At 41.3% G+C, this 54,067-nt stretch overlaps 2 protein-coding genes across 2 annotated transcripts; both read left to right on the top strand.

Annotated features, from left to right (window-relative positions):
- Window positions 1-8,632: 8,632 nt before the first annotated feature.
- On the top strand, window positions 8,633-33,830 carry LOC146145439 (uncharacterized). Its single transcript, XM_083389841.1, has 43 exons — window positions 8,633-8,748; window positions 10,419-10,483; window positions 10,797-10,817; window positions 12,084-12,199; window positions 12,621-12,821; window positions 13,260-13,368; window positions 13,671-13,822; window positions 14,305-14,446; window positions 14,547-14,666; window positions 15,175-15,297; window positions 15,770-15,966; window positions 16,161-16,286; window positions 17,208-17,375; window positions 17,619-17,748; window positions 18,251-18,480; window positions 18,872-18,961; window positions 19,209-19,419; window positions 20,043-20,194; window positions 20,430-20,568; window positions 20,934-21,028; window positions 21,199-21,340; window positions 21,588-21,719; window positions 22,059-22,237; window positions 22,562-22,675; window positions 22,934-23,054; window positions 23,348-23,452; window positions 23,851-23,964; window positions 24,305-24,440; window positions 24,526-24,644; window positions 24,852-24,977; window positions 25,486-25,848; window positions 26,325-26,503; window positions 26,878-27,015; window positions 27,627-27,760; window positions 28,310-28,523; window positions 29,195-29,387; window positions 29,858-29,983; window positions 30,330-30,473; window positions 30,861-30,989; window positions 31,431-31,613; window positions 31,987-32,157; window positions 32,611-32,735; window positions 32,975-33,830. Exons 2-43 carry the CDS (start codon window positions 10,420-10,422, stop codon window positions 33,143-33,145), a joined length of 6,144 nt encoding a protein of 2,047 aa, XP_083245967.1. The 5' UTR covers window positions 8,633-8,748; window position 10,419; the 3' UTR covers window positions 33,146-33,830.
- Window positions 33,831-40,425: 6,595 nt separating this feature from the next.
- On the top strand, window positions 40,426-50,629 carry LOC146145438 (uncharacterized). Its single transcript, XM_083390569.1, has 6 exons — window positions 40,426-42,695; window positions 43,110-43,235; window positions 43,715-43,897; window positions 44,532-44,702; window positions 45,267-45,391; window positions 49,808-50,629. The coding sequence occupies exons 1-6, from the start codon at window positions 42,626-42,628 to the stop codon at window positions 49,979-49,981; spliced, it is 849 nt and encodes a 282-aa protein (XP_083246695.1). The 5' UTR covers window positions 40,426-42,625; the 3' UTR covers window positions 49,982-50,629.
- The last annotated feature ends 3,438 nt before the right edge of the window (window positions 50,630-54,067 follow it).

Below are 54,067 nucleotides of genomic sequence, written 5' to 3'. Positions count from 1 at the left end.
CACTTTGTTCGCTGGTTTTTACGTGGTCAAAACAAAGCACTTTTTGATCTTGTTTGTGTCTTTTTGATCTTGTTTGGTCAGCCAGCCATAAAAGGCACCGAACGTTTTGGATAGTCAGCGTAAACCGTCCAATTACGAAAGGCCAACTTCAAATACTCCAATGCTGCTTCTCCTTGTACCGTGTGTTTTTTTTTGTTTTTTTTGTTATTTCTGTGCCAAGGTTGGAAGAAAATTCGTGTGTAGTTTTCGTCTCCGCCAAGTGCCGTGACACCATTTCAAAAAACCTGACCAGTCGGTTTTGCCTGATATTTGCGGTTCGAACCGAATTGACGTACGAAGGCGTACCATCTGATTTTCTCTCATTATATGCGGGATTCGAGGATGTCGGATGTAGCACCCAGGCTGCCGTTAATTAACTTCGAAATTGAAGGCCACTTTGCAATGCGACAGTGAACGATTTTACCTACAGTTTGACCTTTTTTTACTTACGCAGTAGGACTTTTTATCTGGCCTAATACGGGTTGTTATAATTGATCCTAATAGCCTACGCCCTTTTCATACTACTGTACGTTGACATTCTTGTCGATTAGTACGTGTTAAATTGATTCCAAGAATAGCACGACATCCCTGGGAAAGTTAATACTCGAAAAAGTTGGAAACCTAAAAATGTATTAAGATGATCTCATTTTATCGCAAAATATGACATTTTCAACCGCAACCTCATTTTAATTTTCTTGCAAATTGCCAAATCACGTACAACTGTCTATGATAACCTTTGGTGATCCAGAACTGTCCGTTTTCATCGCAGAAATGCCGTTGACAACATCATACCATGAACCTAATATAACTATATGAAGCATAAAGAGCCACCATGAATAGCATTAGCATTACTTTTGTCTAAATTTTTGTAATATTACTAGTCATTTCTTTATTGATATATGAACCTTCGCGTTTTATTGAATCGCGTTATGTTTTTAGCAGAATAGCAGTATGGTATTAACAACAACAGTCTTGGATAAACGACGAATTAACCGCAGAATTGACGTCGAAACCTAAAATAAATCAAATAAGTCACACAAATCGCGAATCCATTGAGTAATCTGAGGTTGCTTGAATACGCTTACACATCGTTGTGGTTGGTTACGTGATATCATAACTTAGTTGCCGAACAAACGGTTTTAAACGTGTGTTACCGGTTGAAATCATAATCCCTGTGTCATTTCTCGTTAATGAGTGTCTATGGCGGGGTTTCTTTAAATTAAAAATCGCTCGTTTGTCTCTTATGACACCGTTGCTTTTCGGAAATTACCGGCAACTTTTTTGCTTAGGAATTTAAATGAAAATACGTTTTTCTTTAACAACAGATAACTTATTTCTAACGCCTTTGTGTAAATAATTTAGCAAACATTTTGGGTAGGGTCATCTGCATTACGATATAGATGTGATCGGATTTCATATCCATTATCTGCCAAATACCTGCAGGGCACGAAATGTTGAAAAGGTTGATTTTCGGACATAGCGAACAAAGAGAATTTCGAGCTCTGTTGACGAATGAAACCAATGATTTGAAAAAACGAACATGGCTATAATAATGTATTGTTATCAGTGTGTGTGTTTTAAACGTTTTCTTTTGGAGCACTCTTTACTTTGTAAAACGACACGGCAAAGTTTGTGAATGCGAAAAGGATGAATCAAAATGAAGAAAACATACGCTATAGCGTCTTAGACCTTTGGAAATGAAAAAAAAGTTGCACTGAACACTTTCGATATTAGAAATTTTTAAACCTACACGTAAATTACCTGATATGAGAGTACTGTAAAAGCACTGTCAAAACAGCTTTTCAGTAAAAAAATACCAAAATGTAAAAAGCTAATTCTCTTCTGACAAATAAAAATAAAATTTCATTATTTTGCATCTTTGTAGCGGGTTTTTTGTCCATCTTTGTAGCGGTGGCATTTAAGAATAAGGTGGCAACATATTGCTGAATCAGGATTAAAAATTATATGTAGGCTTTCACTACACTATAAGCATTTAAACTTAAATCTTCGCGGCAGGCGCTATATCCGTTCCGTCCCTTGTACGCGGTTACAGGCCAATTTACCCGATCGGCGTACGCCTCGGACACCAGGGTAGCCCCGGGGCGCCAAAGTGTTTTCCGCCACCGGTCGCATCAAGCGAAGAAACACACCCTCGGTCGCTTTGTCGTTTTTGCTGTCGCCGAGTACATTTTCGGACGAGTACGACGACGTTGTACGTGAACATTTCTGTTATATGCGGAATACGTTAAATAACGGAACAAAAGAGTAAAATAGATTTTAATTCATAGCGTGTTCGTTTTTTGATTAAAATTTTTGATTTTTTGATTTTTTTGATTAAAAATGCATAGTTTTTGATCTAACTATGTTTGAGACAAAATTGGTTGATTCATACAATGTTTATTATATCATTTGCAAAAAGTTGTTTATTATATCAATTCTTGCGAAAAATGGAGTTTTTTCGTTCAGAAACAGGAACATTAGAGACTCAACTCTGTTCCAAACTAAATTTACATAATATTTTATACAAATAAACTAAAACAACAATGTTTTGTTAAATAGATACAGAGGGTTTCGTCTACTTAGTTTTACTGCAGTTATTGCAAAATGATTTTACTATAACGCGACCCCGCATGTGTTCAACTGTTAAAACGTCACGTCATTAGTACCACGACAGTTTTTCAGGAACGATAAAATTCTATTCAGTTGGCCTGTACCCATTATGTCATAATCGCACCGCAGACTTAACACAGTATCTTTAGTGCCCTGCGCGGTGCAGTTATGTAACGTGAGGTTAGACTAATAAAAGCTTTTTCCCATAAAGTCAAACTATATAGGAATCAAGAAGCATTGGCCTACAAAACCTAAATCGTCGCTTTGCGTACAAGTTAGATACGCTGTGCATCCGCCTTTCTAAAATTCCGAAACAGTGTATAGCAATCCTAACAACAAGCAACTATCAAGGCAAGTTTAAACAATGGTGTAAACAATTTATTTTAACCGGACTTCCCAGTCAATCCTTTCAAAAAAACGACAGGTCAAGTCATAGTCCAGTCATTATTAAAGCAAGTCTACTTCACATCAAATGATTGATATAAAAATAACGTTGAAAACCATTAAAAATGGTAAAATTGTCCGATTTGGTAAACACTCAAATAAAAAGTTAAAAAAACAACAAAACGGTCTAATTGTTTTACGCGCAAAAGTCGAGATAAATATCCCGATTTTATATAAAATTGTTAATTGAAAGCACTTAATTTCAACCCAAGTCATTTTACTCAATGGTTTGATCTAAGCGAAGTCATTTGTCAACAACACTTGAGTCAAGTCCAGTGCTTTTACCGAAACGATTTAAGTCAAGTCAAGTCAAGTCATTTAAAAAAACAGTGACTGAGGTCAATTTAATTAAATCAGTGCCTTAAGTCATTATAACAATGAGTTTTGAACAAGTTTAAGTTGTAGTCATCACGCTTGGATTGTCTTCAAGAAAATTTCAAAGGCAACAGAATAAAAACAGCCGTGTCGCTTTACAAACACCTATAGGACAATTCGGCTGATATTTCAAGACGCAATTTTAACTCTTGTCTTGAATTGGCGCGTTTAGAAATAAAGTCGACAAAAGGCGGTTGAACAGAAAGCGGATCTTCTACATTTTTACAAATAATCTGATGAAATCTTAAATGAGAACGCTAACACAACCTGCTGGGCGCTGGCGTACACCTGCTTGCGTGCATTGCGCAGCTGAAGCGAATTACATGCCCAATCGGAGCCACGCGTTTCGCCGCGCTCACAATATACATTAAACGCCCACGCCACACAAAAAGATACTATCGGTCTAAACAGTTCGCCGAAAGGAATTGTGCTGATCCTTTCATATTTGTTGGTTATTAAGACAAGTTGAGTCTGTTTCCTGGAGAACGAGTTTTAAATCTCCCCCGTATATTTTAGTCTTCATTTGTAAGACAGCGCTGTTTAACCCATTTGTGTCGCCGTTTGATGAGATCAATTTGCCGAATGCAGGAGTTCACATATATAATATGTATTGCGTTGCACTTTTTAGCGCTTCGTTTTTAGCGCTTAAGTCCCCAAACTTTTTAGCGCTTAAGTCTTTTTAGCGCTTCGTTAAAGTCCCCAAACCACTCAGATGTGGACAAAATGTTCGAAAGACATTGCTTTAATCTAAAAAGCGCAACTATCAGTGCCAACGCAAACTTAAAGAATCGAAAACAACATTAATCGTATAAAGAAAAGCTGTCACAAATAGACCTTCAACTTGTAAAACATATTTTTTAACTAAAAAAGTTTTTTAAATGCTGGAGTTTAATTTTTGGCGGTTAAAGTAAGACGTATAGGTAGCATTTTAAACGTTTACAAATAACTCTTTTTATGATAAAGTGTTATTTGAAACGTTTAAAATGCTCCCTACTTCTGTGAGAGTTTTCAAATTAAAGGGGGGAATGTATCCTAAACCCAATAACAATGTAATATTGTGTGACATTCTACCAGCATTGAGACTTCGAAGCAATTGCGAAGGCCACGGGTAACGAATACATCGTGACTATTCATCACAGACGTAACGGCGCGAGTGGTCGTCAAGATGAAATCAGCGGAGACAAATCAGATTGCTGAGAAGACAGAGCAGGTCGCGCAGCTCCTAAGGATCTGCGCATAGATAGTCACCCGCCGATTTGTTTGTATTGTAAGCATGGGCGGACGAGCGACTGGCGGGCCTATGGGCAAAGGGGACTCGCATTATGCGTAAACGACTAACGTGGACTTCGAAATGAATCATGCCAAACCGGATCGACATGTAACGTTCGCCGTCCTGATCAGATTTTTGGTATCTCGTCTGCACGGTGATATTCGATTAACAGATGCAATAGAACCTAACCGGAAGTCAAAACCTTACAGTTTATTATAATAAAGCTTGTAATACCCACTTTGCCACCATCCCTACAAACACTAGGGCTATTGACAACTATTGAAATAAATACGTGAAAAATGTGTCAATTTGCCTCACTGAAAGTACCTAGTTTTTTAATGTTTGAAAATGCTCATTTTCGTTATTTTTGCCAAATGATAGCTCAGTGAAAATTAAATTTCTCGCATTCTTCTGAATGTAATTAAAAAAATGTTTGAACAATATTCGACCTGTATAACTACAAGACTTGATTTGACTTGTTAGAGGGTTAACTTTTTAGAGTTTGCCGCAAACTTCAGAAGACCGCAATTTTTGTGAGAGAACTTATTAAAAAAGTTCTGCACTTTCATGGTTAGACATACTTCATTAAAGTAGCAGATTAGTGAAGGAAAACAGTTAAGCAAGTGGGAATGTTGCTATATACCGTGGCACATGTTTAAAACGTCCAACACTGCTGCTATATATTTACCCTAATGAATCCATTCTGTTTCGTTGCAAGTAGCTCTAAAGCTATATGTTTATCTCTAAAGGATTAGCCTTTTAAACGTTTCTTTTGGTAACTGGATTCAGATGGTAAAATAGTAGATCATTCTGCGTTTTGTTTCCATCAATCGTATTTTATTACTTTATACGGAATGAGAATTACACCTTTTCAAAAGTATACCGATACTAAAACGTTTAAGGAGCTCTGACCCGAAGCCTACAAAGGGCGGTCTGCGCGGCACGAATTTTAAAGGGCGACCTGCCGGTTATGCACTTCAAACCGTGCGAACCCCGTTTTCCGCATTGCAATTATCGACGCAAAACGACGACGGTGCGTGTAAAGAAAAAACTCAATTGAACGGCGTCTCGCTGCACGAATTAAAACAACCGTCTCCTGACACAAATACCTGACGACGTTTAACGACCGCTGTCATCTTTTTTACGAGCTGTAAGGCGAGCCGCCCGCAAGGACCGCAAGGACCGCAAGGAGTAACGCGAAACCCCCGATTTTTGAGTCGCCAAAGATTGCCGAGCGATTCTCGCGTCGTGGCTATAGTTTGGGTCTTTCCTGTGGTCGTCCCTGTTGTTTGTACCTGTACTTGGTTGACATACGCTCCCGTAGACATATACCACTCTTTTGCTGATGAAGCATATACTGCTACTTCCCTTTGCAGTCTCATCTGAAACATTCTCCTCAAATCAAAAATGTTCACATTTTTTCATGTAAAAGTGTAAAGTATTAAGAAGTTATGTTTTTGTGTTTTAAATGCATTGGAATACTATTGAATATGCTTGTGTTTGAAATGTGTTACTTGTCATATGCAGTTTTCAATAATACTATAATGCAAATCTTACAAAATTCAGGTTTCTTAAAAGGCAAATTCAGGTTGCTTAAAGGGCATATAGAACTCCCAATATTTTTCCTCAGTTGCAAACAAAACAGTAAAGTGGGGATGTAAATAAATTTTGGTTAATTTTTATATTTAACTAAAATGAGAAATTTTCACTGAGTGCAAGAATAGTTTCTTTTGAATGCCACGGGTATTTTACTTTCGTTAATATCAAGATAAAGTGCATTTTGTGTTGTGTCACTTTCAATGATGTAATGGTGGTTACGCGTTTAACTTCTTTTGGACAAATCGCCATTTAAACGCGCAGTGAACTTTTTCCTTTCGCGCTTGGCGCCTTGAAACTTAAAGGAGCCAGACATTTTATCGGGAGCGGTGCAGCCGACCCAACCCGAAATTAGAGACACGAAGGGAATTTTAATTGTCCGCGTAAACAACGTGAAACCTCGGCCAGTCAGAAAGCGTCCTTTGGTAGTCTAATTTGACATAATTGCCGCGACCTTCATTCCAGCTTTCGCCAACAACACCGGACGATTTGCCGAGAGAACAAAGTACAAGATCACAGCCCAAACTTTCTTACACCTATCCGTAACGCACGAACCACCTTGTTGTTTTGCCGCGAGGTTGAAATACTATGACATGGATATGTAGCTGCTGGGCTCTTGTTGTTCGACAAGAATCGTTTCAAAACATACCCGCGTTATTTATGTCGTTCCAAAACACCTGCGCCAAAGGCGAAGCGCGAATTTGCGGCGCCTCTAATCTTGAATCTCTTCTTGTACGATATGAATATCTTCTTGTACGATATGAATATCTTCTTGTACGATGGCGAAATCCCAACCAATGAATTTAATATAAGCATGAAAATATTTTTGTAAATTTACAATAATCTAAGTTTTACAAAATTGCATGTAGAAGTGTAACTCGGAGATTTGGCATTGCTCGAAAAAAAATGTTTCAAAACACCCATCCGTTATTTATGTCGTTTGTTTCTAACATTTCAAGGGACAGAGTGCGGGTACACAACGTATTTTATCTTGAAGCTTTTTTAGTTCGGTGGTTATCTCTTGACCCATAAATTTATTCAAGGCATTGAAACATGATTTGTTAGATTTAATATGCCGTATAATGCGAAAATTTGCCACTCGATGTGTAAAATCGGATAAGTTTTGCTTCAAGCCGGTTTTGAAACAACAAACTCCCGAATCAAGTGTTTTACCAGTCTTACTGTTGGAACACAATGAGCAGGAATTATGGACCAGTTTTTATCATCCCTTTAACAAAGCCTCACAAATAAATGAAGTAATATTACGTTCAAGGTTTTATATTTTTGACCTACATTTCAAGTAGCCAACGTTTCTTTCTAAGTGTTCAAACGATTTGATCCCAACACTTCCCGTTTGTAAAAAATTTCACCCATTGACTATAGCTCTGTTAAAAAGGCCTCAAATCTTTCGACCTGTGTGATACCAGGTAAATGCTCGCGCTAAAATCCCAAATTGCTTCGCCACAAAACCGGCGAAACCCGATGCAAACTCGGGACGTCGGACGCGAAAATCGGCGGCTGTTTCCTGCGGCGCCGCGGCTCGCCGAGTCCACGTTAGCACCACGTATATGCAGGCGCGGCGTGTTTGTTGCACGACGAGACGCAAGCCGCCGGCCTCTCTCGCCTTCCTCCAAAGCTAGGAGCAGTGAGAGAGCGGAGAGGAGGCGAGAAAGTGACTCGACGAGGCGCCTTGCCTTGCCCCGGGGCGACGGCGCCAGGGCTTCTTAAAGCGGCCCAGATACCAGATTGAAATCACTTCGATACCGAGTCCGCTCCGAGAGCAGCAGCAGCAGAACAGCAATAGCAGCAATGCGCCGAAGTCGTCTGACTATCTTACTCTATAGTTGAGAGAACCCGATCTTCAGTTCACGTCGTTATCTTAAACGAATCGAGTTATGCTAGACGCCTGGTAATCAAGCTACTCGTTTGTTTTGTTAAGTGTTGTACAATAGACTTTGGAAGGGCAAGCGATGCACCTTCGATTTTTAGTTCTAGTGGCTTCGAAATGTATCGCATCCTTAAGCTCCGGTAAAAAGCGCATGGTCTCTAAACGAATCCCAAACGTTTAACATTAGATGTCAAAGAAGAAAATGATTTCTTTGAAAGACCGCGATAGAGAAAACGCAGGAATTTACAGGATTAAAATATAACTCCATTAAAATATGGAAATATTTTAGCGCGGCAGGACCGTTTTTTGTGATTTCATTTAACGGAGCTGTGTTGTTATTTGTTATACCAATATTTCGTCCGGAAACTAACCGAGCTTTCTATTTTCATTCCTCCTTTGCCTTAAAGAACTGTATATTAACGCTGTTCAAGAAGGGGTCGAGCCCGATCTTCAGCAAATTCGTAGAGTTCTTCGTTCAACGTAATCTCCACACCTTATCCTCCACCGTACGACTGAAAGACGTCAGGTAAGCAGAATTTTGATTTCAATTATTTGGCAAACTCTTCTTGTAAGAAGCTGCCTTGGCCAAAGTTACAAAACCGATCAAGATCTTATCTGAATAAATTTATCAAATTTGCTTAAATTTATAATAATAGCCCCGAAATTAATTATGTTCTTTGGCACAAGCCGACCGATAGAGTTGATCGCCAAGATAAATAATTTTTCAAAGACTTAGTGGTTTTAGTAAAATCTAAAACTAATAAAGGTTTTTGTAAGGTTAAGCAATGTCTCTTTGAAATGGGTAAAAATATTATTTTTTATAATATTCATGAATACGTTACAAAAGTATGTAAATCTCCCGTCCATCAAAAGACTTCCATTAGCGTATCGGATTTTTTTTCTGAGTTCCGCTTTTTCGCTTCTGGGCAGAAACAAATTGTTCTAGGCCGTGTGGTCACGATTGCTATCGGCCGACAATTTCGCAAATCACGCTGCTGACATTTTGCGATCGCCCATCCATTTTACGAACGAGACGCGGTGATATATCGGAAAAAAACGCAATATTAAAAATTGGATTATTTACCGATCATTTTAAAATACGTAAATTTGGGATTTTTTTAAAGAGGGTCAATTGTTCAAGCTAAACTAAAGACAAAAAATATATAAGCAGGCGTATCTTTGTGGAATCCAAAACCATTGGCAGCAGGAATTGACGATGCCAGTATAATCGAAATATATATTCATTTAAAAAATGTATGATCCTGATTTTACTCGGGTTTTTACGCTTTGAGTTTTATTGTTAAAGCCAAAATAGATTCTTTTCAGGTAGTATGTGAGTCATGACGCGATTTGATCTTAATCACCTAAAAAAGTCTTTAAGCAATTTCATATCGGCTTAAATCATTTGTGACGAACAAAATTCGGGCGCGTGCGATTTTCCAGCGACTCAAAATCTCCGATGTAGATCATCCCGAAAATAAATCGACAACTTCCAGCCAGTGGCGAAAAAAACTGGCAAACAGTGACGATTCATAGTGTTCGGTTTCCTTCGGGCGCGTATTTCGAGTTTCACAGCTCTAAAGCTCTGCACATATTGCGATCTGATTCACACACACGAGCACCATTCGAGATGGCGAGATTCCGCATTTCCTCGACGCGACGGAGACGGTAAACCGCAGTTGTCGCCTTGGGCCATTTGCGCGGCGGTGTCGAACAAGAGTTGCCATTCCGCTTTTCGCCGGCTTTTAGTGCAAGGCAGGTGTGAGTTAAAATGCGCTTCGGGCGTCTTTCTTCGGCGGTATAATTCCGAACTCGGTGGCCTGTGTGAGCGCCGGCCTTGCTTGATTCCCATTGGCGCACGTAAGCGTTTGCTAAATACCAAAGCCTGCTGACGCCGTGACGCGTTTTACATATAGGGCTGACGGGCCTTAAGGGCTGACGGGCCCAAAAAATTGCTTGTACAGCAACACGCACACAGTTATTACAATACTGCGTAGTCATTACGCGGTTACAACCAGTTGTGGCGTTAGTCATCATAGGTATACCGGCCTGAGCTTGGTCCCAGCTAAAATTAGCCTCTACTGACGTTTTGGCGTTACTCATATCAGGGCAGAGTGGTTCTTTCCTACACCTTTTTTTTCTCTGTTATCCGAACAACACCGATGACATTTAATAGGTTTTATTTTACTTTTGTAGAATGGTGATGAAATTTATCTTCGCTCTGGTGCTCATTGCGGCAGCAAATGCCCAGGAAGAACTTCGTAAGTATTTGCCATTTTTCGTTGATACATTGAGTTAAAAATATCATCGCATTAAATTAAAGTTTCGTAATTTGGCCCAAATTGTCTTTGATGACCACCATAACTATGCTAATTGCCTTCCAAATATAAGTAGCTCTCCGGATATGGCCCTAAAAATTATCCGATAATGGTGGCAAGCAATCAGAGCCAGTGATGTTAAGAAGGAATTGGCAAGTAAAAAGCCGTCTAATTGCCACCACATTACTCAGCATTCTTTCATTTATGTTAAATATAGCAGTTTCATCATTTCTAAACTGTCTTTCTTTTTTTGCAGCTCCCGTCGATGTTACTGAAAGTGAGTATGGTTTGAAAGAGTTGAACTCAAAAATACATTCACTAAAAAATTAGTAACTCGTTTGATGAAAATCATTTCTCGGCGACGATTTAACCGTACGGCGATAAAAAAAACTTATCGTTGTTTTCACGACGTTTTCACATAACTCACCAAGTGTAGTTATATTTATTTTGAGGCGAAATCAGAATGCCAAACAACGTTTAATATCCCATCCGATTTTATAACCAAAGGATCGCGGTAATTAAAAAAGCGTTGTGTTACTTTCGCTTGTATTATCGCATTTATTCGCTTAAAAGCCACGAAACCGATTAAAACAGTAACCCATATATGCTTAATTGCTTAAAAGCGTTTAAACTTTAAAGGGTCGACTGAAAAACCTTCATTGTGGAAGCGGTGTAAGTTCGCCCAGCAATTGTAATCTGGCTTAACGTCGCCCTCTAGTGTCGATGGTTTAAATCAGACGAAATTAGCTGCGCACAGAAAACCTATGTGCCAATGTCGTACAGCATTCAATGTATAAAACGCTTCACAGGCAGCGAACAAAACCTGTTAAAATAGGCTGTTCTGATTCGCCTACACGCGGTTCGCGCGCTTAAAGGTCGCCGAGGACCCAAGGCACCGGAAAAACGGGTTGGACGGCATGCCGTGCGGTTAATACGAGCTGACACGGCCGCGCCGGTGCCGTCCTCTTCCCAGAAGGCGAACTTCGATGACGCGATGCGCCGGCGCCCGTGTGCGTGGGCAGATCACCTTGATGAACCGCGCTCCCTCTTACTGGCTTCGGCACGTTTTAAGGAGCGCCGGGTAGATTGCGCTGAAAAAATATACTAAAAAAAAAACCCGGACCAAGTGTCCGAACCAATCGAATCTTAAGCTTCCAAAATTCGCACGGGTACTTACTGATAACTAGCAAATAGGTAGTTTTTTAGGCAATTTCATAAAACCTATTTTTTATAATTAAGTTAAATTAGGTTTTGCAATCAGACAATACTCAGACTAAATAACTACAAAACCGGCGCTCAGTCGTTTTGTAAGTGTACACAGAACGAATGTCAAAGGCATGTTAGGACACCAACATGATCCCTTGGGAAATTGTATAATACTACAATTACTTCGGTAAACGATTTGCGGCTTTAAAAGTGTCCGGCTAGGTCGAATCTTAAGCTTCCGAAACTCGAACGGGTACTTGGTAATAACTAGCAAATAAGTCCGTTTTTAACTTCCACGTTTGGCGCCGTTTTAATTTCTCGCCCGCTCGTTCTCCAGCACCACCACCCCCACCAGTGACCTGCTCAGCCGCCATGGACATTCTTTTCGTCGTCGATTCTAGCAGCTCCGTCACAGCGCCCAGCTTCCAACTTATCCGCGACTTCTTGAGCGCCGTAAGTTGGTTTGTTTGTTTGAGCCCGACTAAACGGCAACAGAGAATCCTCGAAATAAGACTATTTGGTTCCAAGGATAAATTTACATTTACCTTCCTTGTATTTTAATTAGAACTATTATTCTCTGTGGTTTTAAGTTAGTGTTTTGTCGCTTGGGAATTAATTTGCAACGTTTCGGGCATACGTTTTATTGCATTTAAGCCTTAAAATTGATTTCTGGCACTACAGTGTTGTTTATGCGCTACAAAGTATCCACCAAAGTCCCGATTTTTTAATTTTTTTGCCGATTTTAGAATCACTTCTTCGCCAATTATGCAAAACACAAAAATCCCCACTTCCTATATTCGTCGTTTTGTCGTAAACTTAGAAAAACCACAGCAACATACGTTTAACGTGTTTTTCCCCGAAATTTGATCGCCAGACCGTGTCGGAGATCGAAATCGGTCGCAGTCTGGGACGTGTGTCGATCGCCCGCTACAACTCGTGGGTCGACGAGCGCATGTACTTCAACACCTTCTTCGACAAGCAGAGCGTGCTCGACTCGATCGCCAACATGCCCTACTACGGCCAGGGTACCAAAACCGCCACCGCCCTCGAAGTGGCCAATCACCATCTGTTGCAGGTTGGTATCGCCACTGTTTTTTTATCAAGTGCGAAACCCCACGTGATTAACGCCTGCTTTCCGTCACCTGTTCCGCCGTACTTTTTTACACATTTTTGTTGCACCAGTTAGCTTTTGATGAATAGTTTACATTCAAGAACAAGCACCCGAGCTTTTTTCAAAGGATACGTAAAGCTGTTAAAGTTTCTGTTCCAAATGTATTTAAACGACATTTTTACGAGGGAAAAAATATTTCAAATCGCCGACACCTTAAAACGTACAAATAAGCCTTTCCTCTTTATTTCTGAGACGCACAAAGAGGCCTAAGGGGTTAAACAACTCGAAAAAAACAGTTCAGAAACGCGCCAACAGTTTTTCCCTAACCTGATCGAGCCTGAGCTCGTTTCCTAACGCGCCCTTGCCGTTGCTTTAGCTTACCGCTCGCTTCTTTGCCTGCAGAAATACAACGGCTGGAGGGAGGGACAGGTGCCTACCGTTGTGATCGTGCTCACCGACGGAAGGTCGCAAGACATCGAAAACCTGCCCAAGTTCGCCAACTTGGTCAAGGGTAAGTGAAAAAAAGCAAATGAAAGGATTTGAAGCAATTTTTTGCTTTCACGAACGATTTCTCAACGTAAAAGGCTCCCTCCCATTTCTTGGCTTGTAATAGAAGTGGCCACTTTGCAACTTCAATTGCTACTGTTACCCAAACACACGGAAGGTTAATTTTTATCTGCCCTAAAATAATCAGTACCCGACCCAGAAACTTCGGATGCCCCACTAAAAAAATTAGTGGGGTTTCCCGAATCTATATCTAGTTGTAATGCTGCTTTTACGTGCCACTCTAACTTTTCTCATTTCCGTCGGCAGCCAAGGCAACCCGCGTCGTCGCCATCGGCATCGGTTCCAAAGTCAACGAGAGCGAACTTGCCCAGATCGCTTCCCTGCCGACTACCGACAACGTCGTGGTTGTGAGCGACTTCACCGAACTCCGTGCTGAAGTTGACTCCATTGTCTCCAAGGTGAGCCCCTTCGAACTTTCGAGAAGCACGCGCATTCTAAAGCGGTGTTACCTTCGCAGTGTTAACTTCGTATAGTATAGTTTCGTAAATCGTTTAATTCGCTCTGACTCTGAAGATTTATAGACTTGAATGCTTGCTACTCTAAGGGCACAGCTTATACTTGAAGTAGCCTTTAATCTGGAACGTGCACGGAATAATTTTAGTCTATTAAAAAATATTAAATTAGAAAAAAAGCTTGTTATTTTATTTTAATCACCCCCAACAAATCGATATATTTTTACTTGTTCAAGGGCTGGAGAGTGGTTAGACCACCTGAAAAGGAGTCAAAACTATCACCAGGTTAAAAATTATCTTTAAACAAGCTCACTGTTAATTTTCACTTGTTTCACCACGATTTTTTCTAAACTAGTAGTCTAAGGGGCGCAAAGCTACATTTCCGACGCCAAACGCCCTATAGTTAATGCTTCTTTAACTGTTCGCAGACCTGCGAAGCCTCTGGCGACGTTAACGAGTGCTTGGAAAACAACGGAGGCTGCGCCCAGTACTGCTTCAACCTGGTCGGATCCAACCACTGCGGATGCCGACGTGGCTACACCCTGGCTGTCGACACCGTTTCTTGTAACGGTAAGTTGCTTATCGACCCCCGACTTTGGCAGCGTTTTCAAAGCAACCATTACACATGAAAAAAAATCGCCAATCTGACCTGACAATTCTTTGCGCGCAGACATCAACGAGTGTTTGGACAACAACGGCGGCTGCTCGGACCTTTGCGAAAACACAGACGGAAGTTACAAGTGCAGCTGCCCAGCTGGCCGCATCACCGCCGGAGACGGCAAGACCTGCAGTAAGTTTCTCGACCTCTTTGAAACATTTCTCGACATACGGTATTTAACGTCCGATTTTCAGGATCGGAAACGTTATCATGCCGGTCGCTAAAAGTCAACTTTATTGTTGTGATAACATCCATAGTTTTGTAGTATAAAACAAAAGATTTACTTAAAACCATTTTTTTTACTGAAAACGGAACACAGAACGAATAAGTCATAACCCCAGGTTATTGTCCTCTGTGTTAAATCGCCAAAGTCCCCTTTCATGCTTGCGTATAAAGGGATAAGATTATGTGTTTTGTGGGGACTAAAACTTTTAAAAAGTATCTGAATAAAAAATAACGGGCTTTAAATAAACCATACACAATTCCCACTATTTTCGTAGTATGCTTTCAACTTATCATAGCACCGTGAGTTTTTACTGTTGGACGAAATTCCACTCAAATCCGAACTTCGCAGCAGCATTTTGAACAGAATTAAAGCCCGATCAACATTCACCATTCGTTTTTTTTCTTTTCTCTTCAGTCGACGACAGCTGCTACGGAAACACCGCTTGCCAACAGCAGTGCATCAACGTTGTCGACGGCGAATTCTTCTGCCGATGCAACAGCGGCTACCAACTCATGGAGGATGGCGTTTCATGCGCTGGTAAGCTTTATAGCTTTTTCTGATATTACATAAGGTAGCGGCCTTAACATCGATGATTGCAAACCTCGAACAAAGATACACGTATAATAACTAATATGCGATCAATCTAACAAACTTGGCCAAAACAGCACAAAACTTGGTAAAAAATGTAGTTCAATGCCAGACAAAGATTCAGACGCAATTTATTTTTTGTGCAACTTTGCAAACATTGAAAAGCAAAATCACATAAAGAATAACACAATGACAGCGAAAGGACCGTTCACTCATCGAGTCGAGCTGCCTATCAAAAATAAATAAGTTTACTGGCAATATTGAAAGTAAGGCACTATAAAATGACTAAAATCAGACCTGAAACCGTTTAACCGCCAAAAAACGCCCTTTATCGAAAACAAGTGGGTTCCCATAGCGCGGTCTCAACAACTACTCGCGGCGCGTCTAAAACAATATAAACTATTTTTTTTTGCTCTTTTAGACATCAACGAGTGCCTGGTGAACAACGGCGGCTGCGAGTCGACTTGCAACAACACCATGGGAAGCTACGTGTGCGTGTGCCCAGAAGGCTACGGACTCCGCGCCGACGGACACACCTGCGGCGTGATGTGCTACACCTGCTCGAACGCTCTCAGCAACGAGGACTGCCTGGACGCCGTCGTATGCGCGCCCAACCAGGTACGCATTTTTTTAATGATCTTTCGACCGAAATGAAAACATTGGCAAGTTCTTTTTTATGTTGGTTGTTTGGGATTTTAACTTGTTTTAGTCCACAAAATAACTCACATTTTTAATCATAGACGTGTTAGAACACGCTAAACCGAAAAAAATAGACGTGCTTTTAACGCTCTCTGATTGCTTTCCCGTCGCAGAAATCCTGCCAGACCACCACCCGTCGCGAAAACGGAGTCCTCTACATCTCTAAGATGTGCAAGCAGACCGAGGCCTGCGGCAACAACTTCATCCAGAACCCGAGAACCGCCTGGTCTCCATCCCAGGTGAGCATTTCAGTTTGTCTGCTCAAGGATCGGTGCCTATTCGACGCACTGCTGTTTGCGATTTGCTTTATTTCGACCTATTTTTAAATGGTTTCCCAAAATATCGCAAGCTATACCTGGCACGTTGGCAGTGTACATTGTCTAAGAGGAAATGTTGTTATCATGGGCCCAGCACAATTCTCTAAGCATCACATTGAACATTAACTTTGGTGATTTCGATTGCTTGTTAGCCAGAAAGTATCTCCAAGAAAAAATTTCTAAAAAGCTCACACAATTTTGGTTAACAGTCAAGGCCTAGGGAAAACCCTAAAATTGAACTGTTATCACTGATCGGCGGTAATTTTCACAACTTGTTGTTTAAACTCGAAATGTAGCACCTGCGCCGGGAACAATTAAATTTCACCTGGCATCGACGCCCACGCATATAGAAGACGGCGTCAGGCGTTGCTGTGATCTCGATCCAAGTGCATAATTGTCCGATTCGCGTCCGGATTATTCGGGAACGCCCGTCGCTCCTGGATTTTTGCTTGCGCCAGACACACCGTGACGTAATTTCGCGGCGAGTGCCGCATGGTCGCGTTAAGCGGCTTAGCGTTTTTTTTAACAAAGCTCTGCCTTGCCGGGCCACATGTGAATGACTATAGCATAGATTCTATAGTCAACTGGCCGTTCGACCGCAAAGCCGTCATTTCAGTCTTCAATCCACTTTGAGACTGATCAGTTAAGTATAAACAGGTATACCACACTAAGCGATCGGGTGTAAACCGTGTAGATTCCAAATATGCTGCTGCAAAGCGAGCGCAAATTCCGTTTGCAACTCACTCAAATGAATCTAGCAACACCCAAGGCCTTTTGTACCTCAAAGTGCGAAACCTCAAACAAATCTACCAACGTCTAACCATCCCCACATTTGCTTTTCAGTGCAACGTTCAGCCTGACGGAAGCTCCGTGTGCCGCTGCTGCTGCCACGACTCTCTCTGCAACGTGCCAGGAGACTGCACAATCGCCGACGATATCAACATCAAGTGCCCAGACCCGTCTCTGCTCGACCTTCCCGCCGGCATGAACATGACCTGCAACGGCAACGAGGTGAGCAGAAAATGCCAGTCGACTTTATATTTGAGTTTGTCCTATAAAACAATTCTTTAAAATTTTCTGTTTGTCTGACACTCCTTCCACGTCCAATTACTACACCCTTAAAAACATTCCGTTTTGCTGTTTACAAATTTACTCTACAACATTACATCGAGTTCATCACAAAAACGGTCGCATTTGCTAGAAGCCCCATCTTTTCTTTCTGACCCAGTCTAATAATCGTTTTTTGTCCATCAGCTTGGAGACACCTGCACCCTCACCTGCCCAGTTGGCTACGGCCCAGTCGGAGGTTCCCACCAGATCGTCTGCTCCCAGGTCGCACGAACCTTTGATGGATACTGGCTCGGAGATATCGGAACATGCGGAGGTATAAATCACCGACTTGACAACACTATATATTATTTTTATTCAGTAGTACCTACCGGTTTTTGCTTTTCGAGAAGGGGCGCCCCACTGTCTTAGTAAGCGTTAAAATGGCCTAAAGCGCCAATAGTCCATGAAAACAAACTGATAAACAAAATTTGGATTCTTTGTAATTGACAACGCTATTATTATTAATTAATAGAACCTACAGGTTTTTGCTTTTCGAACAAGGCCCCCACTGGCGCAGTAAGCGTTAAAATGGCCTAAAGCGCCAATAGTCAATGAAAACAAACTTCTTAACAAAACAATAGAGACTTTGTTATTTTAGATAATGTAAGAAAAAAACAAACACTTTTTTTAAATACGCCATTCCAACTAAGCGGTTAGTTATAGTAATAAATTATAAAAACTTGGTACATCAGCCACCTCTTCGCCTAACGCTTATTCGCTTTAACTCCCTCTTTCGCTTAACCCCTTTGTTAACGTCCTCTCTTCCTCTATTCTAGACATCAATGAGTGCGCTGTCAACAACGGAGGCTGCTCGCACACCTGCACCAACACCAACGGCTCCTACTTCTGCTCCTGCCCCGGCAACAACCCATGCGGCAACCAGAAGCTAGACCTCTTTTTTATCCTCGACCAGTCGAGCTCCATCAAGCAGGACAACTTCGACCTTATGCTCAACTTCGTCTCCAACACTGTTGCCGAGCTTAACGTCGGACAGGACGCCGTTCGCGTAAGTGAAAACGAAAATTGACGTAATAAGAATATGAAAGCCTATAGAGAAGTAGCTATCACTTTAAACGTTTCACATAACTTTTTAGTCATTTTCAAAATAGTAAAAGGCACTGATTATTATAAGTGTATACTGACAAAAAGATTGTTTAGCTCTTTGAGTTGTTTATTTTCCCCGTAACCCCATTTAGACGCTACTGCACTCTGTTTCCGCCATTAGTTATAGAACAAAGTACAAGGCCGAACATATTGTCCTGAAATATTAACGTTTTTGTTCAATTCTCGTTGAGATAATTCCTCGCGAGTTGCTTTACAACTTCTTTCGAAAGACATTTCCTTCACGTTTCTAGTTCTGTTTATTTGACTTTACTTATGGTTGATTCTGTTTTCAGGTCGGTTTGATCACCTACAACAAGGCCCCATACAGGCGTTTCAACCTTAACCAGGTCCACAACCAGACCCAGTTCAATGAATTTTTGGACGTAAGTAATAAGTGGCTAAAATAAAAAAATCCCTCCGGTACCTGAACCCAATAATGAACCATTTTAAGAAAACCATAACTACAGCTGTTTTCATAAAGATTCCAAACTAATTTGAAACTAAAAATATCCAAAATTTGCTAAGTCAAAACTAAGTGATTTAATGCCGAAGCCTGCCAGTAAAAAAACACACTTCAACACGACCGATGAACAGAGTTTGAAAATCTCCAACCACCACCTTCTTGCGCAGGCAATCGTGTACAAGGGAAGGGGTACCAAGACCGCCCTGGCCATCAACAACGCTGTCAGCGAGGACTTCACCGTAGCTCGCGGTCGCCGTCCCGGAGTGCCTCTGGCCGTTGTAGTTATCACTGACGGACGCTCGTACGACTGGCGTGATCTTCCCGCTGCTGCCAAGCGCCTTCACGAGGCCGCCGACATTGTCTACGCCATTGGTGTCTGTAAGTAGAATGTTGATGCTGAGACTGCTGTTTGACACCGCTGTAGGAAGCTTGGGTAAAGACTCTTGAAGGAGGTTGTGGTTAAACGCGCAGAGGTAACCATTTAGCAAGTTAGAATTGATCAACAGGGGGCACTGAACCAACCACGGAAAGTTTATTGTCGTGTTAAGAAACTATACAGAAAGATGCAGGTTGATTTCAAATCGGTTAGACACAATGCAGGAATGTACTAACACTTTTTAATATAATACTTTTTGGTAAAAGTCTTTTAAACTGATATCGTTTGTCATAATATTTCACGATATTAAATAAGCCTTATGGAAAAAAATCCTGGTACGTTTTAAAACCAACTAAACATTTATGAATTTGTAAACTGACCCAAGAACCATCTTGTCCTAGAAGAAATGTATCACCGATAACTTGATATAGCTCGCTCAACAACTGTTGGCGATTACAGATGTAACCGTTTAACAGGTTAGAAATAATCAACATGAACCCACCGCGGAAAGCTAATCGTCATTTTAAGAAACTATACAGAAAGTTGCAGGCAAATTAAAAGCGGTTAGACACAATGCAGCCGACCCCGACTAAGCATTATCTCACAAACACTTTTTCCTCCACAGCCAAGCGTGTCAATGAGCACGAGCTTCTTCAGATTGCCGGATCGACCGCCAACTACATCATGGTCGACAACTTCTCCGACCTCGACGCCGGCCTCATCTCCTTGCTTAACGACAAGCTCTGCGTCAACCCAGAGCCGCCCCAGTTCCTTACCGTGAGTTTATTTTTCATGTCGCAAAATTACCCCAAATTTTTCGCTCTAATGTTCACCAGGGTTGGACGCTTCTAAAAAATGAACAAAAGCTTTCCTTCCTACTTTTATTTGCGTCTTTACCTTTGAAAACAATTGGACTGGTTTGTACCGCCTATAGGACAAGTCAAACGATTTCTCCGCACACCAGCCAAACACAAACTAGTAAAAAAACTAACCAAGTCTTTTTGTTGTGCAGTCCGACCAGCACACTTGCGACTTCGACGAATGCTCGGTTGCCAACGGAGGCTGCTCACACAACTGCACCAACACCGTCGGCTCCTACTACTGCACCTGCCCACCAGACATGTCAATCGTTGAGGATGGTGTCACTTGCGGTGAGTAAACTTAACGGGTCCCTGCAATAAGACACAGTTGAACTTTCCTGGCCCCTGCAAAAAGAAACCACTATAGTTCTTAAACTTTTTTTACCGCGGATTCTTTAATGTTTTTTTTTGCTTCGCATGAACCACAGCAGACAAGAAACCTTTAGAGATGACGTAAAAAATAGTCGTAACATTGTACACAGACTTCGTAAATCTGCTGATATCAGGCCGAAAAATGTGAAATATAAATGAAGTCTGAACTATTTTAAGGATCCACCAAGGGGTCCATGGACCCCAGTTTAAGAACCCTTGTTATAACCTTTGATGACTTTCATTGCGCATACCGGATGCTAAAGCAATTCCGTTCCACCTTTCAGATTTGAACGAGTGCGCTGTCGACAACGGAGGCTGTGCTTTCAAATGCGTTAACAAGCTCGGAGGATACAGCTGCATCTGCCCATCCCACCAAGTTGTAAGTGCTGGCATCTGACGATTGCAATAAAACGTAAAGCCACCATTGAAATAACGGCACCTGTATAGTGTAACACCATCTTCCCGTGTAACATTTTTTCAACCGGAACATGACCACGAATATAGGCTCATCCTTTACCAAGACTAATCCCATACCCACGCCTTTCTCAGGTCTCTGGAAACGAGTGCCTCGACCACGACGAGTGCCTTGACGAGAACGGCGGCTGCTCTCACACGTGCGTCAATCTCGAGCCAGGATACGAGTGCACTTGCCCAGAGGGTATGATCATCGGAGCCGACAAGCAAACATGCGGTGAGTTCACTGAGCAGATTTAACAGTGCACCCCTCCATGCGTATCACCTATGTTATAGGTGTTTAACTACCCTTAAAAAACGTGTGATAACTTTGTTTATCGACGCAAAATCAACTCTGAATGAAAAGCGATACAGAGTACAAATATAAAGTCTGTTTTTTGACTACCAATAGCCACACCTTGCTACTTGTCTAACACTGCTAAAAATGAAACCTGATTTTGAAACGTGCTTGTTTTTTCGTGCAGAGATCGACAGCTGCTACAACCAAGTGTTCCCCATGCAATGCGCCCAGATCTGCACCAACGAGGCCGGCGGTTCATACCGATGCTCGTGCGAGCCTGGATACACCCTTAACGAAGATGCCCACAACTGTACCGGTAAGTGACTGCTAGCCTAGGCTGTTTTACCAGAAGGTTATTTTCCGTGGATGTAAATTGCAAACTGTTCGTCACACGTTATCAATGTTATACGATCGAACAATCTCTAACGGCGTTATACAGTTAACAATTTCATGGACGTAGTATTCCATCAATGGTAGAAAACTTATATGTGTTTTTTATACTATGCAAAGAAAATATCATCGACATTATTCTCACACGAGATGTTGTCTTATACCTAAACACGCCAGTTTAACGCTTTACACCGGAAACGAACGTTACAGTTTCACTGTTGCCTCCGAATCGTTGTTGACATTCAAATTTCGTTTTGGCGCGCAGAAATCGACGAGTGCGAATTCTCCAACGGCGGCTGCGAGCACACCTGCACCAACACCCCAGGATCTTTCATTTGCGAGTGCCCAGCCGGTATGATGCTCCGCGCCGACGGCCGCACCTGCGGAATCCTCTGCTACACTTGCCAGAACTTGCCTTCCAACGAAGAGTGCAACGAGGCAGTTGTAAGTTAAATCGGACAAAAAAGCTGTTATCCACAATTACTGTGAAAATCCTAAATGAGGCTATAAAGCTTAGCACAGCTGAATCGTACGTATACACAATGTGTAATCTGTGATCAAGCCCCTCTGTAGTCGTCCTGGTCAACGGTAACGGCACCTATATATGGTACAAGATGGCTTCGGAGAGGCCAGGATTGCGTTGTGAGTTTAGTACAACACACAATATAAACTAGTAACACGGATCAACAATCAATTAATTTCGCCAAAGTATAATGAACCAAGCCTTTTTCAATTGCACGACATCCTTATATTGGTTTCTCCTTTCAGGCCTGTGCCCCGTCCCAGGATGCTTGTTTCACCACGATGCGAACCCGCAACAACATCACCATGATCACCAAGGGCTGCCAGCAGGTCGAGGCTTGCATCAACAACATGATCCAGGTAAACATCACGCTCTCTGCTAACCACGGCTATAAATGATCGTTATTTAACATGCATAACTGTTTAGAAATTGACAATACCCGGTTTAACCTATAAAATCACCAGTACAGTAACGCACAAGAAAGCATCCTATACCTCCAAGTAACTTACTTCCCGGCATTACTCCGTCTATCTTGTAACGTTCGGCAATAATTACTGACCAATGTAATCCACCTAACCACCTATTCGTCTAACTATAGCCCTATTTACTTTGTTCAGAACCCGCGTGACGCCGGTGAGGGACCGTCCCAGTGCAACCCCAACCTCGAGAACTCCAAGTGCGAATGCTGCTGCCTCGAGTCGCTCTGCAATGCCGCGCTCTGCCCATACAACTTCACTCGTGAGTCTATTTTCTTATTACCTCCAACAGGGAGGAAGTGATAAGTAAAACAATACTTGTATTTGAGCGAAACGAGTTTCTATATCGAGATACATCACCTCGCCGCTGGCAGGAAATTGCTGAAATTTACTCCAAACAAAAGAAGTTACTCTTAAGATTATATACAAAAACAACTGGCTTGTTTATTTTCTGCTACTCATATCACACAACCCTGCAGAAGTTTGTTGGTAACTTGCTCCATTGATAAATCAACCCACAATACCAAAAAATAAACTCATGTTTTTTTACAACAGTGCCAGGCTGCGAATCTTTCACCAGGGAATACGTCTCATTCCGTGGACTCCAAGACAACGGAGAGGTCTTCCCCGGTGGTGTTGCTGTCGTAACCTGCCCAACAGGTAATGTCATACTCTGCCTTGTTTAACATCTGATGTTGAAAATGCATAAAGGGTTATTCGAAACGTTCAAAATGATACCTACTTCTGTATGGGCTTTGGTATTCTTATTACGTCTTACTTCAACCTCCAACCATTATGCTTCAAAGCCTGTATTTTGTTATTTAAATTAGACTCCCGAAGGCTCTAACGCTGTAACGCCGTTTTGTATTAACCTTTTTTTGAGTTTACAAAGCGCAATGTTACCTTCTGCCAATCGGCTTTGGCTTAAAAGTTAAAAACACTCTTTAAGAGATCTTCTTAGATTCATTTGAACCTGTAGCAGTTATATATTTTGTGTTTAATGTAAAACTAGTCTCGCGGCGACTCTTACTCAACGGCTGTCGTTCCTTCCTTTTCAGGATTCACCTACTCGCAAAACGGTGCCGCACCCACCCAGCTGAACTGCAACTACAACTTCCAGAACAACACAGCTGCATGGGACGGCGAACCCGAGGATCTCGACACATGTGTCGGTAAGTAGCGCTGAATATGTGATAGTGGAAATCAAATTGAGCCTTGCAAAATAAATGTCCACCTTAATTCATCATCAGTAATAGCAGAATACTCTAGTAAAGCTAGTAATTTAGGTTTGTTAAAATATATATATATATACATATTGCGCCAGCAAAGACGTCGTCAGTATATTTCAATTCGAATGAGCCTTTTGTCGTCATAATAACTTTGCGTCCGACATTAGTTGCGTTTATAGTTGCGTCTTACATTTCGAAGCGTTTAAAAAACTTGATATCTCTTGGCGCTAAACGCTACGACAAGGTTAATGAAACAAAACGCCAACTCCTTGATTTTGCACAGATATCGATGAGTGCCTGATCAACAACGGCGGCTGCGTTGCGCCAGCAATCTGTGCTAACCTGCCAGGATCCTACGAGTGCGTGTGCCCGTCCGAGCCAGCTGACTACGTGCTTATCGACGGCATGATTTGCGAACGGTAGGTTGCCTTCTTTCGCCTTGCTTTGTTATACATACTTGTTAAAGCGGCCCGACTTTTGCTAACTGATTCGTATTTCTTTTAGCGATGAATGCGCTGACATCGACCAGGGTGGTTGCACACACAACTGCACCAACACCATCGGAAGCTACGTCTGCTTCTGCCCACCAATGTACTCTCTTCTCGAGGACGGTTTGACTTGCGGTAAGTTTCAAAAAAACGCAACGGAAAATCATTTTGAATTGGACTGTTTTATGAATCTAACTTTTCATGCAAAACTCTGTCGAATATAAACGTTTTTCGCTTTTAAAACGCGCCGGTTCGTTTACAAACGTTATTGTTTTGATTTAAACCCCGGCGTTTATTGCTTCACAATGCCAGCGACTGAACCGATTTGCGCTTGACTTGCAGACCCAGATGAGTGCATGGACGCCAACGGCGGATGCGCTGAGCTTTGTGTCAACACCCTTATGTCCTTCGAATGCCGATGCCACAACGAAGGTTCGATCATTGGCCCAGATGGCAAGGCCTGCATTGGTAAGTAAACAACTGCCAGCCAACACTAGACTCAGAAAAAACAAGGTTTTAAATCGCCTTTAGTAAACATGCCCAGGACATCGCATGTAACCCGGTCATTCAGCCACGGCTGGATTAACCATTAAGTAGAATAAGCACATATTTAGGACACCGAGGAAGAGGGGGCACCGCAGAAATTTTCATGGCCGTATTTCAAACGTGCTGCGATCATTGTTTAATGAAGTAATTCGAGTTGGCCTATGGACTCAGACCTCAATAGTGGCCCGGTTTAAATCTAATCTCGCTTCTTTCTCTTTCTCTCAAGTATAATCCTAAACCTCTCTATAAATGTTTGTAGGCATGAGAACCATTTTTCACAACAGGCCCCCGATTAACAATGGTCACATATGTAGAGGGCACCAAAATCTTAAGTGCTGCAGGGCGCCCCTAAAAAATATGATCCGGCCCTGCCTGCAACAGACTAAAACGTTTCAGAATGCAAACTAACAAGCTCGCTTCTTTTGCCCAGACGTTAACGAGTGCCTGACCGCCAACGGTGGATGCTCTGACAACTGCACCAACCTGACACCCGGCTACGAGTGCTCCTGCCCAGTTGGATTCCTGCTTAACGCCGACGGTCTCATTTGCCGACCCGACCCGTGTTACGGAAACAACGGTGGCTGCAGCCACATCTGTACTGAGGGCCAGGACGGCAGCGCAGTATGCTCATGCCCGCCAGGCTTCGAGACATTGGACGACGGAAGCTGCATCGACATCAACGAGTGCCTGGTCGACAACGGAGGCTGCCAGAACAACTGCACCAACACCGAAGGAAGCTACGTGTGCCTCTGCCCCGACGGCGAAGCACTCCGTGACGACAAGAAGACCTGCGGTAAGTGTACTTTTCGGGGAATAGTGGGTTATCGATCGAAGAAAGTCGAAATATCACCATTTGCTTTATGGGCGCCAACTTTATATCCCTAAAACGACAATCTGTATAATTAAACCTACAACTTTTTCCCTTTACGCAGGGATCCGTATTTTGTTTAGGCCCAAAATTAAAATGTAACTCGAATAACACAGATTTACTATGAAACACTTTCGTTTTACTAATATTGTTGACGGCTAAAAGCACGGCGTCAGAACAATCAGGACTTATAAATATAACAACAAGCGCTTTTAAAGATATAGATGGGGACTGCTTGAATTATATATCCAGTGCGGGCTTGCTTTCCGCGAAATTTGGGCGAAATATCAATAAACAGCAAGTGACATTGTTCGGACGTTCCATACAAACAATCGCCATTGTCTACGTCATAATGTACGAGGTTGTCGCCCAACTTAACATTATACGCCTTGCCTTTCCAGGACGTGCCTGCTACTCCTGCGAGGGAGCTGCCACCAACGAGGAATGCAACGCCCAGCCACTTGAGGTGTGCGCCCCCGACGCCGACTCTTGCGAGAACGAAGTGCGCGTGAACGAAGGTCGCAAGCTGATCTTCAAGCGCTGCAAACAGACCAAATCCTGCAACAACAACTACATCCAGGTGAGTTTTGAAATCTAGTTTTTTTTCGCCCGACAAACTGTGGCTTCTGCGGTTTCCGCTGTAGAGCAGGATTTGAAAAAAAAAATTGAAAACGCATTTCGTACAGTAAGCTATGTCATTAAGAGGCTATAAGAATGTTTTTTTAATAAAAATACACTTAACCTATAGACAAACTGTGCATATTTAATCTTCTGATCTGACTGGCTGAAAACAATTTGAACGAAGTTTAGATTAAAACAAGAAAAACACACGCAAAGAAACTTTGCAGCCAAGTAATTTCCAAGCACGCCCCTCGGTTAAAAGTTTGTCTATACAAACAACGGAAAAAGTAGCAAAACTATAACGTTGTTTATCCCTTCTATTTTCGCCTACAGAACCCACGCACAGCCTGGATGCCGACACAGTGCAATGGCGAAAGCGAGAACGACGTGTGCCGATGCTGCTGCACAGGACACGCCTGCAATGCCAACGAGAAGCCGTGCGCCGCCGCTCAGATTTGCCATCTTAAGTCTGTAAGTTTGCTGTAATTTCCCACCGGGCTAAACTGCTGTACGGGTCGGTAACACAGCATTAGGACACACCTTAAATACATTTATTCTGTATAACTATACCATCCCAACCGGAAACGTTGGTCCAAAATAGAGCGATTTAGTTGGCCAATCATAAACAATACAGCCACCAAGGAAGCAAGTTACATGCCCAACCCTGAAACTCGCCTAAAACTTCAGCTTTAAATTTTGAGAAGTCAGCTTTAAAATTTGTATTCCAACATACTGTATAACTTGTAAACGCGGACTTGCTGTAGTTCACTTAGGCATTCTCTCTTCTTCATCGAATATATGTACCTTGTGTAGCTTGTACAACAACCTTCTGCTTCCATCGCCCATTAACTATAGCTTTTCAAAAAGACGTTCTGTTCTACGAATAACTGTAACTTGTAAGGCCCTTTGTCTTCTTCGAAGATTCGCAGTCACTGTTATTAAAACCTTCTATCTTTTTTTCGGCCCGTGAATTACTATAACAATGTTATACTCTATCGTGGTGATTTATAAATGGTATACGCACTGTTTCCTCCACTCGATATCTAAGTTTTTCGTGTTTTCTAAACAACCCGACTTCGCAGGCCGATCTCGCCGTGATCGTCGACTCCTCCAGCTCGGTGAAGTACGACAACTTCCAGAAGATGAAGTCCTTCACATCCGCTCTCTTCAACTCCTTCATCATCGGACAGGACAAAGTACACAGCGCCCTCATCAGGTACGTTGTTGTTTTAAGACGGCTCAAACGAATCCCGTTGCTGCAACTTGGAAAATCCGCGCATTATTATGTTGGTTATGTAAAATGCACCAGGTTCACTATGCACTGATATGTAATGTAGTTTGATAATGAGTTGCAAAGCCAGAAAGGTCGAGTAGATCGACATCATATTGATTATGTTTCGATACGAGCTTGTTTCACATTAACTGTAAATGAAGATCAAGATGATGTCGATCTACTCGACCTTTTTGGCTTTGCAATTCCATTATTAAATTAAAATACGTGTGGTACGCTTTTTAAAAGGAACGCGAAGCGTGGTATAGAAACAGTTCGGGAGATGCCTTTGAGTTGTGCGACTTCAATAGACGACCCGGGCTTCATTCTGAAACGAAAGATTTCTAAATTATACAATACAAATAATTTAAAAATCGTTTCGTAAGAATTTGACGATCGGTTTTAAAGACGTGCAGTAGAACCTTGAAAAGATAGCCGCAATATACACAAATTTCCTCACAAATTAAAAACTTTTCTTGTCCCTGCCGAGCGCAGATACAACAGAGACGTCGATGTTCGCTTCAACTTCGCTTCGGTCAACAGCCGCTCTGACGTCATCGACGCCGTCGACATGATGCCCTACATGGGCAGCGGAACCCGAACCGGCAAGGCCGTCCAGTACGTCGCCGACAACATCTTCAAGCCTGCCAACGGAGCCCGTGACGGTGTCACCAAGATCGTTATTACCATCACCGACGGCAAATCCCAGGTGCGTCACCGAAACAAGAAACAGCTGTTTCTAAAAGTCCTCAACTTCGGAAGGTTTAGATCACAAAAAAATTTAAAAGAGTTAGACCAGAAAAATTTCAGAAGGTGAAGTTCTCAAAAAAACTTCGGAAGGGTTAAATCGCAAATAACTTCTGATGGGTTGTACCAGTTTATACCAGCTACACCAGTTTCGCTTAACGATCGAATCCAATTTTTATTGCCGAAATATCGAAAATATTTACTCTATAAATCATCCGGCAGGTTGAGAAATTGGCGATGCCGGTTTGTTGCGGTAAAACAAAGGTCGCTGCTTTTTTGCCAGTGAATAATAGTAACTTGGGTACACTATGCAGGGATACGTAGTGGTAGCTTCATAATGAATTGCAAAGCTAAAATCGTCGAGTAGATCGAAGTCATGTTGATCTTCATTTACAGTTAATACCTTTCGATACGAACTTGTATCGTCTTCAGGTAATCATTGAACACGATCTACTCGACCTTTTTAGAGAAAAGGCACTGATTATTATAAGTGTATCGAACAGTAACTGTTTTCCCAGTTTGAATCAAGAGTCACGTTCTACCCTGTTGTCGGCGCGAGAGCTCTTTTTTACTTACTAACTAACATACTCCTTGACAATAGGCTTGTATTTAACCTACTGCTTTCCATCTCAGGATGATGTGCTGGCAGCCAGCGAACAGCTTCGTGCCATGGGCGCCGTCACTTTCGCTGTCGGTATTGGCGATAAACTGAACGAGGTAGATTTGGATCAGTTGGCCGGAAACGACAACCGACGCTTCATTGCCGAGAACTTCGACGCTCTCAGCGGTCTCGTGCTTAACCAAATCCAGGAGGCTGTGTGCCACGGTGAGAAATCTTCTACCAGTTATACGAGTACACCAAAAGGACCGATAAACTGTTTTTCCTTAGGAGCTGATTACCTTTTTTCCCAATCACACAGCCTTGTACTGTGTTTTTCACATCGCATAGCCCACGCACGTCGTATTTTTAAACTGAAGTCACTCTATTTCTTTTGTAGCTGATTACCCCTGACCTTCACACCAATCACATAGCCTTGCAATGTGTTTTTTGTGACTATTGTAAGCACAGTGGCCGTTGCCATTGTTTATACAAGCGTGCACTATCGATTGTATTAAACTATATAGTTGCGCTTCTAAATCTAACACGTTTGTACCACGCTTGCTCACAAGGCGTCGAGTAAACGCAATTTAAAATATAATGAAACTGGCGCACACCTCTCACCTAAAATTTCACTTTTCGCTCCACCCTCTTTTCCACGCGACTGACTTTAACCCTCTTCCGCTTTTCTCCCGCAGATCAAGACGAGTGCTCAGTCGCCAACGGTGGATGCTCTCACGAGTGCGTTAACACCCGGGGATCTTTCTACTGCAAGTGCCCAGACGATATGCAGCTCGATGTCAACGCCAGGGACTGCGTTGCACGTAAGGATCCGTATTTTTGTCTTTCGTCTCAGGCAAACGGCACCAGTCGTTTGCTCTATTTGCTTTTGTTTTTCGCCTGACAGTTATGTAGCGTTGGAAACCCGGGCAGATTAATCGTTCACACATATTTCGAAAGCTGTTAGCCGCGGTATAAAATTAGTTGTGTCGCGCACAAGCGTGCATGGCTTTTTAGTGATTACATATTAGCAGTTCTTAAGTGAATACAAAGACTCAGTTTTCACACTCTTGCAGTTGGCCGTATATATGCATGTCAGAGCTTGATAAAAACTCGTAGAACTAATTTAACCCTGCCTGTCGCCGGTTTTGACCTTTGTTGCTTCCACAGGTAACAACGTGACCAAGGCAGCCGTCGACGAGTGTGCCATGAACAACGGTGGCTGCAGCGACATCTGCTTGGACACCTTGGAAGGCTTCATTTGCGAATGCTCAATCGGATACACTCTCGGACCCGACAACATGACCTGCTTCGGTAAGCCTACGCTAGCTAAAACCGGGTTTAAAAAATTCATGTGGCCGTCGATAAAATATAAGGATCCTTCATTTAGTTGTATGCTTACTGTTAGGTTGGCATGGCATTTGAACAGTTTTGGATCACATTTTACTGCCCAACAGAATATATCTCAAACGTTCGTAAAACGCTATAGAATCTTTATGAAAGTATCTTCACGAATCTGTAAGAAGCAATCTTTATGAACTACACGTTTTCCGCCTTGCCTCTTAATTCCTTACCTTCTTCTTAATTCCATCGAGACTCCTTGAAAGGAAAATAGACTCATAGAAACGGCGTTTGTTCGCGAGCAAATCAAGCAAAAGTCGCGACACCCGTTTTAAATTGTCATTTATTTCCTTGCAACAGACACCAACGAGTGTGACAACAGCCCATGCTCGCACAGCTGCGTGAACATCGAGTCCTCTTTCTTCTGTGAATGCCCAGAAGACCACTACATGGATGTCGATAGCGTCACCTGTCTGCCAAGAGCCGCCGGTAAGATTCAAACTGCCAAAACACGCGTTAGTGATAAGTACCTCCCATTTTTGGAAGTCTTGCCTATACGGTTTTCCCTGGTATCAATTCATTCTCGATTTTACCTTAACAAATCACAGGTTGCTAAGCTGGACTCAGTCATCACACACATAAGGCATGCATATTCGATCTAAACCGAGTCTAGTCTTACTGACCAGCGATAACAGTTAACCTATTACTAAAGTTCAGTGCAGCCACATCAATTAATTCAACTTAAAGTTTGCCGCACCAAGGTTATGAAAGCAATAAAATTATTAACATTTGTCTAAATGGCGAAAGCTGCACAAAAACTAAAAAAAGGGATGAAACTAAAAAAGACTTAAAAACGAAGCGTTCGAGTGATGCACCAAAAGTAAAGGTAGCCATTAAACTCTTAACCATATCCCGCTATTTTCTATTCAGTTGCCGACTGCATGGCCGGATACATGGCGTACGGACACAGCTGCATGCGCGCCACCAACGAATCGAGCTCTTACGACGAGGCTGAAGGAGCTTGTGGCGTCAACGGAGGCCGTCTCGTTATTGTCCAAGACGATGGAGTCAGGAAGATCGTCTCGCGCAACTACGGAGGCGACAAATGGATCGGTAAGAATGAGAGATAACACGCTTCGGCTGCGTTTCGCGTTTTCGAGTTTGTAATGGCCGCCAAGACGGGCATATTAGCTTCGCTGGTTAAGCATTTTTGAAGTAAAGGCGACTAGAGTTTAAGGTATTTGGATGTGCGTTCGCTTTCCTATGAACGTAACAACTGAATAGCCGTTCGTGGTCATAAAAATGCAAAAACAGTCGCAAAAAAGGTCAAATAAAGCGAACCACAAAACGCCAAAACGGGTATCAACGGACAAAAAAAAACGAGAACTATTTTGCAAAGTTTGTCCAACAGTTAACTATAAGTAATCCGTCAATAATTGAAAAAAATATCACTGGGTCTGACACGTTTCTCTTTTTCACACCCCAGGTCTGACCGATCGCGCCGAGGAGGGTGTTTTCGTCAACTCCGACGGTTCCGCTTTCACCTACACCGCCGGCTGGGCAGATGATCAGCCAGGAGCAGGAGACTGCGGCTACCTTGACTACATGCTCTACACCAGCTCGTGCGCAAGCAGCAGGATGGCCATCTGCGAAATTCGTGAGTTCAAATTCGTCTTTTAATTGAATGCAAAAAAATGAAAATGAATAAAGAGTTATTCAAAACCCTCAAAATGATACTTATATACTTATGTGTGGGCTTTGATATTCGTATTACGTCTTATTCCAACCTCCAACCATTATGCTCCCATCTTTTAATTGACCTTATTACTTGATTGTTTTGTAAATTTGTTAAACGGCTCTGGTGAGGGTGGGAAGTGATAAAAACAACCGCTGAAAAAGTAAAACGTCGATTTGGGGCTAAAAACTCTTTTGGGTCTTGGGCTAAGCGTTTCATCACTGTAGAAAAATGTATGCGGGTTCATCGGGTCTGTACCGATATCACTCTGGTCGTACCTATATATTGTTGGCAAACACTTTGTCGGGCTTTTCTAATTTTCAATTGCAAGTTTAAGATTTGCAGAAAATTAAAACCATTTCTTGTTACTTGCAGCTCGCTCTGAAGGCTTCGTAGTGTTCAGTCGAACCTGGCCCAACGGCGCACAAGGAAAGTTGTACTTCCCGACTGGTGTCAATGCCGTCACTGTAACCTTCCCACAAGCAATCAAGAACATCAATGTGAGTATTTTGTTTACGCTTTCCTCCAAATAGCTCTTTAACAGCAACTCGCCTTCAGTTGTGATCGCACCCCCTGTCAAAGGAACGTCTAAAACCCGAAACAATAACTTTACCAAGAAAAGAGTCGAAAAATCGATTTTAATGCCCATCTAATTTATGCCAAATCGATCTGGCATTAGCAATAACTCACGTAGTCCGACGAAAGCAGCGTGGTATAAAACCCTTTTCTCTTTTCGCAGGTCTGGTTCGGCTCCGTTTCCAAGGTGTCCAGCAGCCAGTACACCATTACGCAAAACGACATTGAACGTCAGTCCAGCAATGGCCAGGCAGAGTTTGTCATCGACATGTCGATGAACCGATTCCCAGACTACCAAGTGTCGGTTGTACCATACACCGAACCAACCGTCTAAGCGTTCGATCGCAGTAAATGTCACCCTGAACGACCTTTTAGTCACCTAGCCAATACTCACTTTGTTAAAATGCACAGAGTTTTTTTTTCACTATTACAGTTTACCCAGTTTTGCTTATGTAGACATGTGTTTTCTTTTTAGTCATGAAAGGGCCAAAAAGCTTGGTGCGGTGTTGATGTATTGTTATTTTTTGCCGGTTAATTTTCAGTTTTACGATATCTGCTTTTCTGTTGTACATTTAGCGTATCTCGGTATGCTAACAAAGGATTGCACGTTTAAGATTGCCAAAAGAGTATTATCGCTTTTACTGTTTTATGCCATTACCACTTACTTAATTGCAGCATACACAGCACTTACTTGAAGCGAGACAATGATATTCCGCTAAAATAAGCATGTCTCCTATTGTTGTCACGTGAAAATGCAGTGCCTGTCGAATTAATTGCTGAACAAATGAAATAACATCTATAGGCCTAAAGAACTTCTTGTTTTATAACCATTTGTTGCTGATAGATTTGTACAGTGAACTATATCGCTTGTTTCAGTAAATCTGCCGTGTCTTCTCCGCACTTCTGTTGGTCCACCTTCCGTTTTAAACGTACTTTCTTCGGTGTGAAAATCCGGCTTTTACGTTTGGTGTTGGAGATTATCAAAATTCCCACAAATAAAATAATTGCGGCCATCGTCATTTTGATTGTTATTGATTTTACAGTTGACCGAATCGATAAAAGGCTTCTAAGTGGCAGATTTTACTAAAAATGCAATGGTTGGCAATTAGACGCAAGTGTATTAGGTTACCAAATGGGTTTACCCTAAATATATCTGAAGCCTGTGTTTCGTAAAACAATAAATTACGGCTTTGCGTTCTTACAAGGCACAACATACCATCAAAGAAAGACAGTTAAAAAAAATAGAATGAAAAATTAGGCATCAAATAAAAACATCTGTTTCGAGGATATACCCTATGCAAACTTACATTGAATAAATATCGGACGTAAACAAAGAAACAACCAGCTGCATTTGGCAAAACTAATAATCAATGTATTATATACTTTGTTATTAGCTTTGTGTAACAAATATACTGGTTTATATCACGCCCATTGGTGGCATAAATTAATATAAGGGTTATAATGATAGAAGGCCACTGGACTTCAGTGAAGTAATTGTTTTCAAATAAATTTAGGTTGTAGGTTTTCGAGTAAAAATACTTGAGTTGAATCTATCAAGTAATTTAGCTTGACTAAATTATTTGATCTGGAATTGGACCTTAGGGGTTGATGTAAACTGTTTACTTTTTTTGCATCTTGTTAACAGTGGGGCTAAAAGGATTTCAACCGAAAAAAAAAGTTTGAGTGGCATGGTCAGGTGGCCCTGTTCAATCCGCCCCTGACTATATGTTTTGCTTTACCATTGGCTATATTGGTTTGAACTAAGCTAGACTAATCATTCTTGTAACTATTTTTGCAGTATTGTATACAATGCCCAGCTGATTGTGTAGGTCAAATCATAACGTTTATTGCCGACTACAGGGTATACAGTTAGCTTGAATAGTTTATTTCACCACAGAAGGTCGAGTTGAGGGGAAGCAAGGATAGATAGATTTCTAGATGTCTTTATTGGAAATATCGAACGCAAAATTGAACAATAATACAACACACTGCTACGAAAATCACGGTTCTGAGTTTCCAGGCGGCATCGAAAGGAATTTGGACTTGAAACTAATATGGCTATTTTTTGGTATTTAAATGAAACACTTGCGGTCTCTTAAAACTACTTAGCGGTCACCCAAACCAAACCTTAAAAAAACCTGAATACAACACATTGCTACGAAAATCACGGTTCTGAGTTTCCAGGGGGCATCGAAAGACCGTTAGGTAGGCTACATCGAGTTAGCTGCCCTCTGGTATTGGTTCTATTCGCATTAAGTTGTTATAATGAATGAACCTTATATAAACAACATAGGAAGAACGACAAGACGTAAATACACAATAACTTACTACATACAAAATGAAAACAAAAGATAAATACACAGTACACGTTACTACACGTAAGAACTGCGAAACAAACAAACAAAAAAAAAAAAAAAACGATCTTAAATATTCGGTGTTTATGAATTTAACGATGCGTGACTGATTAACCCGGGGACAGTCAGCTCAGACGAATTCCTTATCTGCTATTGCGACCAGTCGACCACGTTTTGCCTAACGAGGATTTCTTATCTCTCAAAAGTGGCCGGAGTTAAATTTGATTATTTGTTTATTGCTTGCACGTGGTAAGTTTTGAAACACTTTTGTTTATAAACTCTAATAATTTTTTTATACGGTAGTTGTTTATCTTTTATAGGTTTAAATTTTCCCAATATTTCGCTTCTACAAATGAAAGTAACAATTCACCGGAATTTGAATAGGGTACAACTCTAAAAAAGTTTTGCTCATTCCGCAGCCTTGTATAATGCGAATGTATATTGTGTATTGGAGCCATGAAGTTTTGAAAGCATCTGGTAAGTTGTTAATTTGAAATTTGTGTACAAATTTTAAAATTTCTAACGTTATTATATCAGTAATTTTCATAATTTTATGTTCATAATACAGAAGTAATAACCTTGTTCATGGAGGGGAGCTGCTAATGAGTTGGATCGCGCGATTTTGCAAAACCTTTAGGGAGAACAGAGAAGGTAATATCGAAGAACAATAAAACGTTTAATCGTTGTATTTTAAGTTTTGTTGTTGCACTTCGCCAGTAAGAAATTAAGATAAGTAGTCTATTTTTGTCAAACTAAACAGAGATCGAGTAGTTAATTGCATTGTTTACAAATATGGTAATGTATTATAGTAAATAGGAACGAAAAGATAAAGTAGAAGACATTTAAAGGAAGGAAATTTACTCTGCGGCACAACAATTGCGGCTGCATGAAGTCACAGGCCATGCGGCCCAAAAAAGCGGGCTCAACCCATCCCAGGGCATTTTGCATGACCGGATTAAATCAGGAAGAACGGTCGCTCTGGCACAATTCTTCGCTTTGCACACGACCAAATCTCAACGTATATAGCGGTTTCCAGGCTCTCTAGGTCATTTCAAGCATAAACACGTTTCTGCTGACAGGGCGTTATTGCCTTTGCAGGTAAACGCAATATACAAAAATTACATTCCGTTTACGACGATTCTCGGATAAATCTCCCTAGTCCACTGGTTTTGCCCTTAACATGAGCTAAAGCAGTGATTCCTGTGTGCCGCGGCACTCTGATATGCCTCGAAAGATTGTCAATTGTGCCGCGATACTTTTCTAATTTTGAAAACTAAGTTTGTATTACCAATAGGCATACACGCAAGCATTTCAGCCCTATGCGCATCATCCATTACAAATTAATGATATTAGGAAATTACATATAGCTTGTCGTGTGTTAAGAGCGATTGTAAAGTTACCATATTGTAGTTTTGTTGAAAGTGCACCGCGAATAATAAGCTTTTTTTAGTGTGATGCAAGCTAAAAAAGTTTTGACAACCACTGGGCTGAAGTAAAATAAAACAACAAGCAGGCCACCAGAAACCAGAATACTCAACTCGTTTTAAACGTGACAAATAATATCACGCAAGTGGTTCGCTTTGCACACGACCAAGTCTCAACGTATATAGCGGTTTCCAGGCCCTAAGACATTTAAAGCATAAACACGTTTCTGCTGACAGGGCGTTATTGCCTTGTGCAGGTAAACGCGATACACGTTTCTGCTGACAGGGCGTTATTGCCTTGTGCAGGTAAACGCGATACACGTTTCTGCTGACAGGGCGTTATTGCCTTGTGCAGGTAAACGCGATACACGTTTCTGCTGACAGGGCGTTATTGCCTTGTGCAGGTAAACGCAATATACAAAAAATACATTCTGTTTACGAGGAGTTATTATTCTGGGATAAATCTTCTTCGTCAGCTGGTTTTGCCCATGGTTAAAGCAGTGGTTCTCAAACTTTTTGCTTCGTGGCCCCTTTTTAAGGCTCTCGATCCTGGTGCCCCCCCTGCAAAAATTTACTATTTTCACTTGTTTCACTTCTTTACGTTAATAACAAATCCATTAATCAACGAATAAATGCACTTGCTTTAAACAAATTAACAAATCAGTCATTTTAATTTAAATTATAACGTAGTTAGTCAGTACAAGCTTGTTCTTAAACTCCGCCAAGGTTTTTTGTGTTAAATGTGACTACATTTGTCGAGATAATTGCCCGATTTTTGTTTTGTGAATGCATTACTATTACTTGACAAATACGCTGTGCAAAATCCACTAAATTTGGGCCTAAAATTAACTTTGAACCCTGCAGCGTACTTTGTGCGTTACAACTTAACGCACTTTAAGGAAATTGCCAGATCTCTGCACCCGACATTACGCACATTATTTTCTCGCCTAGCAGCTTTTGACAGACACTTGATGATTTAAGTATTCGGGCGTCCAAAGAAACGCTGACCCCGCACTATTTGGCTGCTTATAAAGCAGCACAGTAATCGTTTCGCCACAGCGACGGGCCTTTATTCAAACTTGCCACTCGCGTGCGTACTCTTAGGCGTAACTTTCCGCAATAAAACGAACAAAGAAATTATCCAACATTCTACTTTAAACATCTTTACTGATGAGTCAAAGAACCTGCCAGAAACAAGTGTTAGAAAACGTTAAGTAAGGATTCAGCTATCAACTGGCAAATTGAAAAAGGTGGCAGTTTGGTTTTGCAAACCTACCTAGCTAGAGAGTTGCCCGTGGTCCCCCAATGACCGCTCCGTGGCCCCCCAGGGGGGCCGAGCGCCACGGTTGAAAAACCCTGGGCTAAAGTAAGAAAAAACATCAAGCAGGCCACTAGAAAATAGAATACTCAACTCGTTTTAAACGTGGCAAAGTAATAACACACAAGTGGTTGTTGCTTAGCACTAAAATATTCCTTGATTTAAGAGTCTTGCGTGGCTATTCTAACTTTTTGTCAGACAAAAAGTAAAATAAAAAAAGATAAGGATATACAATTAGTAAGATTACAAATTACACACCATTAAGATGGGCTTAGACTCGGGACTCGAGGAGTCGGTTTGTTTTTGCCGGAGTCGGACTCGGGAGTCTGAACTCGAGTAAGACGTTGCAAAACTACCCGAGTCCCGAGTCCGAAATGCACATGCGCAGTACCAAATTTTAAAACTGAAACGGCCGCCAAATGGAAATTGTAAAGGCGAAATAGCATTTGGTGGAATATTTTCCAACCATGCATTTTGAATGAATTATACGACACCCCTATAAGTGGATTGCCGAATATCCACGTTATTCTAGTTACGTAAATTGATGAAATGCAGGCCGGACTCGGGACTCGACAAAATCGCTCATTTGACCGGAGTCGGACTCGGGTTATTTTTAACCGACTCCGCAGCCCTGGTTAAAAGTATTTTATTGTGATCTTGAATCCAAAAAATACAAGTTTTTTGTACATATGTTGTTTTATTGATGTTTCCAGTTGCGTTCAGCGTGTTCAGATCTTGTATTAAGTCATTATGCAGGGCATATCATGACGAATATTGCCGATTACAGGGTGTACTGTTAGCTTAAATAGTTTATTCCATCGCATAAGGTCGAGTTGGGGGAAGCAAATTAGACCAGAGAAGGTCAGTTTTGGTTTTTACGAAGACAGTAGATACAGAGCATATAAGCAGACAAGACAAGAAGGCAATAAATAGAATATAACAGGAATGTCGTTTGGCAGATACCTCAAGACCAGGGGCGGGCAACTTTTCCGGTCGGCGGGCCAGATAAGGCAAAATAAAGTACTTGGCGGGCCGGATTAGGTACTGCCAAAGCCTGCATGTTTTGGCGCATAATTTCGGCTAAAGTTGTACTATTTAAACACGGCAACACTTTTATTGCACATCAAACATACTGCTTTCTCCCCGACGTAAAAACAAACTAAGTACAGAACTTGGTAAACCAAAAATCAGTATGTTTGAATGTTATAAGATAACAATATTTCGTTCCTAAAAGCATCAATACTAATCATGTATTTAGTAGCGAAACGATTTGTAAAGTTACCATATTGTTGTTTTGTTAAAAGTGCACCGCGAATAATAAGCTTTTTTTAGTGTGATGCAAGCTAAAAATGTTTTGACAACCACTGGGCTGAAGTAAAATAAAACAACAAGCAGGCTACCAGAAACCAGAATACTCAACTCGTTTTAAATGTGACAAATAATATCACGCAAGTGGTTCGCTTTGCACACGACCAAGTCTCAACGTATATAGCGGTTTCCAGGCCCTAGAACATTTAAAGCATAAACACGTTTCTGCTGACAGGGCGTTATTGCCTTGTGCAGGTAAACGCGATACACGTTTCTGCTGACAGGGCGTTATTGCCTTGTGCAGGTAAACGCAATATACAAAAAATACATTCTGTTTACGAGGAGTTATTATTCTGGGATAAATCTCCTTCGTCAGCTGGTTTTGCCCTTGGTTAAAGCAGTGGTTCTCAAACTTTTTGCTTCGTGGCCCCTTTTTAAGGCTCTCGATCCTGGTGCCCCCCCTGCAAAAATTTACTATTTTCACTTGTTTCACTTCTTTACGTTAATAACAAATCCATTAATCAACGAATAAATGCACTTGCTTTAAACAAATTAACAAATCAGTCATTTTAATTTAAATTATAACGTAGTTAGTCAGTACAAGCTTGTTCTTAAACTCCGCCAAGGTTTTTTGTGTTAAATGTGACTACATTTGTCGAGATAATTGCCCGATTTTTGTTTTGTGAATGCATTACTATTACTTGACAAATACGCTGTGCAAAATCCACTAAATTTTGGCCTAAAATTAACTTTGAGTAACCCTGCAGCGTACTTGGTGCGTTATATACCCTGGAAAGTTTCTTTTGCAACATAACGCACTTTAAGGAAATTGCCAGATCTCTGCACCCGACATTACGCACATTATTTTCTCGCCTAGCAGCTTTTGACAGACACTTGATGATTCAAGTAATTGGGCGTCCAAAGAAACGCTGACCCCGCACTATTTGGCTGCTTATAAAGCAGCACAGTAATCGTTTCGCCACAGCGACGGGCCTTTATTCAAACTTGCCACTCGCGTGCGTACTCTTAGGCGTAACTTTCCGCAATAAAACGAACAAAGAAATTATCCAACATTCTACATCGTTACTGATGAGTCAAAGAACCTGCCAGAAACAAGTGTTAGAAAACGTTAAGTAAGGATTCAGTTATCAACTGGCAAATTCAAAAAGGTGGCAGTTTGGTTTTGCAAACCTACCTAGCTAGAGAGTTGCCCGTGGTCCCCCAATGACCGCTCCGTGGCCCCCCAGGGGGGCCGAGCGCCACGGTTGAAAAACCCTGGGCTAAAGTAAGAAAAAACATCAAGCAGGCCACTAGAAAATAGAATACTCAACTCGTTTTAAACGTGGCAAAGTAATAACACACAAGTGGTTGTTGCTTAGCACTAAAATATTCCTTGATTTAAGAGTCTTGCGTGGCTATTCTAACTTTTTGTCAGACAAAAAGTAAAATAAAAAAAGATAAGGATATACAATTAGTAAGATTACAAATTACACACCATTAAGATGGGCTTAGACTCGGGACTCGAGGAGTCGGTTTGTTTTTGCCGGAGTCGGACTCGGGAGTCTGAACTCGAGTAAGACGTTGCAAAGCTACCCGAGTCCCGAGTCCGAAATGCACATGCGCAGTACCAAATTTAAAAACTGAAACGGCCGCCAAATGGAAATTGTAAATGCGAAATAGCATTTGGTAGAATATTTTCCAACCATGTATTTTGAGTGAATGAATTATACGACACCCCTATAAGTGGATTGCTGAATATCCACGTTATTCTAGTTACGTAAATTGGTGAAATGCAGGCCGGACTCGGGACTCGACAAAATCGCTCATTTGACCGGAGTCGGACTCGGGTTTATTTTTTTGACCGGAGTCGGACTCGGGTTATTTTTAACCGACTCCGCAGCCCTGGTTAAAAGTATTTTATTGTGATCTTGAATCCAAAAATACAAGCTTTTTGTACATATGTTGTTTTATTGATGTTTCCAGTTGCGTTCAGCGTGTTCAGATCTCGTCTTAAGTCATTATGCAGGGCATATCATGACGAATATTGCCGATTACAGGGTGTACTGTTAGCTTAAATAGTTTATTCCATCGCATAAGGTCGAGTTGGGGGGAAGCAAGTTAGACCAGAGAAGGTCAGTTTTGGTTTTTACGAAGACAGTAGATACAGAGCATAGAAGCAGACAAGACAAGAAGGCGATAAATAGAATATAACAGGAATGTCGTTTGGCAAATACCTCAAGACCAGGGGCGGGCAACTTTTCCGGTCGGCGGGCCAAATAAGGCAAAATAAAGTACTGGCGGGCCGGATTAGGTACTGCCAAAGCCTGCATGTTTTGGCGCATAATTGCGGCTAAAGTTGTACTATTTAAACACGGCAACACTTTTATTGCACATCAAACATACTGCTTTCTTCCCGACGTAAAAACAAACTAAGTACAGAACTTGGTAAACCAAAAATCAGTATGTTTGAATGTTATAAGATAACAATATTTCGTTCCTAAAAGCATCAATACTAATCATGTATTTAGTAGCGACATATATTCATCTTATAACATCCAAACATTCTTTATGATTGATGTGCAACCATAATCGTTTGTTTTCACCATTCGGATTCAGGCAGAGTTTGTCATTCGAACGAAAATTCTGATTATTGACGACTTGAGTGAAAAAGTTTTTTTTTTCATCCAATCCTTGTTAAATTCGCGACACTCTTCGTCAAACTTACGTTTCTTAGCAAATCCATGGGAAGTATATATTGTAAATTCTAAATATTTATGTTAACACAAAACAAAGAACCTAAAGAATAACTAGCAATCACTATTATTTGTGGCAGAATGTGGCCGCGGGCCTCAACCGAAAACTGTGTGCAGGCCGCTCAAAATCCCGTCGAGGGCCGTATGTTGCCGCCCCTGCTCAAGACAGAGGTACAGAGTCCCATGGCACGATGACACTTTGCCGAATTAATGTCCGTCTTTACAACCAGTCGTTGGTAATTTCTATCAATTCGTCGTGTCCAGAATGCCCAAAACGAATATGAAATACACAAAGTGTTGTTTACTTTTGTTGAGCGCATAACAGGTTTAAGCATTAAACGTCTAATGGCTGACTTATTAAGGAAGACATATGTAATTTATTTGTTGTAAATAAATTGCACCACAGGTGCCTGTCCGAGTATGCTGGCTCGTGTTTCGCAATTTTAGTTATTCAATTCGACGAAAATAGATATTACTAAATAGGATCAGGGATAAATATTAAAAAACAGAGCAGGCATTAGATATCGATGACTGACCTAATGAATGTGGCATTTGTAGATTTATTTGTGTGGAAGTTAAGCATGGAAATAGAACTATATACATTATATTAAATATTGTACAATTGCAGACGTAAAACACTGACGCTTGGTGTAACACATGTTCATAAAAATGAAACACATTACCAGTACTCTGTCTATTCTTGTTTTTCTAGCCGTTTCACAAGCCGGTAGGTATACGACGCTTGAAACCTTGCTAAACAATTTAGGCAATAGCCTAATTAAGAACCGTTATATTATGAAAGTTCTTCGTTCTACCAGGCGCCACTAACTTTTATCTTGTTACTGTTTAGTCACTTTTGTGAAAAACATGTTTACAGTAAAAGCTTAATGTAATTCAATCAACATTGTTTTTCTCCTAAATATAAACAGCATTACTGTAAAATAAAATTATTAATGGCGAAGCATAAAAAAAAACAAAATGACGCAGTGCGCACTGTAAGTGGTTGTTTTCAGATGTTTACAGGCCATCTACTTTAATCAGAGCTTTTGTTATATCGCTTCTTGTATTCGCTGCCTATATGTTTTGGTGACCTAATTTGAATTCTGTCCCTTTTTTTCGGTACTAACATCGGCCGCCGAAGCCAGCGGTTGCATGAATTTCAACTGCTCGCACGATTGTGTTGACACTAGTGAAGGACCCTTTTGTCAATGCCCCGAAGATTATTTCCTGACGGATGACAGACAAACATGCGTTAAACGACCGTCAGGTAAGAATCAGTGTGGCTCTTTTTTGGTGTTTTCGTAAACATGCTTTGTCAACTGTTTCAGATCCCAAATGGGTGGCAGTGATCTGTTTAACGTGACCAAAAAAAACGGTGCGCAGGGTATATAGAGCTTAATTCCCTAACGGTGTTCATTCTTGTTGCATTCCCACATGCAGTCTAAAGAATTAACGGAAGATCTAATCAGTCTCAAGTCTTACTGACCAGCAACAATAGTAAACTCATTACTAAAGTTCAGTGTAACCGCATTCAATTAATTTAAACTCGAGGTTACCAAACCAAAGTTACAAATGCACTTTGTTTGTAATAAAATATTTAGGCTTTGCTTAAATGGCAAAAGCTGCACAAACATTTGAAAAAAATAAGATGGAACTGAAAACGACGTAAAAACGTCAGGATTGGGTAACGCAACAACGATTAAAATCAGCAATAAAGGTGTTAAATCCCACTTTTTTTCCACTCAGTTGCCGATTGCCCGGCGGGATACATGGCGTACGGACACAGCTGCATGCACGCCACCAACGAACCGAGCTCTTACGAGGAGGCTGAGGTTGATTGTGTCGTCAACGGAGGCCGTCTGGTTGTTGTCCAAGACGGTGGAGTCAGGAATATCGTCGCGAGTAACTACGGAGGCGAAAAATGGATCGGTAAGAAAGCGATTACACGTTTCGGCAGTTTTTGCGTTTTAAGGTTTGTAATGGCCGCAAAGATGGACATATTAGTTTTCCTTAGATAGAAATCGCTATAGACCAGAAGAGCGATTTCTATCTATTGTATGTTGCCTGGTGGAGCTAACTCTATTAGTTTTCCTTGTCTAGCTTTTTCGAAGTGGGAACCTAAAGGCTCGTCGACTAGAGTTTTAAGGTATAGTTTGATGTGGGTGTGCTTTCCCATTAACGTAATAACTGAATGGCTGTTCGTTTGTGGTCATAAAATTGCAAACAGTCGAAAAAGGGCCTAACAAAACGAACCACAAAACAAATCATTTTGCAAAGTTTGTCAAACAGTTAACTGAGTAATCCGCCCGAGATTAAGGCCACGACATAATTCTGAGGCGAAACGACTTTTGGCGATATCCATGGGCCTGACGTCAATCTTTTGCACACAACAGGTTTGACTGATCGCGATAATGAGGGCATTTTCGTCGAACTATTTTGCGAAGTTTGTCAAACAGTTAACTATAATTAATCCGTGAATAATTGAGGCAACGGCATAATTCTGCGACCAAACTACTTTTGGCAATATCATTGGGCCTGCACGTTACTCTTTTGCACACCCCAGGTCTGTCCGATCGCGCCGAGGAGGGTGTTTTCGACAACTCCGACGGTACCGTGTTCACCTACACCGCCGGCTGGGCACCTGAACAGCCAGGAGCAGGAGACTGCGGCTACATTGATAACATGCTCTACACCAGCTCGTGCGCAAACAGCAGGATGGCCATCTGCGAAATTCGTGAGTTCGATTTCGTCTTTGTAATGTTGAAAATGAATAAAAAGTTATTCGAAACGTTCAAAATGATACTTATGTATGGGCTTTGATGTTTGTTCTACATCTAACTACCTACAACCCCTAGCCGTTATCTTAAGATTTATTTAAAACATTTACATAAGGCTACTTACTTCTATATGGGATTTGATGTTCTTATTACGTCCTATTGCAACCCCCAAACATTATGCTCAAATCTTTTAATTGACCTTATTACTTGGTTATTTTATAAATTTGTTAAACGGCTCTGGTGAGGGTGAGAAGTGATAAAAACAACCATTGAAAAGGTAAAATGTCGATTTTGTACCTAAAGAAAACTTTTTTGGGTCTTTGGTTAAGCGTTACATCACTGTAGAAAAATATATGCGGGCTCTCGTGCAAATCGCTTTGCTAATAAATCAAATATCTGTATGAAATAGGAATCGGGTCTGTACCTATATATTGTTGGCAAACACTTTGTCGGGCTTTTCTATTTTCCAATTGCAAGCTTAAGACTCGCACAAGATTAAACCCATTTCTTGTTACTTGCAGCTCGCTCTGAAGGCTTCGTAGTGTTCAGTCGAACCTGGCACAACGGCGCACAAGGAAAGTTGTACTTCCCGACTGGTGTCAATGCCGTCACTGTAACCTTCCCACAATCAATCAAGAGCATCAATGTGAGTATTTCGTTTACCTTTGGCTTCAGTTATGATCGCAGCCTGTAAAATGATCGTCTAAAACGTGAAACATTGTCTTCACCAAGAAAAGAGTCGAAAAAATATTTATAATGTATGTCTATAATTTATGTCAACTCGGTCGGACATTGCCCAACCTTCGAAAATCCGCGTGTTATTGTTACGCCAAACTATTCCAGAGCTCTACTTAACGGCCTGTCGACTGCCAAGCGCTACAACGCGTGTCTTTTAATTGTATTAAAATAAGCGACAGTAAAATACTAAAACACTAAAACAACGAAAAGCTGCCAACGCCTAAAAAGTGACAACAACGTAAATTCCCAGGGTTTCTACTTATCCCCAAAACGCGACTGCCCCCATTTGTTTTCGGGAACGTCAATCACTACAACGAGAGAAAAAAGGTGTGTGTTTGTCAAACGTAACTAATTATTAGGTGCCAACGGAAAACGTGATAATATAAGGAATAAACCGTGAAAGGTGAGGTGCAAAAGTGGAATAACGATATAATTTACGTGAGTGAGAAGGCAACAATGTTGATGGAAGGTCTCCATGTTGGGGTAAAAGCGTGTCGTTTTTCTTGAACGCCTCGGTCTGGTGGAAACAACGCTGGTGCCATCGGGCATCAGACCGGGGCTTGTGCTGTGATTCACGTCACTCGCGAGTTGTTGGTTGGTGCATTCAGTCGTTGGTTGTGGTTGTGTTTCAGGTGAACGTGGCGTTGTAGTCATGGTGAGGCGAAATCCGATGTCGGTTGGGTGCTTCGATGTTTGTTCTTCAGGTCTATTCTTCGTCTTCCTCCTGTTGATTTTGTTGTGTGTAATTTACACGGCTGCGCTTCAAACGGTTTCGATGGACGTTCTGTTGTCGTCCGTTGGCCGCTTCTATCAAATACTTTGCCGGTGGTCGCACTTGCCGGCCTGCATAGGGAAAATGAAATTTTCGGTTTGACCCTACAGGGACTACGTTATCCCTTAGTAAAACCGAGTCGCCAACGTTAAATGCGGTGTCATCTGCGTTTCTGTTGAAATGCGCCTCCATTTGCTGTCGCTGCTTGACGAGGGTAGTCCGAACAAGATCTTCGGTACGAACAAGTCGGTCGTAAAGGCTCTTGATGTTGTCGTTTAGGAAATGCGACTCTTCGGACCCTGCTCCAACCAAGTCCGCAGGTAGCCGCAATTGTCGACCTGTTAACAAGAAATGTGGTGAAAATCCCGTACTTTGTGGGTACTCGCATTATACGACGCGACAACAGCAAACAGTGCTTCATCCCAGGAGTGTTCATCTTTTTGAACGTAATTTCGAATCATCGAAACTATCGTCCTGTTGTTTCGTTCAACACCTCCGTTGCAGGCGGGATGCTAACTAGTCGTGCGTGACTTACCGCAACCCATCAGCTGAAGCAACTCCTTAAACATCTTGCTTTTAAAATTCCCGCCACGATCTGAATGGATGATGTCGGGAACTCCGTGAACTGTCATCCAGCGGTTGAACAATTCGCTGGCGGTTTCGGTTGCTGTTTGTGTACGAAAGGGCCAAGCTCGGACATATTTAGTAAACACATTACAAGCAACAAGGACCCGTGGAGTGTTAAAGGTAACGGCCCCATGATGTCCACTTCTACCCTTTCTAAAGGACCTTCTTCTCAAGATGGTACCAAGGGGCTTTTGGTGTTTTTGAGGGTTTCTTGTTCAACTCGCACTCACGACATTCCATGCAATACCGCTCAGTCTCCTCGCGCCAGCCTGGCCAGAAGTGTCGTTCAGCGACCTTGGCGCATGTTTTACGAATACCAAGATGACCACCGCCTAGCTTTGCATCGTGAAGTAAATCGAAGATTTGGGGCCTTATTTCACGCGGAGTTACAAGTCTTAAAAGTGTTTTATCCTGGTCGTAGAAATGAATGACCCCGTTTCTAAGTTCAATTGGCCATGTGACTCCATAAGTGCCTGGTCTTACGTGATGTATTTGACACAGCGTTGTATGGGGGTCTGTGTCCTTAGCTTAACCATTGAAAAGCTGGAGCTATTTCTGGGTCTTGCTCCTGTGTTTGTGCAATCTCACCCATTGTCAAACCACTAGAGGCACGAACATCGATAGTGGCAATTTTCGGCGCATCGGTTAACTGGTCTTCCCCTATTCGACTAAGAGCGTCTGCATTTTTATTTTTGACACCAGGACGATGTACTAGATTAAAATCGTATTGCGACAGTTGCTCGACCGATGGGGCACACTGGTCATAGAGGTCCTTGGACTGATATAGCCACTTAAGAGAAGCGTGGTCAGTGCGCAAAGTGAATGCTTGGCCTAGCAGGTAGCAGCGAAATAACTTGGTGGCATGAACGACCGCTATTAATTCTTTGCGAGTGGTAGAATAATTTCGTTCTGTTTTAGTTGAAGTTCTGCTGCCATTGGCTATTACGTGTTCTTTTCCCTCGTGCCACTGCGCTAACACGCATCCAATAGCAAATTCAGACGCGTCGGTGTCTAATAAGAAAGGCTTCTGGAAATCAGGGTAGCGAAGAACTGGTGATCTTATCAAAGACGATTTTAGTTTGGCAAAGCTTGTCTGACACTCGTCCGACCATGCGAACTTCTGGGGCTTGAGTGTCAGGCCCGCGTCGGCAAGTCGTTGTATCACGCCCTCCAATCGCTCCATATGCTCCTGAAAGGTGCGCCAGGTTTTCTTCAGTTGGGTATACGGAGCTGACGCTCTGTTGGGTAGGACACGAAAAGGCCACGCATCTCTGGTCATTACAATAACATGGTTGTGTTGACGACTCGACTGTGACACAAGTACCACTTCGAATACATGCAACATCCCCGGAAATAAGAATGGGTGAAAGTGTGGCAATCCGAGTGCCTTCAGGCAGCTCGATTGCGTCGTCGGTCAAATTGGCTATTCCACCATGGACTAAACAGCCTTCAGTTGTCGTTAAATATGACCCGACCATTGCACCATATTTAGCAATTTTCTCGGGTTTTCCTTTAATAAGTACAGAATGGATATGTACTGGGCGACGTTCAGAACTATAAAATAGGCTGGAACACAAACCTCTGTGGACGGTGGGATCAGGACTTTATCTTCTAGAAAGCTTCCCATGTTGAATGGCATATCGAGTAGAGGTGCGCTGCTGTTGTCGGTCTTCAAGATCTTGTTACGGTAACAAACGGCGCACTCCTGCGTTTCTAGGAAATCTATACCGAGAATGCAATCGAATAAAATAGAATCGCAAACAAAAACATTCATATTAAACTCTTAGCAGCTCATGTAAGTTGTACTGGAAGTAAACCATCCATATTTAGTTTGTGGCCGTCAGCGTTGGCAAATGACAGGGTTTCGGGACACTTCGACAGTTTACATTTAACTTTAGCCTTCAAACAGTTCCACACTTTTCTCGTAATGATGGTAACTGCTGAACCCGTATTAACAAGGGCGGGCGTACACTGGCAGGTTTTCGGTCATAATATTAACAAAGGAATGAGGCCTTTGGCCAGATGCGATTTGTACGATAGACTGTTTAGGTAAATCACCAAGGTCAAACCTGCTGGAGTTCCGGTCCAGTGGTTGGTATTGGTCGGAGCGAAGGTCGGCTACCTCTTGTCGCAGATGGTCGATCGTTTCCATAAAATCCCCCATTTGGCGTTGGAATTCCATTCGGAAAGCTGAAAAGACGGGGCCGGCAGCAACCCTCTCCGTCGTAGCATTATTGCTAATGTGACCTACATTATGTGAGGGCTGGCACGCAATGCTTGCGTGGACAGCCATCTTCGCGGCTTTAGTAAAGTCGCGCTTTATTGAAGCGTCCTTACTAATTGCAGTGGCGAGTGTTCTGTAGCTCAAGCCGCGCAGTAGAGCCAGATACATAACCTCATTTTTTATAGGCTTGTCGCCGCCGTCTGGGTAAGCTTGTTCGCCAAGGGTTTGCAAACTATAGACGTATTCCCTTATGCTTTCTTTAACCATTTGACACCTTTCCAATAACGGTAACGTTTATCAGCACCACATTTTTCGCCGTTGGCCGCTAAAGCAAGTTGAATTATAGCGCTAGACGATAGTTCGTACAGGCTACTTGCGCCGTCACTTATATCAAACAAAAAATCATGGTCGAGACATGTCATTAATAAATGTTTCTTAACGTCTTCATTGGCTGTCGTTTAATTGTGTTAACATAAGCGACAGTAAAAACTAATTATTAGGTGCCAATGGAAACGTGATAAGATAAGAAATAAAGCGTGAAAGGTGAGGTGCAAAAGTGGAAAAGCGATAAAATTTACGTGAGTGAGAAAGAAAGAGGAAAACGAATACACGCGTACGAACGATAAAGCTGATAAACAATAACGCACACACAAACGATAAAATCGGTGCAACAATATAACAATCATTTTAACTTTTTGCAGGTCTGGTTCGGCTCCGTTTCCAAGAAGGTGTCCAGCAGCCAGTACACCTTTACGCAAAACGACATTGAACGTCAGACCGGCAATGGTCAGGCAGAGTTTGTCATCGACATGTCGATGAACCGATTCCCAGACTACCAAGTGTCTGTTGTACCATACACCGAACCAACCGTCTAAGGCTCTAAGCCAGCGGTTCTCAACCCGTAGGCCATGGAAAATTTTAGGTGGGCCACAGACCAATTTAAAAAAGCTAGATTTATTGAAGAATTTACTTTGGTTTGTGTCACTATACGTAATTTTACAGGAATAATTTGATTGGGGAGGAATTGAAGAAATGTAAATAAAACGTAAATTTATTGATACATGCTCCGCTCTTTTTTGTTCTAAACCTATTTTATAGTTTGTTCTTCCCTAACAGTTTATTGGGCCCAGAATTTTTGTGCAACGAAAATGGGCCACGAAAGAAAAAAGGTTGAGAACCACTGCTCTAAGCGTTCGATCGCAGTAAAATGTCACCCTGGACGACCTTTCAGTCACCTAGCTAGTCACTTAATTAAATGCACGGAGATTTTTTTCACTATTACACTTGACCCAGTTTTGATTATGTAGACATGTGTTTTCTTGTTGGTCACGAAAGGGCCAAAAAGCTTGGTGCGGTGTTGATGTATTGTTATTTTTTGCCGGTGAATGTTTAGTTTTACGATATCTGCCTTTCTGTACACCTTTCGTTTTAAACGTACTTTCTTCGGTGTGAAAGTCCGGCTTTTACGTTTGGTGTTGGAGATTATCAAATTCCCACAAATAAAATAATTGCGGCCATCGTCATTCGGGTTGTTATTGATTTCACACAGTTGACTGAATCTATAAAAGGCTTCTATGTGACATATTTTACTAAAAATGCAATGGTTGGAAATTAGACGCAAGTGTATAAGGTTACCAAATGGGTTTGCAATAAATGCCTGTCTTTCGTATAGAACCCACAATAAACCGCGTTGCTTTCTTACAAGGCACAGCAAATCACCAAAGGAAGACAGTTTAAAAATAGATTGGAAAATTAGGCGGCGATTAAAAACATTATTTTGTTTCCTAGTGTAGCCTATATGCAAAACTTACATTAAATAAATATCGGACATAAACAAAGAGACGACCAACTGCATTTGGCAGAAAGCTAATACGTTTTACTTCGTTATTGGCTTTTTAACAAATATGTATTAATTTGAAATAAATTTAGGTTATTAGGTTTTTGGGTAAAAATACTTTAGTTGAATCTATCAAATAATTTATCTTGACTAAATTACTTGGTTTTTGAATTAGGCCTGGGTTTCAGTTAAACGGTTAACTTTGTTCGCATCCTGTTAAAAGTGACTCTTTTTCTAGTGTTCTGTATAGATATAAAACAATATTCTAATCGTTTGCCCTTAATACGGTATTTATTTCTGTGAACATAAAACAATATTCTTATTTGCAGAAAGTAGCAGTGTATTTACAAAATAAGTATCAATAAAATTGCTAAAAACGAAAGGCAAGCTTAGCAAAGTTATTAGTTCAGAAGGGTGTATTAAATTGCATTCATTTGACTATACAAGTAGCCTACCCTTTGAGTAGTACAAATATTGGTGACCCCTTTTCTGTGTTACCAAACTGATTGGCGCCAGAACGATAGAAAACTCACGTTTGTAGATCATCCTAAATGCGTGAAATAAATCAGTAGATCGCAATTCTTGCACGTTTTATATTATTTAAATTTTTAGGCACTCAATTTCTTAAGTGTCACAAAAACGACAACCTCTACCTATTTGATGTTCCATTTTACAACTGGTCTTTGGTAATTTCTATCGATTTGTCGTGTCCAGACTGCCCAATACAAATATGAAATACATATAGGTGTTGTTTGCTTTTTTTGAGCGCATGGCGCGTTACAGCATTAAACGTCTAATGGTTGACTTATTAATGAAGACATATGTAATGTATTTGTTGGAGTGAAATTGCATCACATGTGACTGTCCGAATATGCTGGTACATGTTTTGCAATTTTAGTTATTTAATTCAACGGAAACAATATATTACTAAAAAGGATCAGGGAGGACATAGATATAGATATTAATAAACAGTGCTAGTATTTGGATATCGATGACTGACCTAATGAATGTGGCATTTGTAGATTTATTTGTGTGGATGTTAAGCATAAAAATAGAACTATATAGTATATTAAATATTGTACAATTGCAGACCTAAAACACTGATGCTTGGTGTCACATCTGTGCATTAAAATGGAACACATAACTCTGTCTATTCTTGTTTTTCTTGCCGTTTTACAAGCCGGTAGGTATACGACGTTTAAAACCTCGCTAAACAAATAAGCAATAGCCTAATTAAGAACCGTTCTATTTTGAAGGTTCTTCGCTCTACCAGACTCCACGAACGTTTATCTTGTTACTGTTTAGTCACTTTAGAAAAATATTTGTTTTCAGCAAAAGCTTAAGAGAATTCAATCTACATTGTTTTTCTCCTAAATATAAACACTATAGGCCTAATGTAAAATAATTTTTTTAGAGACAAAGCCTAAAATCTAAAAAAGGACGCAGTGAGCACTGTAAGTGATTATTTTAAGGGGTTTGACCCTTAACTGTAGAGCTATTGTTAAATCGTCTCTTGTATTCGCTGCTTGTGTTTTATTGACCTTCACGAATTGTAATTCTGGCTTTTTTTAGTACTAACATCAGCAGCCGGAGCCAGTGGTTGCACAAACCTACAGTGCTCACACGAATGTGTTGATGCTAATGAAGGATCCTTTTGTCAATGCCCCGAAGACTATTTCATGAAGGATGACAGACGAACATGCGCACCTCGCCTGTCAGGTAAGAATCAGTGTGGCTCTTTTTTGGTGTTTTCAAAACCACGCTTTGTCAACTGTTTCAGATCCAAAAGGGACGGTCGTGTTCTGTTTTACGTGGCCAAACGCTGCGCAGGGCAAGATTTACTTCCCTACCGGTGCGGACAAGGTTCTCGTCACATTCCCACACGCAGTCGAAAGAATTGACGTAAGTTGCTAAAATGGATTCAATATTTTTATGACAAATCATCTACATATCGAGTACAGAGCTGAAACACTTGTGTATGAAGAGAAGCCTTGCGATCAATAAATAAAAAACAGTATCGCTTTAGACAAAGTGACAAAAAGCATAATTCATTTATTGGAATGGCAAATTGTTTTGTAAATGTAATATCAACTTGTACTTATATGTAAATTACGACAATAATTTCAAATTGACGCGAATAACTTCAAATTCAAATCGAGTCATGTCATAAAACGTCAAGAGGAATATATTTTGCATCTGCACTGTCCCAATTCTAATAAATCAAAATCAAACTAGTATATAAGTCTAAACTCTAAAGAATCCCGATTTTCTAGAGTTAAAAGCAATAATTTTATACCACCAAGAAAAGTTGTGGAACTAGGGGACCTCTGTCGGCATGTCAGCTATTAAACATCGACGTATAGATTTGGGAGTATAATGGCCCTATTTAAAATACATCTTCTCCTATGACCTAATAAAGATAAACGACAATTAACCACCTTCCCGAAAGAGTTCAATCACACCTTTTCTATAATTGATCATTATCTGACTTATTCTTATTTAATCTAGCCAAGGCTTTTGGAACTTGATCAGACACCGCCATCTTTAAATATTTTACTGACAAACGTCTACATTCGTTACTGGATCCTATTATTTTCGATATTCACCCAAATCCATCGTCATTTTCAGGTTCGTGGTGGAAATATTGCAAGACAGGTTTCCGGCAAGCAATACATCATCACGCAAAGCGAAATTAATAGGCAGGAAAGCCTCGGAATCGTGAAGTTTGTCCTTTTAATGGGAAGCAAAAGATACCCAGACTACGACGTCACTGTTACACCATCGGGATAGAAACGACTAGTTTTTGAGTATCAGAAATTCCTAAAAAATGACCCGTAAACGAACTTCCTGTCTAATTCGGTAGGCCTAATTCCTGCTACAACCTTAATAAATAAAATGTTCCAAAAAAATCAGAGTGGTCAATTACTGATGTGTGAAAACATTTGCACGGTATCGTCATTAAAATTATAAAAAAACACTAAACTAAAGTAATGGTTATTAAATCCAACAATTAGGCATCGGGCTACATATTATATACGGGAATGGTTACTTATAGGCGTTTCTCCCATTATACCGGCGACAAATCTTAATGACACTTAATAACCGATTAAGTTAGAATGTTTAA

The sequence above is a fragment of the Ascidiella aspersa genome, chromosome 5 (assembly GCF_963924565.1).
Source record: "Ascidiella aspersa chromosome 5, kaAscAspe10.2, whole genome shotgun sequence".
In the NCBI taxonomy this organism is placed as follows: Eukaryota; Metazoa; Chordata; class Ascidiacea; order Phlebobranchia; family Ascidiidae; genus Ascidiella; species Ascidiella aspersa.
This window is presented reverse-complemented; position numbering and strand designations above follow the sequence as displayed.

What these genes read in the sequence shown, in the direction of transcription:
- LOC146145439 (XM_083389841.1), top strand. Translation starts at nt 10,420, where the DNA reads ATGGTGATGAAATTTATCTTCGCTCTGGTGCTCATTGCGGCAGCAAAT. An exon ending in CGGAGACGGCAAGACCTGCA is followed by an intron (nt 14,667 to 15,174) that starts GTAAGTTTCTCG and finishes TTTTCTCTTCAG; the next exon opens with TCGACGACAGCTGCTACGGA. An exon ending in AGATTTGCCATCTTAAGTCT is followed by an intron (nt 27,016 to 27,626) that starts GTAAGTTTGCTG and finishes CCGACTTCGCAG; the next exon opens with GCCGATCTCGCCGTGATCGT.
- LOC146145438 (XM_083390569.1), top strand. Translation starts at nt 42,626, where the DNA reads ATGTTCATAAAAATGAAACACATTACCAGTACTCTGTCTATTCTTGTT. An exon ending in ATGCGTTAAACGACCGTCAG is followed by an intron (nt 43,236 to 43,714) that starts GTAAGAATCAGT and finishes TTTTCCACTCAG; the next exon opens with TTGCCGATTGCCCGGCGGGA. An exon ending in AATCAATCAAGAGCATCAAT is followed by an intron (nt 45,392 to 49,807) that starts GTGAGTATTTCG and finishes AACTTTTTGCAG; the next exon opens with GTCTGGTTCGGCTCCGTTTC.